The sequence below is a fragment of the Corapipo altera genome, unplaced genomic scaffold, assembly GCF_003945725.1.
Source record: "Corapipo altera isolate COAL_440 unplaced genomic scaffold, ASM394572v1 2b, whole genome shotgun sequence".
Lineage (NCBI taxonomy): Eukaryota > Metazoa > Chordata > Aves > Passeriformes > Pipridae > Corapipo > Corapipo altera.
Genome location: NW_020884874.1, coordinates 23,171,722 through 23,243,810, shown reverse-complemented (window position 1 = coordinate 23,243,810; position 72,089 = coordinate 23,171,722).

Below are 72,089 nucleotides of genomic sequence, written 5' to 3'. Positions count from 1 at the left end.
AGACTTGTAGCAAAATTTAAACTAGATTTTTACATTCTAAGCATATTGATGATGATAGCCTCAGTAGACTATTGCAAAGGAAACCATCTATGTGATGACAGGAGTGCAGGTTGTGTCCAAATATTCAGCAGTTAAAGCTTTACTTTAAATAAGTAACATAATGTGGGGGTTTTTTTGAGTCCAACTCCCTAGGATAGCACAACTTGACTGTTCTCTTTTCTCTGTGGCTTCCTATGAAGGTACCAATTAGCTGCATAATAAAAGAAGTAAATAATAAAAAGCTGAAATAGGTGAATAAATAAATCACTATATCTAAACAGAGCAGTCCACTACTTTTGCTGTCAATGTAATTTATAAATTAATTTTGATTTTGGGTACTTTACAATGATTTACATCTCTTACTAAAATATTCGATTTCAGATTTAAAAAAAAAAAGAAAAAAGAAATTTACTGAAGTTTGAAGACTAATAGAATACAAAACTTGTGAGCAGAAGCTAAAAAATCAAACTGGTTTGGATTACATTTTTCATAAGATGACATATTATTTGGCTAAGTTCCTAACAGGATTGTAATATTACCTTAATATTGAAGTCAAATACCTTCTAGTGCAGGTTCTTTTATTGCTCTCCCTGTGGAGAGTCCACTGGACACTGAATAGTCTATTTCTGGACAAAAAGTCTTTTTAGAATTGGATATTGTTGAAGCATCAGAGTTGTCATTCAAATTAGTTTGAAGAGGATTGGAACTATATCGAATGACATTTAAATATACATCCTAGACTTTGTTAGTCTCAGTGTGTTGGTTAGTTATTTCTTGTTAGTTTGGTGTTTTTTCCTCTGATCCTTATTTTAACAGTGACATGTCTTGCCACTAATTAGAAATATTTGGATAACAGGTCTTCCTTGGAGAAGCGAGCAAGTAATCTGATTTACTGAAGGCAATTATGCTAACAACTGTAGGTAGAACACAATCCTCCAGCCCTTACTTCACTTGCATGTGAAATGAGATCTGTACAGAAGCTTCCTGAGAAATGTCACTATGTATAAATCTACTTACAAACTTGTGAGATCCATTTTTTTTCTAGATATTTCTACCCACTCAGCATCAGAAATTTATTTTTGTATAAAAAGGAAGATTTGTGTACTGTGAAAAATTATCTGCAATTGAACTTACAAGAATCATTTATGTATGTAGATGTTTTAATCTAGGATTAAATTTTAAATTACAAAAGAGACTGTAACATATTAATAAAATTAAAAATTGTTATTAAACTATGGACAATGAATCAAATGGATAATTATGGATTGCTGAGGAAAATAAAAAAAAACCAAGGAAACTACAACCTACAGACCTACTCATTACTGAGACTGTAGCTACCACCAGAGAAAGCCAAACAACTTGAAAGCAGATTGATTTTGTGTGTACAGCTGAAATCTAGTCCAGCTTTGTTAAAAGGTCCATTGAGGTATGTTACCAATTTGTTAAACTACTTTTACCCCTTTGAAAGTTAAGACCTTTAAACAAACAAAATTTCCCCAAACTTTGCATGATATATTTCAACAGGCTGGGAAAAAAGCAGTGTTATTTTCTAATATGCAGCCATAATCAAGGAAGTTAAGGTAAATTCATTAAGTTTCACTGTAAATTTTGATTAATCACTCAGACAACTGTTATAACCAAGTTGAAAGCCAATAAGGGAAACTAAGTAACTATATCTTGCAAACAATTGCTTTTTCAAATACTGGGAAAGTGTAGCACAATCAAAATATTTTCAAGAAAGAGAAAGAAGTAACCTTGCTACTGCATAAGTATTACATTGTAGTTAAACATATAATCTTCTTATTCTGGTCATGTTGATTGACAGAAATATTCCTTAAAGGGCTATATTAAATCACATAAAACTAGTGATGACCAAAAGTAGATATATGATTCTTCAGTTTATGGAAAGAGCTTAGACTGTGTAGAATATTTTGATGTTGACACCTTCTAGTGGAAAATGTCATTGTGGCAAGGGTGCTGGCACTAGGTGATTCTCCAACCCAAATCACTCTGTGATTTATGTTGTTTACACGGTCTCCCAGACCTTGCAACAGTTTTATTATGCCAGAATTTTTCATCCCAGAACAATTTTATTAGGCTCCATTTCTTGATGTTATTGATCCAACTGCAGGCTTTAATTTGGAGGAAAACCCCAAATATCCTCTGCACAACCCTGCCCCCCAATCTAGATCAAACCATGTAAAGTGACACAGATGGAGTAATCAAGTTGTTTGTCTGTTTTCATTCATTAGGAAATTATTATTTGGGTTGTTGCGTGACAGTAAAAGTCTACAAAATGCTCCTATCTCTCTGATATAGAGCTAAGATGATTAAAAAACATAGTTGGAATTAAAGTTGAAGATAATATGCTATTTGTATCTGGAAAGAGGAAATGTAAGACCATGGATGTACCATTATACATGAATGATCTAAAGGATGGCAAAGAGAGTGACAAACAAAACTGTGCAGTAAATAGCATCTGTTGGGAGCAAAAACATTTTAGAGAAGGATGACAAAATCTACCCTTCCCTGAGCTTTAGGTTTAATTCTCTGAGTCTGCTATAAATGGATAGATGTGTAGTGGATAATTAAGTTCTATGAGATCAGGGTGATATATACCATCAGGGACAGCATTATTCTGTGACATATTCACTTCCTAGATACAGTTTGATAAATGAATGAGAATAGTAGTGCTGGTGGGCAGTAATTCTCAGACGTGTAAGTTTTCTGTATCAAATAGTCCCCAAATCATCTAGAAGAGGTGACATTATTTGTACTCTAGCTTTGGAAAGAAATGAGAAGATTATAGAGGAGTGGTATATAAAATAATCTTGGAAAAACACAATTACAAGCAGGTTTACTACAAGTAGAGCAGCAAGCAAAACTGGATTTGTAACTAAAGTTCAGATTTTGGAAGAGTAAACCTGAATAAATTTACATAGCAAACTAGCGAAACCATCTGGAGCAAGATACATCGATACTTGAGTATGTGAAACGTTTGGAAGTACTACAAAACAAAGGTGGGAAACCTGCCCAGAAAAAGGGGAAAAATACTCTGAAATTTATATTCTATGAAGGGATATTGCATGAAACAGTGCCAGCTGTAATATCTCAACAGTTTTAGAAAGAATGATTAAAAGAATTTTAAAGACTAGAGCAAGAGGCAAATCAATCACAGAGGAAGTAAAATAAAAATTTCAAAGGAGGTTAGAATAAAATTTCAGGCATTATTCAGCTAAACAAAGGAGAAATAAATAACAGAATAAAGTGTTTAAAAGTTAAAGAGTGGAGGAGAGAACCAACATTAGTATGGTCTTGAAACTTGATCATCCTGTAGAATGGGAAGATTTTAGCAGAGTAGCTCCCTATCTTTTCTGCAGATAATTCCAAGTACACTGATCATTGCTCAATCCTTAAAAGGTGCTTGGGCATCCTCACCTCCCTCTCAACACACACTCCTTAGACTAGTATCTTTATGTGTCTTCCCATGGAAATTTATGCCTTCTCTTTAGTCCTATATGTCTTCTGCTAGTTTGGAAACTGAGCTAATCTGCTAGAGGTGCTCTATGTAGTTGCATACCCCATTATCTAGACTTTACTCACCTATGCTTTTACTTTAGATTTACTGTCTACAAACTCGGCTTCTGTTGTAATATGTCAACACTTGATTTGATGGGAAACCACTGGTTTGTATAAAGTAGATGCACCACTACCACCTGCTTTTTGCTGCTTGGTGCCATAATACAGGAAATGGAAACTTGAAAGAGTACTGGAACATCTTTCTGACAAAAGCCCACCTAGTCTAATCTTTTCTTGTACTATTATCTAGGTGTGATGAGATGAGTTGTAGTTTGCACACCCCTTTGTTGTTTCTCTTGTACAAATATTTGCTTTCAGTGTTGCCTATTTTGCATGTTATGAATAAATATCTTCATCTGTATTTGCACTTCACTTGATACAAATTAGGCATAAATTCAGGCAAATAGATACAGCAAGACATTCCTTACCCAAAACTGTGGGAAGAGACACACGTCTCACTCACAGTGCACCTCCCTGGCATATTGTTAACTGTACTCACTTGGTAACAGGTTAGGTGGCTTTACTCAGAAATCCCAGATGTCACAGGGAAAGTCACAGCCCTATAAATTTGATATAATTTATTATCTGAGCTGTTATTTTTTCTATGGCTGGTTCTGCAGTTGGCGCAGACATGACTGCCTTAGGTCTGGTATACTTTTCACACAAAAGTGCTAAAACAGCTGGTAAGTCATCTAGGCAGCTAAGAAAAAGATACCCCATTGCTCTTAAATTGTTTTATTTTAAAATGCTGTTTCCTTTCACTGCAGTTTGTTGGCTAAAACAGGGATATAATACTCCTATAGGATCTAAGCTGCCTATAGCTACTTCTCCGAGGTCACTTGTTTAATTATTGCCCATCCCCCCGTTTTACTCTCAGATGCAGTGCTAATTGTTTTCAATTCTCTTCATCTCTATACTCAAAATGGTTGCTACTAGAATCACTGAATAGCTGATTTTTGTTTGTTTAATTATTTATTGATAATAGATGGGAAAAAATGATTTAATTTCAGGGTAATCACACATGCACACATATACACACACTACATTGTGGCCTAATGATTTCTCCCACTGCCATCCAAAAGATTTCTAAGTTTCTGCTCTCACTCACAGTTCCTTTCCTGTCATGGGGGCAATGTGTTGTAAGACCTCAAAATAGTTCAGGAGCACAGATGGCCAGAGGGTCATAGTAGCAGCATGCAGTCTGAAGTGGCAGGCAAGGCTGGTGGAAACAGAGGGGGGGCATTGTTCTTTCTTCCAGCAGTGTTGGAAGAGTGCTGTGTACTTCTCCAGGACATGCCACAGAGCACTGAGAAAGGTGAGTCCTTGCTAGTCAGCAGCATATATTGAGCAGCCTCTCTTGTAGCATGAATGGAGAAATTTAAGCAGATACAGAGCTTTAAGTATTTTTTTCAATCATCTAATCAGTTTCTTAGGAAAAAAAATGGAATTAAGTAATTTATGGTGTGCATGAAGTTTAATATTTACAACATAATCACTTGGCACTGAAAGTGGAGTGTGGAACTGGTTGAGAAAGTACATGGACACACCTGCTTCACTTTAGATAAAAAAGGTAATACCTCATCTGTGACTTAAATCCTAGAGTATGAAGTCACAACTCTTTTCACTGGAACCTGTTTCTGTCTTCTCTGTGACATTAAAATTCTTCCTTCATTGTACATCTGAGTTAGAGTCTCTGGAGTGGTGTACTAGAAGAAATCCACATGTCCCTTTTCTTCCTAAGTTTTTCAAAGGTCTTAGAAACAGAAGCCACTCAAATTAATCTCCACACATTTCCAGTAGTAGCACAAGTCTTAAAAACCCAAGATGTAAAAAATTTCTTCTTAATTTTTTCACTCTCATGCTAATAACCGCTATTATTCAAGTTAATTTTTACAGATAAAGGACCACAGTTACAATACGTCACTTACTGTCATACTAATCTGATTGTTTGTAAGAGGAACTTCTCCCATACTACTGCCAGTAAGAGTATGAGCTTCTATTTGTAAAGTATTTTGCAGTGGTATCATCATATTTCTACTGCTTGTTTAGGAATGCAAGTGATGACTAATTGAGAAAAAATTACTGTTTAGAGACAAAACCAAAGTAATCAAACAAACTTTTAAAGTTTGCTCAGAAAGCCAGTGAAGATTACTAAATGATGGTGTGACAATTAGTAGTGACATCTACAAATGCAGTCACTTAAAAAAAGGGCAATTAGTAACTGAATGCATCCTTATTCTTATACTGTGCTTGTAAACATGCATATTTATTTTGCCAAGCTCTTGAATTGTGAATTAGTGACAAAAATACTTATCAACAACTTTTTTTCCTTTCCATTTTGTTTGTCACCAAGAAGCATGTCTACCTTTAAAATATGGGTAATTTTTGAAATGACTTCTTTCATGCCCTATGGTTTCATTTTTAGAGTGTATTTGGTGATATGATACTGTGTTATTTTATTGCTAGAGAAATGTGGAGAGCATAGATTAACCAACTGTGTCTTCTCTATCCAATAAATATTTTTAAAAATTATTTCAATTGCCAATATTGTCAAACAGAGTGAAAGTGTTTATTCCTTTCTACCTCTTCTCCCTCTAAATTTCTCAGAAAACTGTATGGATAATGAAAATTCATTTTAGTGTGAGAGCTTTAAAAATCGAGATTTTGTAATAAATATACACTGGAGCACTGAGAATTTCTCAGGTGGCTCTTCAGCTTTTCAAAAAGAGACATTTTAACCTGTCAATGCTATTTTACCTAACATTTTTCACAGTCTTTCAAATATATTTTTTAGTTTGGGTTATATTTCTTTAGAATTAATCATAAACCTTTCTTTCCACCGGAGCCTCAATCAACCACCTTGTTAAAGGGAAAATTTCAGTTCAGAATGAATGTATATGTACATGCGGGTCAGGGAGACAAACATTTTATACAAGATGGAATTACAAATTAGCATAGTTTCTCATGGCTGAGGATTTGAATGTAGAATTTTATTTTGTCTAGTCTCTTTTCAAAAGAGAAAACACTGTCCCTGTGCTTTGGGTGATGGTGTCAAGAAAAAAAAATAAAAAATAACCCTCCATCCTCCCTCCCTGGCCAAAATGGCAGATGCTACTGAATTTACAATGCTAAGTGCTTATCTTCCACAGCAGAGCAGTTTTAAGTCTTCAGTAGTAAAGTTCCACCTAAGAATGGCTGTTTTGACAAGAGTGGAGAAGATAACTTTTTAATTAATATGAGTCTGAAGAGTTATGAACCCATTCCAGTATTTTTTCTTTGTAATTCAGAGGCAGTGTTTCAGAGTGTTAAAAACACTTGTTCTACTTCTTCTTGATTGAAAGAGAGAGCTTGACTTGAGGTATGTGACCAGGTATATAATTTGTGTTAAAAACAGATTCCACTAAATGTAACCCAGCCTTCACTTCAGAGAAACATCTCCATAAGCTACCTCACATCTTCCAACCTGAATTCCCCTCATATCAAGATAAATGCACTTTGTGAATGACCTTTCATAATAATCTTCCTGATAATGTAGTAGAAAAATGTTGTTCCACAAAAATATTTCTCTCTCGCAAATTGAGCTCACAGGATAAAATTCCAGCAGAGAAATTATTTCTTTGGCTGGAATAATCCCTTTTTGGAATGAAATTAAATGGAGTGGTTGTGTCTGGTTGAGTGGCTGAGTTTTGGGAATGTGTACAAGGCCTCCATGCGTTTATTATTTTAACCTTCTTTTGTCCAAAGCAGAGCATTTCATGGGGAGACTTTGAAAGGATAAAGCCTAGTTTCAGTGACAAAAATGTATGACATTTAATTAAACTTATAACTCATCCTGTTATTCTGCTAAGCATAATTCTAAATTCCTTCTAATAACTACTTTACTGCAATTTAATCTCATATGAATCTAAAGTGCTTTTTTAAAGTGTTCATTAAAGAAACAGAGATAAAGATCTGTGCTGCGACTGTTTTTTTTTGTAAAGTAGCCAAGAATTGTCTAATTTACAATAAATATCTGTCTTTAACTGTGTTTTAAAATATTCATTTATAATACTTTAATCTGCTTCTAAAGGTGAAAAAATTACTCTTAGTCTGATGATGTAATGTCTCAAAGACAACCCAGTCAGAGAAAATTAAGCATTATTTTAACCTTAATTTAGATAATTTAAAATAAATACATATCTTTTCATTGAGATAAAGTAGCAAATGAAATAGTCATGCTGGAACCATTCCTAAATTTAAATACAGATTATTGATTTTAATTGTCTTTCTTTGCAATCAATCTTTAGCTATCCTTTTCTCAATATTTTGAAGGAACTCCCAAAAGAAATTACTCCTTTTATGTCCTTGTAAAGATAGTAAACTATATATGTCATCTAAATTGTGAAGATATGTAAAAGTCTATAGATAATACACATTGAGATATTACTAGGCGTTTGATCCATGTTCTTCCTTCCAAATCTGCAGAGAGATAGTTAACAGAAATATGGAAGTTTTTGGGTGTTATGATTCCCAATGATTCAGTGGAGCTGGAACCTTCGGTGCTACAGAAATTAAGTGAAAATTAGAAATAGAGAATAGGGAAGTTGTTCAATAATTCCACTGAATCTGGTTAAATTCTACCAGAAAATAAGGGAGAGTGCAGGGGTGTTGTGGGTTTACTCTGGCTGGATTTTCACCCCTACAAAATTGCTAAAAGGTGAGAGAGATTCAGAACAGGCAAGACAGACTTGATGTGAGGAATAATATTAAAATTTATTGCTAACAGAATAGAAACTAAGAAGTAATAAAATACACAGTATTAAACACACTTTTAAGCACCCCTTGGCCCCCTGCATGAATGCAGGAGGAGAAACTTTCAGGGCGATAGCTAAAGTCTCTCTTCATTAGAGTTCTGGGGGTCTCTGTACCCCAATGATCCTTCACGGGCTGCAAGGAGATACCTGCTTCACCATGATCTTCACCACGGACCGCAGGGGAGTTTAAGCTCTGAGTCTTTCCCCTGCTTTTGTGGGGTCCTTCCCATGGGAACAAGATCTTGGGGGACCCCTCCAAGTAGGGTCCACCCCTCCCCTCGGTCGCAGGTTCTGGGGTTCAGCTCAGTCTTTTATACCCCGATAGTTTTCACCAAAGTCCTACTCAGAAATAACCTGCTCTCTCTCTGTTGCAAGTTTGAGAGGCACTGGTAGCTGTGCTGACTGTGTTTCTCCACTCCTCTCTGCTCCCGGGCATGCTTTGTGCCATGAGCTGCTGCTGCTCCGGGCCTGCTCCGGGCCCACTCTATGGCTGCTGCCGCCCCTCTGCAGGGGCCTCTCTGCTCTGGGCCAGCAGCTGCCATGGACCCAGGGTCATGGTTGCCACCCCTCGGCCCAGGCTGGCCCAGCTCCGGCACTGCGCCTGCCCCTTGGGGGCCCGGCTCTGTCCCCAGCTTGGGGCCATCGCCGCTGCCGCAATTCGCAGTGGGGTGGGAAGCGGCAGAAAACCGCCCCAGCCCTGGCCCCCAGGCTCAGCGGCTTTCTCTGTCTCACCCTTCTGGCTCCAATGTCTTCTGCGACACAAGCCTTCTCTTCCAGCTCCTTAAATATGTAATTCACAGAGGTGTTACCAAAACTTCTAATTGGCTCTGCACCAGGAAATCCACCTGGAACTAACCATCTCCAGCTCCGGGGGGGGGGGAGCGGGGCTAGTAAACCCACGACAAGGGATTTCTGTATTACAGAAACATACATTATTATATAATTAAGAAAAAGCCTCTGCAAAGGTAGTCCAATGTTATTTTAGAATATTAGATTAGATATAAAAACAAGCAGCTATAAAGCTTACTTTTATAATTTCATTGCTTCTGTTCTTTTGTTGTTTTGTTTGGTTTGCGTTTGTTGTTTTATTGTGGATAGGAATGACATTCTTCAAAGCTTTTGTTAAAAAAAGTTTAATTCCATATTTCATGAAAGCTTTATGGATGCTTTGTTCTTAAATTCTGCTGGTTCAGAATTGACAGTCAGAAAAGAAACTGGTGTACACTGCTTTGACACAGTAATGTACTTTTGTTCATTATCTGTTTTGAAACTCTGATTTGCAACATAAAGTCTCTAAGGAAATTGACTAGAGAGATAAAATAACCAGAAGCTAAAAATAAACAGAATGTTTATGGCCTCAAATAAATGAAATACAAACCCAAACATTTTATACTCTAAAAATGAAAGTTAAACTTAAAGTTTAAATTATAACTATGAATATTAATGCAAAACAAGCTTTCTAATTTTTACAGTTAAGATTTTGTAGTCTGCAGAACATCACAGTATGATGTTCATAGGCCTTTTTAATTCTGTCTCTACTGGGATTTCTTGACTCTTTTCCTTTCTAAATACCACTGTGCAGCTATTGCCAGCTCTCCCTGTTCATGGGGACATGGTAACCATGGAAAATGCAACCCCATGACAGAATGGGGAATAGTATGACTCAGAGCTCCAGAATATTCATACTGATTTTATGCTCAGGTATGAACATTTTTTTCTGTGGCTGTATTATCTTGAGGCTGGAAAAGAAAAACAGAGTCCTGGTGGACAAAGTAATGCTAAGTGAAAGGAAATTTGTGTTTCCAGCTTCTTACCAACTCAGGTTGGTGGAATTTTACTGTTTCCATCTTTTTTCTTTCCTAGAGAACCAAGTATAAATCCATCTTATTTCACATATAGGAAAACAAGTTGATTTAAATCTAGGTGGAGAATAAAACTTTTTTAACTTTTAACTATGTAAATGGTTGTCTTTGCTATAACTAACAACACAAAAAGCAGAAAAGTAGGACTATAATAAATAAAGAGCATCTCTCACAATCTTTGGTTTGAACATAACATATCCTGAGTATGCAGGTTTAAAGAAATTTTGACTTTTCTTAATAGTCTGTGGGATGTGAAATGATCAACTCTAGCATGTGGGCATCTTGGATATAGAAACAATGCAGGTGAAATCAGTAATAATGTGTGGGTTTTTTTTTTTTTGGTTTTTTTTTTTATGTTTGAACATAGAAGAGAAGACCAAAGATATATATCAAGGAAAAAAACTTAATCCAGCATAAAAAACTGCCTGCTGTAAATGTTCAGTGTGTCCTCCCAGCTATGCTGCCGAGTATTCCATCACAGTTGAGGCAGGAAGAGGTCTTCACTGTGTTTCTGTAGTCTCTAATGACTCAGCTAAAGACAAGAACAGCTTCTGAGTTTCAAAAGCTGATGACAAGCACAAAGACACTGGGAAATGAAGTGATTGAGTCTTGTGAAGATAATTAAATTACTGCTCCCTCTGGTGATCTCCACTACATGACAGCAAAACACACTCAATGGACAGAACTTTTGAATGAACTAATTCTTAAGGCACAGATTATTCCTAGTGGAAAATGGGACCTCTTATCATGCCACAGAGAGCTCTGGAGGAGAAATAGCTGCATGTCTTTTCCTTATATAATTAAAAATTTTCTTGTATTTACCTGTATTTGAATTTCAGAATTCATCCACAGGTCTGAATTCAACCTCAACGCCAATAAAAATCTACAGTAAAACATCTGTTGATGGATTATTACTAAGCAGTTAAATCTGAGTTCCTAAACTGTAATGGATTTCCAAATAAGGTGCTCCGCAAAAGCAGGTAAGTTTGTGAGGAAAAGTTGAAAAGTAGTTTGTGAAGTTACTGATATCTTGTCTGAGTTTCACGTGCAATTGGAAAAAATTGTTCTACACCAGGCAGTGTAGAACAATTTCTTTTATTTTTAGGCAAAGAACATGACATTCAAAATCAAAACTGAATTTGGATTAAGAACAAAGATCTTCAAATTCTGGGGTATGAAGAAGGAGTTATCATTTAATGGAGATGGAAAATAGTCCAGTTCCAAAGCTGCATTTTCTATGGTTGAGTTCTTCCAGGTTAACTTTACTTTTGATTATGAAACTAAATCCTATTTCAAATTGATTGTTACTTTGTAGTAGATTGGCTTATTGGCATTACTACTTAACAAGAGTGGAAAAAGAAAACATATTAACTTCTGTGAATCAGATGAGATGTCCTCCCTTCCCATGATGTTGTTTTTTCTGTTGTGAAGGTGTTGGGATTTATTTACTGAAGTTTCCACGTTCAAGCACTTAAGATTTGAGGAAGAAGTTATTCTTTCAATTACTTTAGAAGATATGTTTTGAAGTTCCTATTTTTCAGGGACTTCAGTGGACTTTGTTTTACCACATAGCAGGGAAATTAAGTTTGTCTTGAATGTCTCAGATGTTACTACATTTTAAGTTTTTTCAAACAGTCTTTTCTAATTAACTTTACTCTGTTTCTCATGTAAAGATTGGGACTGCATGTAGTCATGTCAACAGGATCCCTACTGGGTATGAAACAGTTGCTGTGATTTCTGCTTATCAAACTCGCAACTACTAGTCACATGGTTTCTGCCCAACTGTGAAGAAAAAGTAGAAGACAATCAGACGAAGAGTTATTTCTTCTTTTCCATGTCATCCAAGAAAATGTGTCAGCTCTTTGCAGATTGCTGGATGAGTGCAGGCTGTCCCAAGTGATGTTCTGTGGGAGAGAGTCACTTCAGTCTATGGCTTTAGATTAACCTCCTCTGTAATGTCTCTAGAGACTCAGTAAGGTCTTAAAATAGATGTGTAAACAATCCTTTTGTGAACCGTTTCAACAGTACCGTGATAATATAGCTTTAACAACAACAAACTCATATCTACAAAAGAAATCCCATCAATTTCGAAACATTTTTGTCCTGCTTGTTGAGGAATACATTTAGTGCACGTAACTCGAGGTGCAGCTGCAGTGGGAGCTGCAGTTTCAGCTCTGGGTGGCAAGTGCCCGAGGCAAAAGGCAGTGAATTGCCGATCCTTTGCATAGCAAAGGGCCTGGGGACCTGCGGCCCAGCTGCCTGACTGGACACAGAAGAAGCCGAAGACCCCCAGATTTTCACCCCCTTAAATTCTAAGGGTATATAAGACTAGGGGTTCCTTTGTCCGGGAAATCCTTGGAGGTACCCAGCTCAAGCTGTTTTTTAATTATTTAGTTATTGCATCAAGATTAAACTTTTTTTATCTGAACGATCTGGACTTCTGAGACCCCAGGGTGTGTATGATCGCATATTCCAGCATTTCAGTGCTGAGCTATCCCTGCACTTCAAGAGCTTTGTCTGTTTTTAGCTCTGCTGCACTGTAATCCCACTGCTTCCTGCTGTATCCAGAGTGGATATAGAGGAAGTATGTTCCTTTCTTTTTTCTAGTTACTTTTTATGTTCTTGTCCTTGCAGCTCACACTAGCCCACTTAATGTTTTTCATCTTTCCTCTGAGATCATCTGTTTTGATCATGCACACTGATTTCTAGACTTTTATTTTTCCTGCTGTCTCACATCTTTCCTTGAAGGATCTGAAACTGGCAGCTGAGGCTCTCCTAATAAGGTGGCATAGAAACATCACTTCAGAAATCCCTCATACAATACAACATTTTTTCAGCACTGTGATCCTTATTGTTCAAATTCAGACTATGATCCTCTGACAGCTATAAGGATGATGCAGGAGGAGAGAGGGGTAACCAAACAGGAAGCTAAGAGTATAGCAGTAAGAGTAATATGCTCTTTTGAGAGTGGGAACACAGACAGGGTGTGATAAATGGATGCAGGCTGTGATGACAGTCCAGCAGGTATTTAAAAGCATTTTGCTGCCATCTAGTACTTTTTATTAGTAGAAGCAGTACTCTTTGGAAAAACACTAGGAAAAAATAAGAATAACATAAAAAAAAGCAAGAATAACATACAAAAATAAGAATAACATACAAAAAGCCCTGAGTATGTAACGTCTAGTATGAACGTCTAGTTCAGATGTCAGAAATGGAAAAACAAACCATGTGAGACAATACCTCTGTGTGGGATACCACAGTCTATATGGGAATTAAATTCATAATGAGTCAGTATTTCTGTGAATGGTAATATGACTTTTCTAACTTGCTCTAAAGCTCTAAGCATAGGGGACAAAGTAATTTATTACTGCAGGATCTTTAAAATATGCAGTTGGTAATGCATATATCTTCCTAGTCCACGCACTTTCCTCAAGTCACTGGTTTTGAGTTCTCTCTGACAATCTGGACCCATCCAAGCTCAGTTTCACAATTTATCTGTGTCAGTCAAAATGTTGTCCCTAATACGCTCCTAGACCTTGTTGAATGATTTTTGCCTTGTACTCCCTCTCAACTGGAAATCTACGTAAAACGCCTCTCATTTACACACCATTCATCATGCTCTGGTTAGTTCTACTAGCTATAAAGAAAAACCCAACTTAATAGTCTCCCTTCCTCACTTTGGTAAGCAGGAGATACCTCTCTGAAAATGCTTTGTCCTACTGAATTTCTCCTACCCAGAAATATGTATTCCCTTGCAAAGTTCAAAGACCTATCTATTTCTTTCCATGATAGATACCCATGAACAATTCTTACCTTCATTCCAATATGGTAATAATTTTTTATTTTATCTCATCAAATTTCCTTCATGCTATTTAAGTACTATTCAGCAGACTCATGAATTATGTCCTACCATGATATAATTACTTGTGTTTCCTAAAATGGACTATTTGCGTCAAAATTAGTGTCTCTCAAGTAGCACTTTTGGGATGTGCTTGACACTTAAACACGGAACTGAGAATGCTAAAAATTACTTTTAGGATCCTAAAAAACAATTTATGCATTTCACTCTCTCAGTCTTCAGTAGAGAAAATTTTTATTCATTCCTACATCTGTTTCCAAATAAAATGGAGAAAAAACCTTCACACATAGTTGAGGGACATGATGAGTGTCCCTCAAAAAGTACTGTAAACTGTACAAATGTCTTCCTCGAAACTTAGCATTGATGAGACACGTATGTTACTTTAACACAGCAGTTACATATACATATGAAAAAGACCCTAGTTTATTGCTGTTTCAAGTAGAAGTAGTTGCTCTGTTGCAACTACATCACCAAAAATAAATTTCTGGCAGGTTGCCAGATAAAAGTCCTTCATCCTGACGTTTGTTTGTTGCTGTCCTATTAACATTCCCATCTACAGCCCCAAGATGGACTGAGATGTACACCATTGGATGCACAAATACAAATCCTAGTACGAAATGTTGTTTTTGTAACTTTCTCTCATGGGGACTAAACTGTGGTGTTTTGCAGACCTTCACTCAGCTATGAAGAGTGATGAAAATTCACACAATATATTTATCTTCAGAAGATACAAGTAGTTTTTATGTATTGAGAGATTTTGACCATTCAGATAACTTGCCTTCAGAACAGTAAGGGTATTCAATTGAGTTTCACATTGTGATTCTGTTTCTGAAAACTGTCATACTTCGAAAAGGTGCTATGAACTGCCTGCATCTACGGACAACAGAATGTAAAGGGACTGTTTAGTCTGCATGATCATGAGCTTTGGCTTTATATTTCATGTATAATTTAAATCCTGCAAATTGTTTTGTTTTGCCTGTATTTTTAGTTCTCATTTGGAAGTTTAAACTCTTGCTGCAGGGTTTTAAAACATCTGTTGTTTTTTAGCATAAGAAATGATGGATAATTAGTGCTTGGTATGAGAGAGTTATTGGATAAAGAAATATATTAAAATTAACTGGCCTACAAATAAAAACTAAGTTTGGAATTCAAATGCCTTCTTATATTTCACATAAACTTTTAAAGGAAAGGAGTACAACATCTGAGACACCAGAAAAGTGCTATTCAATATTGGCAAGGTTTTGACTGAAAACAAAATATTTATCAAATTCCTCATTTTTCAAAAATAGGTTTTGGAAATTATATATGGACATAGAATGTGATTTGGAAAGAAATGACTGGTTAGCAATTATATTCTTTCTAGTTTTCTTTTTTCATAGTATCTCATTGGTTGTGATTTCTGTGTTATGATATTCACTTTTATCTAAATACAATATTACAAACTTATATGAGCTAAACCTACGCGTGGTATATGATGACACATTACACTCTGCCATAAGAATATTTTTACTATCTTTATGTTGCTTATTTTCCAGCTTATTTTACAGAAGAACATTAAAGATAGATGGTGTTTAACACAGATTTACCTCTCTTGTCATCATTAAAATTTTTTCCTATTTGTATTGTAAGTGAAAGGATGTGGCCTTTAACAGAAGTATGGGACTGTTGAAGTATCTTCTAGTACACTAGACTCCATGTTGCCAGTTACCAAAAAACTGTGGGCTTTGCTATGCTCAAAAGAATGATGTCAGGTCTGACAGAGAGCAAAGTGACAACTCCTATGGACAACATTGATTCCATAACATAACTGCATTTGTTGGACCCATGAGAAAAAACATAAAGGTAAAACCAGTTCAAACCATATAGAACTAGGAAGCTTCACTACATAATTTCCCATGACTGAGTATGCATTTGGCCTGCCACTGCAGGGGAAAATGACAACTTTTTGAAAGGAACAAAAGAGTAGGTGACTTTTGTATTGATTGCCTATCACATTCTCTATTTCATGGCACAGGTAGGAGGAGAGTTGTATAATCAATGTGTTCCCTCTCTCACCTTAACAATTGTCGCACAACTGCTACTCTTCCATGGCTTTGTTTGACCGAGATCACAGAAATTTTGTTGTGCTCATCCAGTCCAAACTCTTCACAGTTTTGCTAGCTTGAACTTCTGGTGCAGTAGACATTTGGCATTCTGTGATAAGGGAATGGACAACAGTTGAAGGAATATATATAAACAGCAATATCTGCCCAAATTTTCAACATTTTCTCTGCATGTCTTTGTTAGCTTAGGACAATATTAAAATACATACTAATAATGGATGTAGAATTTGTTAGTGAATTTCAAAAAGAGATTCCCATTAAATCATCTCCAGGAAGCTGCTGTGGATGATGAATTGTGTCAGATCTAGCAAGAAAGAATTTAATTAGGTAAATGAAGATGTCCCAGAGAACCTCCAAGTGAATCCAGGGAAGAAGAAGAGAAAACAGCTAGTCTTAAAATGTCTTAATCCATGTAAATCCAAAGTAGTAAAGCCAGATGTTGTTGAAATATGTGCTAATTTATGCAAAAAAAGCAAATTCACATTTCACTCTGAAAAACATGGTGCATACCTGTCTGTCCTCAAAATAAAGCTGAGAAGAAAACAATTCTATCTCATATCTCATTAGAAAGTAGGCAACATTTACACTTGGATTAAACTCAATGTACTACTTTATAGGAGAAAACAACGTGGATTTCTTTTAGTGTAACGTAAGACTAGTGATGGTCAAAAATGTTAGGATGTGGCATTTACGTTAATTTATTATTTCTTGCCTTTCCTAGTCTTTTTTGGACAAATCTCTGTGGTCTCTGGAGTCTGTATGACTTTATTTTTCTAGTTAATCTCTTATATGGAAACCCTTTAAAATCCCTAGGTACTATAGGAGATGAGCTGATTCTGAACTGGCTATTTAATAATACAAGCCACTGACCTTACTCTGAAGGGGTGAGATCTACTTACCCAGCAACTCTGAAATAAGAGGTAGAAATCAAATAGAAGAACTAGTATTAATGGTGTTATAATGCTAAAAGCTACACGTATTTACTCTCAAAATTACAGAATCACAGAACTACCGAATATGCTGAGATGGAAGGCACCCACAAGGATCATCAAGTCCAACCCTTAGCCCTGCATGGGACCATCCCCAAGAGTCACACCATGTGCCTGAGAGTATTGTCCAAACACTTCTTGAACTCTATCAGGCTTGGTGCTTTGACCATTTCCCTGGGGAGCCTGTTCCAGCACCCAACCACTCTCTGAGTGAAGAACCTCTTTCTAATATCCAACCTAAACCTCCCCTGACATAACTTCAGGCCATCCCCTCAGGTCCTACCATGGGTCACCACAGAGAAGTGATCAGTGCCTGCCCCTCCTCTTCCCCTCACGAAGAAGTTGTAGACTGCAATGAGGTCTCCCCTCATCACATGGCTATAGATATGTTTGTCATATAAACTACTAAGTGTAATAGATACTAATCATTAATTCCACAGGAGGGTCTAGTTGAAGTAATAAATGGTTTGCATTACATTATTGGCAATACTGGGCTCCAGCCAGGTGTCTTGGTACAAATCAGGACCAAATTAACCCATAATTTGGATAATCCATTGATGAATAATGGAGAACTAATGGTATTACATGCTGTAAGCATGCATGACCTTAATATTTGAGGACTTGACCTTTAAACGAATGCTGGTGATTGCCTGCTTCTAGCTATCTGCTTCTAATACTTAGGCACTAGTAAATTTAAAGTTGCTGCTCAGTTGCTTCTTAAATATATAAATGACTAAATTTCAAACTGTGAACATTCTGAAAGATTTTAAACATAAAATATCTTCCAAGCCCAGTAAATCTTCAACAGCTGAGGTGAGACCCCTTCAAATCAGTCCTTTTCACTGTGCTCATTGGTGGGATTTGATCTTTTGTGTGTACGTGAGTGGACGAGCAGAAAGAGAATTTCCTATTTCACAATAGTTTCCCTGATACTACTCCTTTCATTGTAGATGGGAATGGAAAAAAACGAGTGATGGAGACCTGTAAAAAAAAATCTTGTGCCTTATTCGGACAAGTGGTCTGGAAAAAGCAAGGTCTTTTACTGATAACTCATTTTGTATGCTTACTTACCCCTCTCAATCATGGAAATGATCCTAACCATCTGCCTTCTATACACTCAAGCAACCTAATGTATGTTTTGCAAGGAACCTGACTGCCAAAACCCGAGGACACAGTAATGATGTCAAAGTGTACCAGTGACCTGATTTGAATTATACTGTCTCTCCTTTGGCATCTCTGGCCACATGTGAGAATTCCAGCCTGATGATGTGTTGAGACAGCAATTCCCATGCCTGGTGAACTCACACTCCCTGAAGGGACAGTGAAATTGTATCCTAGTGGTGCTTACAAAACAACCCCGAGGGAATATCAACGGAGAACACAGTGAAAGGATCGTCAAAACAGTGGCTTTCAAGGCATGAGTTTGTTCACAGGCTTACAGTTTTATCCCTCTCTGGATAAGAGGGTATACTAGCTCCCAAACACAAGTCCCAGAACCAAATGTTTACATATTCCTTGTGGTTTTTTTCACAATCACAGGTGCTTAGAATTGAACTATTTAAGAAAACAGTATAATTTTTTCATATTTACAAAGACCATCAACAAATCAAAGCTGTTACAAAGACAACATTCTCATGAGATTTGCATCTAATTTTGAGAGCAAAGTATTCTAGCACGTTGGATGCTTCAGTCTAGAAGGAAACAGTAAACCTTATATCACCCATCATTACCAGGAAAAATCCCCAACAATAAACTTCATTATTATGAAATCATCTCTGTCATCTTATTTTGTTTTTCAACATCTTGGTGTGAAAAGGCAGAGTTGTTTTTATCTTAAGGAAGAAAAGTTGAGCAACTGACTATTAGAAAGAAGAATTTATCTTTATATGTCAAGAAAACATTTTATCTAAGAATTGCAATAGTTTGTATGATTCCACTGGAAATCAAAATATCCAGCAAATGGCTAAATAAAGAACTAGGGAGAACATAAAATTGGAATCAGACACAGAAACACAACACATCAAAACATGATAGAGAATATACAGAGTTTTCAAATTGTAATACAAATTAATAGATACTGGGAATAAAAATGATTTTTGTGTATAAAAATGATTGCAAAAGTGTATAGACAATAAATCTCTTCACGCTGAAAGTTAAAACTCCTCTGGTGGACACAAATACTCCAGTCTTAAAATAACTTCAGAAAATTTTCTATGGCATTGTAAACCTGGGAAAATTGGAAGTGCTTTGGCAGGTTTTCCTATTACTTTGATGGATGACCTGAAGGGCATGTCATCCTGTTTAAAACTAACAAGGCATAGTTTATTCATATGCTACAAGGGTAATATTGTAATTAACATGCTGCATATAGAATTTCAAGTACCTAAGCAATATTGGATTTCTTCATTAATTTATGATTCTTTAAAGGTGAGATATTGATTTTTATATAGGCAAGGATAGAATTATTTATTATTTAGCACAGATGTGACACAGTGTTCATTTTAAGTTTATATTGATAGTTTTTTGTTAACTTGTCAAGACCTCACATGTCTGCAAATATAGGAATAGCAAAACATCTATTTCCAATATTAATACAAATTTGAAAATAGCTTTGGGAAACACTAGTCTCCAGGAATGTCTCTAGTTCCATGTTCAGAGAAAGCCAACTTAAACCTGCAATAGCACTAAAAGTAGCATTTGTCACTGCCTCTTGGCTGTATGGTCTTCTCTGCTCAGGTACTTCCAGACAAACAGTGGATTTTAGAAGTTTAGGGTTTTAACTGAGTTGATCTGATTCAATCACAAATTATGATTACCAGAAATTTCTTCATCCTTTTGCAACTCTGTTTTCTAAAAATATTAAAATTAAACTGAACAAGAATACAGTTTGTCTTCCTAAAACTTAGCTTTTAGTTGGACACTAGCAAGAAGGATATACATTAAGTATTGTAATCAGACAACCTTCTTTTCGCTTTTATTTTGTCATGTGTGACATCTGTCAGAGAGAGACACAGTTCTAGAAGAGCTAGAAATACATGAAGATTCAGATAGTGTTTGGAGAAGCTGCGTGCAGAATAGAGGAATAAATTTTTGGGATCATATGTCAGTTGGAAAATCCTTGGAAGAGTGTTTTTGTTTGCTTCTAGAGAATATGAAATTTCCACAGTGACTGTAAAAACCCAAACCAAATTAAAAAAAATTTGCATTTACTATTTTTTTTTAAATTGAAGTGACTTATAAAACCTGAAATGTGCATTTGCTTTGTAGAGAAGATAGAAGATATATTCACCCTTTGACACCCTCTTTGCATAGTCATGCTTGCCACTTTCATATTTCTAACTGTTAGGTTTTACCATTTGATTAAATCCTAAAAGATTTGATTTGATCTGATTGTTTCCACACTTGGACATACATTCCAGGTGACAAATTTTATATGATGGTATACCTTTGGGGTTACTAGATAAGTCTTTTTCTGTATAAAATATTTTATACAGATGATTATATATTTTAATTTTTCTCTTATAGTCTAAGAGTCTCAGTCCTCTTGTAATGTAAAAAACTATGCACATTAAAGTTCTTACATATTTTTCTCATTCTTTTTGTGGTATTGTTGTTACAGATACAATTTCTCTTTTATATTTTCAAAGTAGAACTTGGAAAAGCATATTGGAAATATTTTTCTGATTTTTCTTATTTGTGTATAAATAAATAAATTTTTATACTTTCAATATATGTTCTCATACCACTTGTCTACAGTTTTTTTTTCCTTCTTTCTTCTTACTGGATTGTATGTTCTTAGTTTCTATTTGCTTTTTCCAGGTTCATAGTAGAAATGGGTTTGGTGTACTTTTGATAGTCAGAATGAGTCCAGATGAGAAAACAGCAGTCTGTTATGAGATAGTTCTATTATTTCATATTTTTTTTCTAAGAACCATTTTTCCAAGTCACTGGTTTTTGTCTTCTGATTTTTTTAAAAAATTTTCTTTCTATAATTTTTTTCTCTCTACACTAGATTGTGTTAGAAACCAATTCCTTCAGTTATCTCTAACCTACAAATTTCAGCTTTAATTTATTTTCAACTTTTTTATTCCTTTTATACTGATTTTAGTATTTCTTTTTCAATAAAAACTTTCCCTTCATGCTAAAGGCAATTGCTAGAGCTTCAAATGACCCATTAAATACTTTGCACTGACAATGCATATGAAACCCTTAAAACTATTGTTCTGACCCCTGAGTGGAAAAGGGGAAAGAAGGCATAAAGCAAATATCCTTCCTCCTCCATTTTATTCAAGAAGAAAAACAAGGTAAGAGATTTTAAAAATGTCTGTCAAAAACAAGCCTCTAATGATGTTCATCAACATATAAATTCAGTCAGATCAAAAATTTGAAACCATCCATCTTCCTCTACAAAGAATAGCTTATGCACCATCTACATCAAAATATTGTCAGAAAAGAAGTGGAGTACTTTTGTTCCAGGGCCAATAACCAAAGGAGGATGACAAGAGGGCCATATCTTTCAACAATCTGCAGTTCCATCCCACTCTCTGGGGTAACATGTCAAACCTGCTTCTCCTTAGAATAAATAAAGTGAATTCCACAGAGATGGCAACTTTCTTGGTTTTGGACTTTTGCTGTGAAAGAGAGTGATGGACATTGTCTTGATAATGTGGCAATTCAGCTTTTTTTTTTCATTGATTTCTACCAGGTGAAATGCCTAATTTTTACTTCTTTGAGAGACATGAAGGTCTGGAACTTCATTTTTTTCAGAATTACAAAGCTTTGTCTCACACAAAAGCTACACCCTGTATGGGTTGTGATAACATAGAGAGGAGGAACAGCCTCTTCACCGGTACATATGCACATACAGATGAGGCATTCTTTCCCGTGTAACCTGAGATCCCCAAGCAAAGGCTTTTGCTGATTAAGATACATCCATAATTACTAGATGGAAATATGACAGAAAAAGAAACAGCAAGTAAAGAAACATCTATATAAGCCCATAACAAAGTCTTGTCTCTCTTTACATGCTTCAAAAAGTCCCTGCAGAAAATTAATCCTGGGCAATCTTCTTTGAGTAATTTGTTCTGCATGTAACTGTGATGGAAAATGTCTGGGTAAGATTGCCTTTCTGAGGGGCTTAGTAAGATCACAAAAACATGTCAAGCTCAGTTACCCAAGTGGGTATGTTCTGCACAGGACAGGGCCAGTATCAGCAGCACCTTCACAAACCCAGCACAAGCATGCTACAGACTGGCCTCAGCAACTGAGGAACTACATTTTTTTTTCTCTGTCCTTTCCTCCTTAATGTCCTAGTCGCACTTTTGATGGAGACCTGTTGCCCCATCAGCAACACACTTGCCAGTCCATCCCAGCCCTAAATCTTTATTACATTTTTTACACAATTAGTGATCATGTTTATTGCATGCTTTCAGTGGGAATAGTAGATATTTAACTGAAGTTCAAGTAGAAATGAAGCAACTAATTTAGTCAGAGACTTGTTTTTTATGTTGCATTAATATCGACTTCAGAAGATTTAACTTGATTTGCTAATAAAATTTTAAAAATAAGACTCTCTTTCTTCAGCTGACTTTGATTCAGCTAATCTGAACCTAATTCTGGTTTCACAGTAAGGATAGACACTTAGAAACAATCCTAGCAAGCACATTGCACAAATCTATGCAGACTAAAGGCTGCTATTCAGTTGTAAATAAGGGTAGTTTTCCCTCACAGAAGTAGTTTATTTAGTTACTATTTTAAACTAATTTTGCCAATTTTGTTTGTTAAATATATTTAGGAAAAGAGTAAATGTTTCACTGCGACATTTTTAACGTAGTATTTCACAAATTTAATAATAGCAAAAATGTTTCATTTTAAATTTGAAAACCTGACTAGGAAAAGAAAGGTAAAGTACGAACAACATTTCATTTCTTTATGAAACTAAGAACACCAGATGAACATAGCTTTCAGAAGCAGCAGTAGCTCTCATCTTATGCTATTACAGGCAACTAATCAATTTTATTTATGTATATACTGAGATTCATTCTATTCATGCTATTATTAATTTCTAAATTTTGTACCTCACTTCTCATATCTTGAGGAATCCCCTTAATTTCTGAGCCCATGGACCTCACATATGCTTATTAATAAATTAATATTAATGATACAAACAAAGATGTTGATCAGGCATACAGAAAATATTACCTGAGTTTTGTTATTTAAGTTTGCTGTTTCTATGAATTTTTAAATTATCAGGATTTTTAAGAATGAAAAATAATGTACTATAAACCACTAATAATGGAAAATCTGTGCTCTGCTTGTTAACAGATAGCCCAAAAGAAAAAAAAGTAAGGTGTGCTACTGTAGTAATCCTGCATTTTGCACTATGATGACTACACTCTCAATTGTACAATGTAGTAAAATGTAAGCTGATAGTTTTTTTTATTTTTCCATAACAAAAATAAGCATAATACATTACTAGGCTAAGTACATACCACTATAAAGCAGAAAAAAAGAGACTACTCATTTTATTTTTATACAATAGATATTTTTTTTACAACCCACTTATTTGTAAAATCATGATGGTACAGAAAGCAACATGGTTTATTCTTCATGTAAAAAAAGAAAGCATTTTCATTAACACTGAATATGAATTTCTAATGGAAAATACATTTTTCTGCTCTCACTATCACATATTTATATAAAGAATTAATTTAACCAGAAAGAGAATATTTTTTGAAAAAAAATTAAGCAAAGAAAATCTAATTAACTAAATTACTGCAACAACTAAATGAATAATTTCCTTGGCTTCCTGGCTCTTGAGAGTCTTGCTACAATGCTCTATTAATGTTCTCAGTTATTAATATTATTAGAAAAAGGACAGTGAATCTTTCAAGGAGGCTTATTACACTATGTTGTAGCCAGCTATAAACTATCCTGGATACATATTTAATAACAAAAAAAATCACAATTATCCCAGCTGTAGTGAGTTCTTTTCACCCTCCTCCACTTGGTGGAAGGGAGTATCACAATGATAATATATTTTAGCTGTAATGCAACATGGAAAATAACATAGTGAATAGGTGCACTAATATATTCTAGGGCACTAATATATTCTAGGGCAGCAAACTTACTATGAACTCAGGCAAAGCAAATTTGACAGTCTAGATGATGAAGTTTGGGTGGCAAAGTAAAAAAGCTCTGTTTTTATCACTCTGGGCTGTAAGTATGTTTATAAAATAATTCCAACTCGGAAACTTTGCTTCAGATCTACATGATGTTTGCTGTTGGAGTGAGTCCAGAGAAGGGCCACAAAATGACCAAAGGGCTGGAGCCCCTTGGTCCAGGCTGAAACAGCTGGATTTGTTCAGCCTGGAGAAGAGAAGGCTCTGAGGAGACCTTATAGCACCTTCTAGTAGCTAAAGGGGGTCTACAGGAAAGCTGAAGAGGGACTTTTTATGAGATCATGTAATGACAGAACAAAGGGGAATGACTTTACAATGAAAGAGAATAGGTTTAGATTAGATATTAGGAAGAAATTCTTTACTGTGTGGGTAGAGAGGCACTGAAATAGGTTGCCCAGAGAAGTTGTGGATGCCCCATTTCTAGAAGTGTTCAAGGTCAGGTTGGATGGGGCTTTGAACAACTTGCACATGGCAGGGGTTTGGAACTCTTTGGTTCTCTTTAAGGTTCCTTCCAACTTATGATTCTGTGCTCTGATTAGTAACTGTAATTCAACCATATATAAAATCTATATGCAATTTAAGCCTGGGACAGTAGGATGCTTGTATTTCAACAACAGGTATTTGGAACCGTGCAAATACAGTTTCACTCTGAGAGTTCCTTTGAATTTAAGTGTTTTATCTTCTAAAATGATTATTTACTTACAACAGATCAGAAGCAACTTCTACTGTCACACAAACAGACGTCTGTTCTTGTAGTACTAGGGTGACATAGAGGTGGTCTGCAAGCCATCACTGTACTTTATCCCCTTCTACTCTGTGTTTCTTTTGGCTGGCTTTTCTTTTGGATTTTGCTGTCAGGGTCTGTCTCTTGGATTGAGACCTTTTGGGACACAGAACAAAAGAAAACAGTCACAGCACCAATATGGCACTACTATCTCTTTAAGGGCCTTGTGCAAGGCAACATTTTCTGAGCTGGTTCCTGATCTGTCAGTAGGGAAGGACATTACTGTTTGAACAAAATAATCCCTTCTGGAGAAAATGAGGAAGAAGTAAACTCACAGTGTGTCATCAGCTCCTCCGCTAAAGCAACAAGGAGAATGTCAATTCTAGGACCAATTTTGAAATGCATGTTTGAATGGGCTCAGAAAAATTCTGCCTTTTTAATGGAACATGTGTTTTATATGGAATGAGACAGCTGGTCCACACAAATGTATCTTGGCAGATCCCATTTCTGTGGCAGTGAGACACAAAATCACAGTGAATGGGAGTTCATTTTTAAAACAACTCATTAACTTACAAGTTTCACTTCCATCTAAAGATATTTGATCTGTTCCTCTTGCAAGATAGATTCCTGTAATTTTTACTTGTGAATTATTGTAATTTTTATTTAATATCAATGACAATAGAGAAATGGACCCTAATAGCACTTTCATTCAAAAAAGACTATGTTATACCTAAGCAGTCCCATTGACTTCATACTTCACTCTCAAAAATAGCAGGTGTATTGAAACGTTTAGAAATGCCTAATAAGAAACAAATGTGTCAGGTAAATTTCATTCTCCTTCCTAGTTGGTCTAAATATATAGACTGTGGATCACAAACCCATCTACAGTATTGTACTTAATTCCTTTGGGGGAAGTAAAGTGAAGTAATATTCTTGGAAAAGGGGAATTACTAGGAAATCGGATGTTCTGAGATGTTATTCCACAAAACAGGAATCAGAGAAGACTAAAAATTTTGCAGACATATTTTTAGAGCTATATACCTGCTCATGGTCTTAAAGAGTATGTTTATTGACAAGCTGAAATGTGTGTAACTTTAAATGGAATTGATTCAAGCTCAAAGCAGTGGAGCTTGCCATGAAGTTTTAAGAGGTGTTATAGAAAGACAATGATAAATTATGAATTTCAATTAAAGAAACTAGGTTTGCTAGGTGAAGCAGCATCTTTGATGTTTTCAGGGAGCAGTAAGATCTTTACCTGACATAGTTTGCTTTTTCCAACTGTATACTCCAATAGATAATACTTCTGGATTTTATTTGTAAGTCCGACTGAATATGAGTTGTTTCTGGGTCACAGAGATCAGAAAGACAATGATTTACATGGTAAGGCTGCATTGCAGAATGTAGTGATAGTACATAGTATTTTCTTTCCTTAATACTTTACTGCAAGCCATTCATAAATTCTTCCTTTATGTGTTGCTTTTATGTTTTTTTTTTTTTTTTTTTAAAATTTGCTTTTCCTTCTTATTCTTCCTGAAGGAATTAAAAATTAGGTTAAAATCAGTTTCCCTGTTTTGAAGGAAAAGAACATTTACTAAAAATTATATTTTCCATCATTCTAGTGGGAGGTTGTCATGCTTCTCTCTCTCTCTGTCTCTCTCTTTGTCTCGAGTGGGCCATCTACCTAAGACTCATCTTACAAGATTACAACAGTAGAAAAGTGGAGGGAAAATTGAGACACTGCTTAGCTTTCCTAGGAGATGTATGCAGAAGAAAAGGCAGAGGCTGAATCAAGTGTATAACTTTTTTTCAGTCCTCAAAACTAATTGGAATGTATAGCTTAATGTCTGTATAGGCCTGAGCCATCTCAAAGGTCAGACATTTGTCACTGATTACTTATTCATGCACTGTTTTTAACTTGAAGTCATCTGTCAGTGTGAAAAGCAGAGGTTCATCAACCCATCAGTTCAGCCTTTGGTATTCTTCAGACCGTGATGAATGATTGTCCATGTAACTGCTCCACTGTGTTAGCTTTGAACTGCATTACCATCTCTGGACATCTTTCACTATGTCACTATGCAGGAAGCCATAGTGACTTTTCAGTGTTTAAAAAATAGTCTGGAAAGACAATCAGAGGAAATTTTCCAACTGTCATTTTCAACTCTGCTTTAATACAGTCTCAAATCAGAAAGGATTCAGAAAAGGCTAATACTCTTATTTGTGGAATGGTAAGGACAAAAGTATGACAAAAGAATGTAGAATAACTATTTTTGCTACATTTAATGGTTGCCCAGTATAATTTACTATAGGGAACTCTGAGCTTGCTAATACGCTAGTATCTAGTAAATTAGCCAGTGGCACAACACAGCAACATGCAGTTTTGCATGCTGAGTAGGAAAAACATTAAATTTAAAATAGCATTTTGGTCTGTTCAGTGTGTTAAAATACATTTCAAACATGACAGAGACAAAATGCTTCCCCTTTTGACGAACATTTCAAATATACAAGCTTTTGTCTGAGGGTGCAACTGCTGGGGCAAACTGGATAGAGAGTTACGGCCACATTGATTCAGTTTGTCCTTGCCTCCTGAGTCTCCTTCAGGAGGCATTGTTGCACAGGCACTGGCCTAAAATAACTATCAGGCGAAGTGTGAAAAAAATGTTTCTTCATAGTGTCAACAGGGCAGAAGACAAATACAGTACCAGTAGTTGGCAGCAGAAGATACTCCATGACACAGAAGTTACTCCATGAGTAACTTCTTTTTACTCCATGAGTAAAATCTTCCAGCATTTCTCTTTCAGCCCTACCTCCTTCTGAGTTCTGACATAGCTTTACAACACCCTAACACTCTAGTATCAGTGTAAATCATTCACTTGCTTATTCCATTAGACCTTGCTTTCCTGTATTCCCAGACTTCACTCCAGCCTTCCAATTTTTTGTAGAGTGATGATTGATGAGTTGCCCTTTACCTGAAGGCTGATTTTGATCTCCATGACTGTTTTCTACTGAAGTTCTCTTCTCTGATCTACCTTACTCACTACCATCTTGTCAAGGTGGATTTATTTCACACAGCTCTCAATCACTAACTCCAGTACATGAATATGAGTGGAAGATGGCCCAGATCTTTAGCTTTCTTCTAAAGAATCAGAATGAAATCACAATGTGCTTCCACCATTTCATCTGTTTATTAAAAAATGGAAACTTGGTTAACTATAGCAGTAAGTAAACATCAAACTCCTTCATGTGGGTGTATATTAGCAAGCTCATCAGTACTCGCATTATAGAATCTTTTTCTCCCTTTCTTTCCTGTTAGTCCACTGACATCATCAGTGACCTGACTGTGAAGTTTCCAGAGGAGAACAGAAACTTAATCTGACTGAAACCAGCGGAAAATCTGATGATCATTTACAGAGGAGTAAATTTTCAATTACTTTCAAGTTCTTACAGAAAGATATTGAAGAAAGAAAAAACCACAAACCAAACTACCTCAACACTGTCAGCTCAGGATGCTTCAGTTTTTCTATTTTATTTCATTTGGTTATTCATTTGGGTTAAGAGAGGAGGAAGCCAAATGCTTCACAAGAGCAGTTTTCAGGAACCTCAGGAAAATCAGAGGGTTTCAAGAAATCTGACCACCAGCAATTACAGAAAGCTTAGAGTGTAACTAGAAGTGTATTGAACCTTGACAACAAATAGAATTAGCAAGATTTCAAAAGGCTTTACTGGTTTTAATTTATACGGCAGTCTCAGTAAACAACTCTGAGTAAAGTGTGACAGTTCAATGAGTCCTGTGGGTATGATATGAACAGAGTGTGAACATTCTTCACTGGAAATGCAGTAAAAATGAGATTTCATGGTACTCAGGAAATTAAGATGCTTGTAGGAAAAGATTCTGGAAACAAAAAAATAAAGCTCAATAAACTCTGCTATCAGTTATACAACCTATAGGATAGAATGACGAAATAAATTAAAAAACCCCAAACCTAACTGTTTTAATTTGTAAAATGGAAAAGCCACTGAAATTTTCATGTGCATTAAAACTGCATACAGTTTTAATACTCACTGTTAAGGGTCAAGCTGTCGTTACTTAAGTACAATTAAACACATTTGAAAAAGTCTTTTTTAAAGGGTTAATGGATGAAATTGTTTCCTTTCCCAAGGATTACTTACGTGAAGACAATCAGACGTTAGAGTGATTAGTGACAGTGTAGAACTCTATTAGATTCATGATTTTAACAAAAATTGATACCAAAAGGATTTGTAGAAATGTTGAAAATCTATCAAACTCTTTTGTTAACTGAAAACAAAATTGTTGTAGAATAAAGACAGTCTATAACTACTTATATATTGATTACTAGGAATGATTTCCATAGGCATGGGACATCTCATAATCAGTCTGGACAGATTGTGTTAATTGAGATAAATTGATAGCTGCTACCAAATGAAAGGACCTTGGGAATACACTGAGTTAATTTCATCAAGATCAAATTGTATTGTTGCATTCTGACTCACGACTTGGCTGATTGAAATGTTCTCCCTGGCTTTCACTGGGGAAAATGAGAAAAAGTAAGGTAGTGTTTTAGTATTCCAAAAAATAACGTCAAGTGATCTTAAATCTCAGTGCAATGTAATGAAACCTGTATGCCTAAACAATATCTGAACCTCATATCAGAGCATTTGGTTTAGAATATTTTTGCATTAATGATCCTGAATTCTTGCCAGCCTGAATTGAAGTTTAGTCTTGCAGCGTTGAGGTTTCTTACATGAAGGGATATCTTTCTATAGCAATTATCACTGTTTTATTTAAATACCTCAAGAAAAAGAGAACTAAAGTTTTGATCGTAAAGATTTCTGCTTTCTTTAAGCAGCTGTTCTGGAGATTGACTTGCTTCAGAACCAGAACAGCTTTTGAGACAAAAAACCCCCCACATCCCACACTTCATTGTTGAGTCTGCTGGTATCCTCAGCTGAAAGTAGCCATGACATAGTTTCAGCAAACCTTACTGAAACAGTTAGAGAGATGCTATCAGTATTTATTGGCCAATAATTTTACCTTCTTAATGTGTTTGTGAAAGAAAAAGTTTTGGCTGCAATCTCATAGCGTTTGAAAGTAAATTAAATAAATGATGAATTATGGTTTTGGATGCTCATCTGAATGTACTAGAGCTTTAGCCTGAAAGGTATTCTATTATCTAGGTTGAACTTGTATTATGATTTATTTTCTGCTAATGTTTTTAGTTCAAATACTCTCAACTTAAAGATATCTCAGACCAAAAACCCGAAATCTGGTCTATTTAGAAGAAAAACTGTAAACCAGTAAAATGCATCCAGAAGATTTTATGCATCCATCTCATTTTACCTCAGACTGCAGTATTAGAGATCAATTTATTTATTCAGATAAATATTTACATTTTTTGAGAAAGCAAACTGTTGTTTATTGGCTTTGTGAAGGGAATTTCAACAGCACACTGTATACTCACAGTGTGAAACCAAAGGGATAATTGTAATGCCGGATTTGTAACATAAAGAAATTGTAGAGAAATATGTGCTTTTCTTATGTTCATTGGTTTCCTTTAATTTCAATGAGATATTGCTGGTTTAGATATAAAATCTAGAAAGCATGAAATTTTGTTTAATTACTCAAGACAATGCTTTCTGATTTGTGGAGGTAAGCTTCAGTGATGTCATGCCCTTTGTGTCACCTAGAGTACTGCAGGAGGGGAAAGTATTATTTTTAACTCACTATTTTGGATGCTTCTAATTGCAGCTGAGATGTACTGATGTTGTAGAGGCCACATGAACAAAACCCAAGACTGAATAACTTGGAAACTGTTGAGAGTCTTTCCATCTGGAAACTACTACAAATCTGAAGATTTGTTGATAGATTTGGAAATGTACTGAAGTGTTAGCTCCAAAGGGGCCAAAATTTACTTCATCTATTTCTCAAAGGATTAATGTGGGTTTTTTTTCATTAACCTCATGACATACAGAACAGCATAGTGATCTGTTGGCAGGTGCTTGTGGGCTGCTGTCAGGTCCCCACAAAGTTGTCTCTGCCCCACACTTAACCAGCCTCTGGCCCTCAGCCTTTTTCACAGTTTGCATCCCAAGGAATTGCTATTTTATTTTGTCTGGGGGACAGCTGCAGAATAAATCAAGTTCCTTTAGACTAAAGTTCCAGTTGAAGGTTTTAGTTAATACAACAGATTGAACTGTACCATAAGAAATACAGGTTGTACAGCTATATTAGTTTAACACAATTCAGTACTTCTATGCATTACATTATCAGGACAAGGGGAGAAAACAGGATGAGAAAGCTCATGGGTCTAGATGAAGATACAGAGCCTGCTTACAAGTATCTGTCATGAGAAGAAGAGGTTAGAGTTGAAGAAAACTAACTTATTACCAAATGAAATAATCTGAGTAGTGAGAAACAAAGAGAAACATTAAAGTAGGACATTTCTACCCCCTTTTCCCAGGTCAACTTCACTCCTCCACTCCCCACTCCTGCACCAAGCCCTGGAGGAGTGGATGGGGCATGTTACATTCAATACATAGAGGGTTTTCTCTGCTGCTCCTTCCCTCTCACGCTTTCCCCTTGCTCCAGCATAGGCTTTCCATGGGCTGCAGTTCCTCCAGGAATATCCAGCTGCTCCAGCACGAGGTTCACCTCTGACTTCTCCTCACAGTGGTCCCCTACTGTCAGCAACTGGGCATGGACACTCAACCCACTGATCTATAAGCGTCAAATGATCTAAGCATTCTCACTTGGCATGTGCTTGTACAACAGCTTTGGAGGAAAATCACGGAAGTTTTAAAAAATCAGAAAAAATTTCAACTCCAACTTATATGAGTAAGATTTTCTTAGGCCTATCAGTACTGGATAATCAGCCTATTAAAATAAAGTATCTTAAAACACAATAAATAACAAGTTAAAACCAGTATCATTTCATGTCTTGAAATTTGGTATCACTTTCATTCTGTTTTACACAGATAAAAGAAGACATTTGCTAAGGAAGGTGTACAGAAAATTCTAGCAACAGATCTCATTAAGTAAAAAAGGGGCAAATAGAAACCCTACTCTAAATGAAAATGTATCCTCTGACAGCTAAGTTCCAATGGAATATAGCGATAGCACATACAGATAGAGTAATGAATAATTATGTTTTATCTGAGTGTTTCTCTTCATATCTCCACTTGTTTGTTAAATATCACAAGTCTGTTGTTACAGCAAGGCCACAACAACATGCCCCCCTCACAGAAGAAAGTGAATATTGTTTTTCTAACTCTCTTTGGAACTAAATTGATTTTTCTGTGTATGCACTTAAAGGCAAAGTGGAATATAATAGTGTTTATTCTGTCATTAAGCTGAAAAAAAAAATGCTCATTTAATGTTCCAAGATAATTCAAAAAAGAGTATGTTGATATCTGGGGAGAGTTTGTGCATATTGCTTTTACAGGGACAGAGAAGGGTAAAGATTGGATGTTTTCCTTCCGTAAGAGCATGAACAGTTTTTTGTTGGACTGTTGCAAGTCCAAAGAGACACCACTGACTTAGACAGATTTACTCTGAATTAAAAGTGGTAGAAGATGATTCTTTGGATTTAGATTAGAAGAAAATAAGGTTATTGCATCCTTCCTCATTCCAGGAGTTCACAGATATTTATTTAATATTGTTGCCTATAGAATAACATGCAGCATAATTAGCAAGAAACTTGAAAATGAGAGAACTTGAGTATAAATTTGTTAATCAGTAGTGCCATTGTTTCATCAGCAAAACCTCGTCTGCTCTTTTTTACACCATTTAACATTGCAATTCCACTAAAAGCAGCACTTCTGCCACAGGGAGTGTCAGCATGAAGTGAATGAATCAGTGATTCTACAGGAGGAGAAACCATATTTGACATAGACAAAACTACAACTGGCTGCAGTCAGGGCTCTCTACATGTTTTGGGGAACTGTGGGTGCTGTGCAGCTGTGCGCATGACCACAGTCACTGCCATACGCGACCTGGAGTCAGTCACTGTGCCTTGATGTTAAGATTCCCCGAACTGAAGAGGTAGATCCAACTCACTCAGCAGCTAACCTATTAACTGCAGGACTTTAGAAGGCAATGGGTTCTACGTATTTGATGTTCTGTGTCATTCTGGGAAACAACTTTTTGATAAGTATAGTGTAGTTAATATGCATATTAAATTTTTTCTCAAATAACAGAATATTTTCTACAATACAGTGCAGTTAGAGTTGTCTTTTTCTAAACATTACCTTTTTTTAATACACGGTGGGTGTATTTGTAATATAATATGTTATCATGATTCCTAACATGTACAATAATTTTTTCTCTATAGTTAAGCAACCTGGTCTAGTGAAAGGTGTCCCTGCCCATGGTATGGGGTTGGAACTAGATGATCTTTAAGGTCCCTTCCAACTCAAATAATTCTATGATTCTATTTGTCTGGAAAAATATCACCAAAAATAATTCTGTTGTCATCAGTGAGTACAGAACAGGTCCATACTTCTGCTGATGACTCCATTATTTATGTAACTAAGATCTATAAATAGGTATAGGTCACAGGATTTTGAGTTTTTGTATCTTTGCACACACTTTTATTTACAATATTATTAGAGTTATTTGGCAGCAGGTTGAGAATACAGTACATTAATCTCCTTCCTTGGCTCTAAGGTAACAACATAGAATTATTATACAAACACAAAAAAAGGAAGTCTTTTAGAAGCCTTGATTTTCTTCTGGCAATGCAGAAGTTCAGGTGATTGTTCAAAGTAATTGTTACTTTAAGTAAAAGTTTTTTTTACCTATTAAATCTTGGCACATGGCATTGAAATAACCCATGGAAAAAGAACGAACCAACTGACTCAAGCGGAAAGGAAATAAAATAAAGATGATCTAAAGACAGTCTTTAGGGGCAGGAAAAGTTAGTTCTTGGTTTTATGAAGTATCTAAATCACACCAAAGGAAAGGAAGTTCATCTGAGGTGTAGAAATAATTATCTGATGCTAAGGACTTAAGGACTGAAGCACAGCTACAGTTCATCTGAGGTGACTAGCATCTCTTGCATTGAGGGTCTTTAAGAAGAAGCTTAAAAAGTGCTTCTCAGTAACTCTATGCTTAGGTAAACCTGCCTTGGGCAGAATGACAGATTTGGTTGGTCTTGCAGCAATTTGATGCTAAAAAAGTTGTAGGTTTTTCTTGTTCAGATTTTTTTTATATTTGGATCTCTTTCTTCATGATCTTTGAGCTCTGAAACAATGTCTTAGACACAAGTCCTTACAGGCCTCTTCACATAAATCCTGAATCAAAATTGTGAAAGTCAATATTGTCTTTCCAGTTGGGAGTTCAGTTCAGAAATTGCAAAAGGGAGTACGTGGGAATGAAAGGGAGTAATCAGTACTGTGATTCTGTAGACCAGTTGTCTTGCCACACAGATTATTGCATGCAAAAGACATCTGTTTTATATCCACTTTGATTTGATTTGATATCCTGGAGTAAAGAAGCTTGAGTACACAAATGGATTAACAAATACATTCTTTTGCTTTAATCCTTCAATGTAATGACCAAAATGTGCGATAAGAACAATTGATTGACTACCAGCTGTGATAAAATATTGCAAATACAGTTGCGTAGGGTGGTAATGTTAAAACTACTTTGTGACAGTTCTGATTTATTGAATCCAACAACGAAACCTCTTGAGGAGCATACAAAGTCCAAATCCCGGTTGGGATGACTGAATTTCAAGTCAAAGATAACATGAAATACAAAAATAAAACCAGATCTCATTCCTAACTGTAAGGCTATAGAATTGTTCTGTTTTTTCTTCTTTGACAATGTCTTCTTCTAAATGTTGTAGTATAATTTCTCATCAGCATTTTTCATTCTGTGTGACAAAACCATAGCAATGAGGAGAATGCGTGGAAGCATGCTTGCTTGCAGTACATGCTTCCTCTAGGTTCTTTATCTTGCTTCTCAGGTCTATTGGACAGAAGAGAACTCTCCAACGTCTCATCATCTTCATAGCTAGGCTTTGCGAACGAAGATTTGGGAAGGGCTCTACCCACATTTGTTGCAAGCGTGCTTGTGGCTAAAAAGGCCAATATGAGATGGGCACGTCTTGCAAAAGGCACAGCGTTGTCTTTTCTCCTCAAGGGTGATCTTGTGTGCTTTCTTGAAAGCATCAGCGGTGTTATAGATGGTGTGTCTCCAACATCTATATCTCCCCTAAACAACAGAGATTTACTATGGAAAAATAAAACAAAAATTAGATGCTAGAATTTGTTTTTTTTCTGAAACATAATAGTCATAAAAGGAGACAATTATATTAAAATTGTGTTCAGAGTAGTAGCAGACTTCAGGGATTTTGATATCATTGTCCTGGAACAGAGTGATAATTGTGGAGAAATAATGCAAACCATAGCATTGTGTGCTGGCAGCTATCATGCTACAGAAATACACAAAGGCTTCCATAAGCACTATGAGTTTATTTAATTGACTATCTCTGTATTTTCCAAATTGTTGTTTGTTTGTTTTTTGCTTTTTGGTTCCAAAAATATGATGTGAAAAATAGTTTTCTCTATCAAAGACAGAGTTTTAGTTAATAAGAGTGAGAAAGAAACAAACCAAAAGCGTAATACTAGAAACAAAACCTCTGATACAGGATGGAAAATGTGAGACTATTTGAGACTATTTCAGTAGGTTAGATATTTTTTAAATTATTCTGACTAAGTCTCATGGAGGAGAATTGGTTGAACAAGTCTTCAGACTCGTGTCTGCTGGTTATTGTTAAGAACTTAGAGAGCACAGGAAGACTGGGAAGAGATGTAAATAAAAGGGAAAAAACCCCTTAGAATAATTAAAATTAGTCTGATGTTTATGCTTCAGAATATCTTGTCATAAGTTATAGAGCCACTAATGGGAAATACATTTCCATGTGTTGAAATAAGAGATTTAATTCACGTGATGTATTGCTAGTCTTATAATCCCACAACAGTTATTACAATAGTAGGTTGAATGATGCCATATGCAACTAGCTGATATAGCTAGGCTGCTTTTTGCTTTGTACTTGGAGAAGACATTTTCAGCTTGCAGCGTGTACATGGAAAAGCAGCATTGTCCTGCATCACTAGAAGATGTTAGCAGTAAAGAATCATCTTGTTACTTACAAATAGTGAGGACTGTTATGGACAATTTGCCCATTCTCAACAGAGGTAACTGAAAGAGACAGAGAATATTTAAATGAACATGAGCCATCTGACAGTCCTAACGTTGATATCTGACCAGTTTCTGTACCTGTCAGTGGTCAAAACATAGGTGATACTTTACAAGGATCTTGAGTGCATTTCTGATTCCTGTGTAGTAATAGATAGAGGTGCTGGTGATTCTTAATGTCTCACCTACTTGGCATTTGTGGCATCCTTTGTAGCTGATGTTAGGAGCACAATAAAGTTTAGTGAGAAGGGCTGGAAGCATCTGCTTTGGCATAAATAGCCAAACAGAAAAGAACCTCTCATTACCCCTGGCCCTATCTCTTTTAGCTCTGCCATGCAAACATATTTTGATATGTGTGTATGTAGCAGGTAGGAAGACTTTCAGAACTTTCTGTTACACCTCATACACATAAAAAGCCTTATGGTCTACTTTGCAGAAAAGCACGGGGTCCTGCTATTCCATACAATTTTGCAGGTTTTCAGTTGCTTAATGAGGCAAGAGTAAGGAAGCAATTATATGAGCATGAGGTTGAAATTCTACACACAAGATGCAGTAAAGGCAATATTTTATTTTCTGTGTCATTTCACTTGAAAGATTGAGGTAAATGCTAGCTGTCTTCTTTTCAATAATTGAAATATTACACAGAACATAAAGAGAAAACGAATGAGCATTTCTGGTCTAAATTTACATGCTTCACTTCTTTTTCTTGTTCTGTGTGAATCTTCTTTCTATTACCTAATAATTCTATATAAGTAATTATAAAGTAGTAAGTACATGGTCCCAGTGTGTGATGAATTAGTACATTGGTTTATAGTCTGATTGGTAAAGCTGTGCAAGAAACAAAAATGAAGATAATTAATATTTTTTATGGTAAATGCATATTTTCTATCAGCAGATTATTTTTATTTTCTCCTCTTCTACCACTTAATGGTATTTCCTGTCAGCTCAAATCAATGTTTTGTAACATATATCACTACAATGTGAGCATCAAATAGTAATTGGTAAATTGCAAATATTTTTAGAACATGAGAATAGAATATCAGAAATTGCAAATAAAGTGTAAATAAAACCCTCATCTCTCACAAACTGCAACTATTGTGGAGCATTTGAATAGCATGGGAGAGCTATCTCAGAGTAGCCTGGGGCTATCATATCAGAGATTTTTTCTGAAGTTAGTAAAAGCTTACTTTTAGTCTAGAATCTTCTAGTTTTTACCGTTTCCTCCCTTCCTTCCTTTCTTCCTTCCCTCCACTTTCCTTCCTTTGCTGCTTTTTAAAAAAAGAAAATAAAATCTTTATAAATTCTTGTTTTTATCCCTGTACATATGGTGAGTCTTTGCAATTTGAGTTACTTCTCAAATAATTTTTCACTCAACTCTAGCCTCAGTGGATTTTGTTTATTTATATCAAATCTAAGTCCAGCTTACCCTTGGAAGGTTATTCAGTGTCATTACAAAAAAGCTATTGATCACACATGACTCATATGCATAGTTCTCTTCTACTACTCTTCCAAGAAAACTTTGATAACACCATTTAAAAGAACTTTTTATTAACAGCTGTAAATAATTTGGCCTGGAATTTTCTTCAGATTCTCTATCTGCTGCTTTCTTCAATGACTAGTCCCAAAATATATATTTTTTACACCAGTAAGACATCATTATATTTAATGTGGTGCTTTGATGAGGCTATGACTCCTTCTTAAGCTGTGAAGTAATGAGGGCTCAACAACACAGTTTGGTAATTTTTTGGAAATCTCTTTTTCTGTGAGATATATGCCAGAAAAACTCTGTCAATGGGGACACTAGCACACAAGTTCAGTCCTTTAGTTTTGTTTATATCATGCCTTCTCAAATAATTATGTAAGTTCTTGTTTTCACTTAGGTATCTGAACCTGACTGAATAAACTGACAAGGAATCTCTGACTATTCTGCAGGTCTGCCATTTTGTATAAAAATTTACATTTTCTTAGTTGTTGTAATTATATATCACATACTTCTTGCCTTACTAAAAACTTACTTCACCTTATCTCCCCTCAAAAAAAAAGTCATACCACTTGTAAATGCATTTCTTCCATTTTTATTGCTAGAGAAAGGACACTTGTTAAAATTATGAGATGTAGGATGGAAGTACATAATGTGGTATCTCTGCATCAGCTACTCTGTCTTTTCTGTGTTTGTAAGGCACTAAACACAATATAGTATGCACTTCTGTTCATTGTTTCTTGTGGAAAGAAAAACAAATTCTTTTAGCTGGTACAGAGAGGAAAGAACAAAAAAAGAATCATTTCTTGTGAAGCCTCAGCAAGTGCCTTTCACCCTCACTGAGCCAAACTTCACCTAGAGAGGTTAAATTAAAATGCTACATGGAAAACTGCTGTCAAACTGAAGAAATGAATCAGCTCTTTCCAGTAGTGGTGTTTCTCTTCTGGCAGCTTGCTCTCTCCAGCACACTGGTTCTTAGTCTTTCCTGGCTCTTACCTAGTGGCACAAGAAATCTCTCTACCTTTACTATCCCTTTACCCGCAGTAATACTCTTGTGACTGTTGAACAATGACACACCAGAATTCTGCAATAGGGACATACGTGAAGAAGACTGAACTGCACCAGGCATCATCTAAAGTGTTAAAGATTACTTTTAATTATGAAACTTCGTAACAAACTATGAAACTATTTTGTCAGCAGTGTAGAAACAGGTCCTTCAAAATTGTCACAGAAGCTAAAATAACATGATTTTACTGCATTTTGTGCAAATGCAACCAAACACCGCTCTAGGAAATCAGACTGAGAGTCTTTTATCCTTGTTGTACAACTGAACAAATGCCAAATTCTACTCAGAGTATGACTGCAAGAGAATGACATTGAAAGCATGTCCCAGTCTGCTTCCATTATCTTCGCATAGACACAAAGACATTTCAGTGGATCCAAAATAGACCTCAGTGTAAGAACTTGGGATAATTATCTGAGTAGTACATAAGGACAAAGAGATTTCTAAATAATTTAAAATAACTTTAGAGCAAAACAAAATCTTCTCCTCAGAGATGCTGTAAACTAAAGTCTTTTCCCATAGAAACTGGGTTTTTTTGGTGGTTAAGAATTCTGTTCATATAAAATTGGTTATTGTTGTCACTTACTTGCACTATAAAGATTTATCTAGAACTAACTCAAATGTAGGCTTTTCTTTAGAGAGTTCAGAGTACTTATTTTTTCTGCCTGTAGCTGTGTCTGCCCTATATGGCATCTTAGTAGGTGTGGACATCAGGAAGCTCTAGCAGCTTCTAACAAGGATGTCAGTGCCCCATGACCCAGGGTACCTGAGATCTTTGCTGCAGTGTCCCTCTGGTTAGGGAGGGTCAATCATCTATTCAGTTGGTGTCAGGGAGTGATAGTCATGGGCACAGGGGCTTAGGTGATGTTTTCCTCAGTCCTTCTGGTAAGGGAAAAAGGTTTACACCTTACCAGAAGGCAGTCGTACTGAAGATCAACAATTGATTGCACTGCAAGTGTTGGCAACAGAGTTTTGGTTTCTATGGCCACGGGAGCCTGTTTGAGCGCATACAGATAAATACCTGAAGAAAGGGTGTAAGAAGAGGGAACCAGAATTTTTACAGTGATACCCAGTGGCAGGACAAGAGGAAATGGGAGGAACAAGAAACACAGGAGGTTCCCTCTGAACATCAGGAAACATTTTTTCACTGTAAGGGTGACTGAGAACTGTCACAGGTTGCCCAGAGAGGTTGTGGAGTCTCCATCCTTGGAGAGTTTCAGAAGCCATCTGAACATGGTCCTGAGGAACTAGCTTTAGGGTGGCTCTGCTTGAGCAGGGTGGTTGGACCAGATGACCTCTGAAGCTCCTTTCCAACATCAACAATTCTGTCAACATAAATACCTAAAACAAGTAAATTTTGGGTTTTCTGCTATGTGTTGTAGATGTCCCTCAACCTGGTGAGTGTAAAATTTGAAGAAAAAATGAAAACATTAAGTTAGGCAATATCACTAGATTTTGAAAAGAATCTGGGGAATGGTAGAAAACAGTTTAGAAACAATTCTTAAAAAACAGCATTCTGTACACTGGAAATTAACGTTTTCACTGATGGAATGTCTGGAAAACATTTAAGACTGGATTAACAAAATCAAACAAGACTTTTCTTAAAAGAATTCACTGGGGTTCTGTACAGAAGTTTTCTTGCCCAGAAAGTTTAAACAGTGCAATTAAACTAGTATAATGATTTTTGGAGTAGTACTTCCACATCACAGGTGTTTTTCAGTTGCTGTGTGTTATATATAGCCAGCTACTGTCAATGTATTTTTTCCTACATGTGTTTCTTCCTTGCTATGTTAAACATTCTTGTGAAACAGATGCTCATTCATGTCTCTCTTTCAGAAAGATTTATTTCTAAATAGTTAAGCAGTGGGAGTTTAAGATTATGCCAAAACATTCCAGTGACTTTGGAGAATAGAATTCTAGTGCAAGGCAAATTCAAAAGGATTTATAATGAACCATCTGTGATTTTTTTTTTGTCACATTAAGAAAACTAAAGATAACAGTTTTCTCCCATAAAAACCACTTTTCTCTTAATTTTTAATATACTACTAGGAAATAATCTTAACCTCAGAAACTAAAACAAAAATTAGAGTTTCTATAGGTAATTTGGCAAAATAGATATGTGTGTTTTTAGTCATAAGTTAGACAGTTATTTCACATAGATGGTGTATTTCAGTGATCATTTCCATTACATTTCTATCAAAGTTGATAATGTAACAGGAATATACTTCAAAGTAACTTTGTTCCAATATTTTAAACTTTCCAAACTCCTACAGCAACCAGAACAGATAATAGTTGACCTTGTGGAGTAACATACAAAGCAGGTTGCTTTCTGTAGCCTGGCTCACCTCCTAGGTAGCCAGTTTATTTACCTTTGTTTTGCCACTAAGAGTGCCTGGTTATCCTTTAATTAATACACTGACCTGAAATCTGAATCTTTACACAGCTGCAGCAAAGCTTAAATTCCCACTTTTGCTCTGGAATTTACAGAGAGACAAATAAAAATGAGCCGCCTCAGTCTTGCAGCAACCAGTAAGTTATTGTTTGAAACACTCCTAGTGGTAAGGGCCGGTAGAAATTGTACACCTGATGAAAGGTGCTCTGAACAGCTTTTGGAGAAGAGAGTCATAATTTGAGCTCCTGTAGACAAGAAAAAAAAAAACAATTGGGAATCAACTGGACTTTACTACCAACACAACCCAAACACAAAAGTAAATAGTTATTAAAAGAGTGTTACAGCATCAAGGAGAGCTGAATAATCATGGCACAGTATGGTGGGAATGGTGCTAGAAGGCCATATAAAATATATTCAGTATACCAATAATCCATCATTTATCTCCAAAAATATCTGCAAATACATCTGAAAAATATCATGTCTCCAAATGAAAACAGAGAGGTATCACTGGGGTATGAGGAATGACTATACATCTTCACATGTGGAATCAACAGATGTGTGATTGTCATGGTTTGAGAGCCCCAAAATCCAATTCTCCAGTCCTAGCCCCCCTCCCACATCTCAACCCAGCATGAGATGGGTTTTCCAGACACCATACAAGATTCAAAATGGAGGGAAGGCATTATATATTACAATGACTGTACAAAATAAATATTACAATACATCATATACATAATCTTAACTATCTCTACCATGACGAAACAGTATTTACAATGGATCAAATCTCTTCTCCCTTCCAAATAAAAGTCCAGGAGGGAAGAAGGAAGAGATCCTTTCCACTCTCAGAGCAGCATTCTCTCTAGGGCAGCAGGCTTTCCTCTTTCATGCAGCAGCTGTAGCTGGATCTCTGCCAGTACACATGAGGGGGATATCCAAGCCCTCTTGGTCCTTTGTCTCCAAGTGAGGGTCTTTCTCTTCTGTGGGCTGTGTTCACCCGTACAAAGGTCACTTCATCACGGTCATACCATGAAGTACAGGAGCCTTCGTGACGGTCAGTATCTTCAGGGAATTCAAGCCCCCTTTGCAGAACTCCCGTGCTCTGACTCAAAACTGCCAGCTTGGCAGTAGCAGCGGCGGGGGGAAAAAGATCACCCCCTCTGCAATCCTTCTGGCCGTCCCGGTCCAGCTTTCCAGGGCGCCTGAGCTTCTCAGCTCCTCTCTGCAGTGCTGTAGCACTTTAAGACTCTTCTCAAGTAAGAGTCCATCTCCCTCCTCCTAGGAGGTCTCAGAGGGCTTTGGGGACTTTGGTTCAGTTCTTACCCAAACTTTCTCTCTCTCTCTGTAGAGCTTAGTTCTCTCTCTGCTGCTGGCTCTCATCTCTCAGACAACTCTGTGTCTTCCTGCTCGGCTGCATGCTTGTTTGCTGCTTCTCTCTTATCTCTTCTGGCTTTCTGCCACTTTTACTCAGTCAGTGCTGTTCTGCCACTGCTGCTGCTGCTGCTCATGATGGAGAAACTTCTACCTTCTCAGCTACAGATAGTTAGCCCAGTCTTACACTGTTCCAAGTCCCTGTAGCCCCCCAGCCAGGGCTGGGGGTAGCTCAGCCCCCAGTGGGGCTGGGGGCCCCTCAGCTCGTGGCTTTCACAACATGGCCACCTCTCCAACAACAACTACCACTACAACTTTCTTTTCCGGTCTAAGTGTGATATGCTTATATTTTGCAAAAACGCTCATTGGCTCAAACCTCAAGGGTCACCACCTCCTGGGGGTTTACCATTTTATAGCTTCAGAGGGAAAACTGTTTTCCCCCACCACAGTGATGCCCTGTGGTAGGAAGGACATATCAAGTTATGACACAGGCAAGAACATAAAAGATGTACAAAATAACTAACTTTTAAAGAATACATATCTAAAGAGACCCCAAAAAATGACTATGAGTTTTTGTAACAGTAGGGTATTAGGTGCTTCTCTCTTAGTTGCTGAAAAATCTTAATGAGACCAACACTCTATCAGGGAGATTGTAGATCCTAGGCAATCTATTCACAGTTTTTCTTCTACAGCTTCCCATCACCATCTGTCCCATAAAATTTGCCCACATAAGGAAAGTAAATCCAAATCTCTTGTATGTTATTATAAAATATTACCTCTAAGTAGCTGGCTGATATGAGGCAGTTACCAAGAATGCTTTGTAAAATTCCTTGTTGTTGGTTCATTTCTCACAGCAATGTGAGAAATTGCAAAGCAGTAAGAAAACATTTGCTGATTGAAGTCTATATAAACACAGCATTTTACAGTATCCCTCATAATAAAGCAGGCTATCAGGGTTGCTGGCTGCTTCTTGGAGAAGATGCTGTAAATGGGGAATATTGATTATGTTGGTGTTTTTTCTTTTTAAAAGCACAATTTGTTATTTTGTTTCCATTTTCTAGAAGTAGATTTGAAGTAGTAAGACACAAGTAAGAAGTGTCACGATATTTGTAAACAACAAATGCAAAATTAATGTTAGTTTAATGTAGTGGTATCATTATCTTTAATAATGATCCAAAACTTCAATGTCTTTTATTCAGGAATCCAAGCTCCACCCACTAGAGTCCACTCTTTTGCAGACATCTATTACTTTTATGTCTCTGATTCCTAAACAAAATCGTTACCATTTTCGGTTTGAAATCAAAACATTTATAAGTTTTAAAAAATAGCTAACTTATTAAAAACAACCAAAGACCCAACAAATGAAAAACCAAACACACCTCCCCCCTCTCTTCAATATCACCCAAATTATTTCTTTCTCTCCAGATCTGATATTGTCAAGAGGAGGCAAGCTTTTCCTTCACTTTGTTTCATAATATGCCCTAACAGGAAATTCCAATTCATTTAGAAATCACATCATCCAGAACACTGTGTGCTTAAGTTTCTAAAGGAAATAACTTTTTTCCAGTTCACCAGAGTTTTATTAGTGTTTTGCTTTTAGCTTGAGTGCAGCAGCATTCTTAATGAGAACAGCCATTAGTCAAAGTGAAGTTATGTTGGATCTGACCTTTATTTTCCTGAGGAAAGACAAGTAACTTTGACAAAGGTAGACAATTGGTCAGAATAGTCATGATGAGGATGGAGCTAGTTTTATTATTACTAATTCCTTGTGATTCTTTCTGAATCCTTGGGCTTTCCATATGAACATGGGTAGACAAAATGTGTTAAATCTGGCAAGCAGAGGAGGTCTACCAACCCTTGCCATATGAGCCAGAAAAAACTTGGAACTGAAGTAATGATAGGTGGAACACCAGACATTTATTTTTTTTTTACACCTAGAAAAGATTCTTCTACTAATTTATTAATAAAGCATTCTGTAGCCTCACACCCTTGCTAAGTCTATTTGATTTATACAGGTTCTTCAACCATGCTGCACAAGGGAGTCAGGCACACTGCCTGTGATAGAGCTGTATTTCCTATGATCCTGAACTGCATTTTTACACATACGAATGGGCATGTAACATGTCCTCTCTGAGTTACCATGTTCAGGCACTTTGCCATTTGCAAAGAGAATTTGTAAGCTGGATATACAGAGTTTAAATGTAAGAAGCAATTACTGATACACGACTGATGCGACAACAGTGATATTTTGTCTGCCATGCAATTGCTACCAGGTGGACGGGGATCACCTTCTTGTGCTCTTTGGAAGAGAGTAATCCTCAGTGTTGATGAGCCACCATCTGAATTCATGATTTTCCTCCTCAGTGCTTTAATTGCTAATTCACACCACATCAAACTATCTCACCTCTGCTGTTTTTGTGAATGGCTCTTGTCTGCATACTTTCCCAACTTTTTGTCAGCTCAAGAGTATTCACAGAAATTGAGGTCAGGTTTATGCAGCTATGCTGTGTCAAAACCAGGCTGAAAGTCACATCATGATGAAAGTCACATCATACTGAAAGTCTGGCAGATGGATTTCATGTAAGCCTTATGATGACCAGTGAGATTTTTTCACAGAATCACTGAATATATTGAGTTGGAAGGGACCCACAACTATAAGTGAGTTTGAAGGACTGTATTTCTCATGTGTTTTCTCATTTTTTGCTTTTTCTCAAAAAAAAAAAAAAAAAAAAGAAGAAATATGAGATTCTGTAATATGATATTGAGGCCGGTTACGACATACTCTTACCATAAGATCCATGAAATGTTTTCTAGGTTGATAGAAGAATGTAAACTGCCTTTCTGTTGTAACTTTTGATGACCTTTTACCTATCCTCAGGAAGAATGAATGTATCATGTAGGAACAAAAGCTTTCAAATGACAGAAGACAACCTCATTAGTCTATCTGGGCAACTTAGACAAATGAGTCTGGCAGCTTGGTTATGGGTTTCAGTAACAGAAGCACTGATGTAAGAAGGCAGTTCAGCCCCTTTTTATATATTTCCAAGTCTGATGTTACAGATAGCTACAGGGTAAGAACATCAAACAACCTCAGAATAACAGCCTAAATACTTTTTAGGCGCAAATTCTTTACGTACTCATCATGAAAACAGAATTACTGCATCAATAGAGAAAAAATATTTCATCCTATAAAAGTTTGTATTACTTCTCTGAATGGCATGATAAGATTGGATTATTTTGTTTCTTTACTGCAGCTAGGTAAGAAGCAGAGAACAGAAATGTGGCTACTGTGGTACCTGTTACAACCAGTTTAGAAACTCCATGCTTTACTGGGTGTTACACTTTCATTTCAGGCTTCAAGAGATTTTGCCTATGGAAAACCTTTTGATTCTTTGGTACCTTGAGTTCATGTCCAGAGAAAAACTGCACATTTTCCTCTAAGAGATTTCTTTTAATTTGGTGAGAAAGGCATTTTGTCAAAAAAGATTGAACAGAAATAACATACAACCCAAGGAAAAGCCTTACAGCAGATTACTGAGACTAGTAAACATTTCTTTAGTAAGGGAACCTCTGTTGCAAACACAAACTTAAGTGAAAAACCCATAACTTAAGTGAAATACGGACAAGTTGCTCACAGGAGTAAAGAAAGAGAGATTAAGAGAAGAAAGAATAGAGAAAGAGAGGAGAGAGACGTATTTATCACTCTGGAGGTCACATATTGATAGGTCAGGAGGGCAGAGGCCAAGGAGGGGAGACACCTCATGCATGTCTATTTATAGACTCTGGCTATTGTGGCCACCTCCTCTAGGCAGGACCTTTGGCTCTCTGCCACTCACTGTCCCCTAAGCTGAAGTGAGGGGTCCACAGCCCATGAGAGGCTCCAAGGGGTGCGGTGTGGGCAGGCCACCAGGTGGCCCTTATTGACAGCCCAGCCAGGTGGCTTTCCCTGCCATGTGCTCTGTGTGGGCGCAGCCAAGTTGGCTACAGGCCTTACCTGTGCCTTCCTGCCATGGGCCTGCAGATCATGTATCTGCAGGCCTAGCCTAGCCCTTCCTGTCCCACTCCACCCCAAACAGACAACATGTATTATTTGACCCATCAATGGAACAATCCGGTGAGATACAAATCTGGCCTCTGGCAGTACCAATAGCCAAAAAAGTCAAATCCAGAGCACATTAGGCATGTCCACACTGGAAATATGGTGCAGAGTCACTGCAAAAACAAGAATGAGAACTATCTGTTTTCAGAGGGGGAAAAAATAGATTGGTAGGTTTAAGCACAGTGATACATCTGTAATAGCCAAAAGGTAAGAGGTGATGAATATACAGTGGTGGTAGAAAGAAAAATAAGTGAGCAGCTCACTGAAAAATAAGATAAAAAGTGGTGCTTTTTACTTAGGAAAAAAATCTGTGAGAGTAGAAATATATTTTAGTAGAAATTCTTTTCAACATTTAAATTCTTTTAGAAATTTAATGACATGACTTCATGCAACTGTAATAAAGCATGCTAAGTTAAATCCCAGCATGGTTATAGTCAGAGACCATCTCAGAGATCCCTTTTATTGTTGATCCAATTTATATGCAGTTCAGAGGAAACGGCATTCTTCATAAGCTCATGAATCCCATGGATCTAGAGGTGAAATCGTGTATCTATTTCTGGCACTACTGTCAGAAGACCAATAAGTAACTAAATAATCCTAGCTAATGAAGATGTCTGCATTATACAAAAAATTAGAATTGTGTAATTTTAAGCCTAAAAGAATGTATTTTAAAAATTGCACATAATTTACCAATCGTTAACAGTTTAACAACTATTACCAGTTATTTAACAGTTGTTTAACAGCTGTCAGATTACATTCATGATACCTAGAAAATAAATGATATAAGGATGACTCTTCAGGTGGATCTATTTCATGTATTGTTTCCTATTATTTTTAATTAAATAAATAGTGCTTCCGCCTCAGAGGTTTTAGGAAATCAATCATGGCTTCCATTTTGTAAGAAATTTCTGAAGATGGAGTACTTTTACTCACTTTAAAATGTGACAGAGTGATTATGAATATCTGCTTTGGAAAATTTAGACATTTCAATTGCGAGTGAGCTATCTCTAAGTGACAATGTTTTTTTCCTACTCAGTATTGTTGTTACATTTTTTTGCCTAAAAGGAATTTTAAAAAATAGGTTGATCAAGTCAGAAAGCTTTTGATGCATTACAGAAATGAATCAAGGGATAATGTCAAATTTTAAGGCAATCATTCTTGAATTCATAGCAAAACAAGAGAAATAGGTACATACCAGCAGGTGAGTTATATCAACCCGCTACTTCTGCAAGACTAGACAGAACCAAAGTTTAGTTACTTCAACTTTGGGCACATAAATTTTGTTCTAAATATATCTTTAAAAACATTTAATGATTTTCCTCTTCCTTTCCTTGAAACATCAATAAGTGAAGCACTATGGTTTGCATAGGAATTTTGCTTACACAACTCTCTGCATTTTAAACCATTGGTAATAGCTATACTGTGAGAACTTCAGAAGGGAGAAACATAACTGCATTTCATACGCCTTTTTTTTTTTCCTTTTTATTATTCTGTATTGTAGTTTTGGAAATCACTGCCTGGAATATCAGTACAGTAGGTCTGATATTATGTGCTGGCCTGTGTGATGCAGGCTGTTTTTTGCTGAGTCCTCACATTTTCTTAAATTGTTGTTTTGGACTTTGCGGTGATGAATGGGCTGTCAGCTTCATTTTTTTGAGACTATTAATTCTTCACTTCCCTGTCTCTATGACTTTTCTAAATATAAGACCAATTTGTCAGTTCAGACAAATGCACATAGGAATATTTGTGCATATATTTTTCAGAAGAAGGTGAAAGATTATTGATCTCAGTTCACTGATTTTGAATCCTGATACTAACTTCTCATGACAAAGTGTTGTACTCTTTTCTTTAGCTACATGTAATGATTGGATTTCTTCTGTATTTGAGTAATCTTCGCATTTCCATTTTAACAACTTCACATCCAATGACAGCATAATCTCTTTATGAGGATAATTTCTTGCACTCTTGACTGTATAAACTAAACATCAAATCAAATTTCTCACTCTACCCTGTCTATTAAGAATATTTTCCATCTCTGTGTTTTTAAAGAGGCATGTGATTGAAGGAATTGTAGACAGTCCCAAGCACACATTTATCTTGCATGTCTCTCAACCTTTATGCTTCTTTACTCATAATTGCTTGGACACCTGCTCTTTCAGATTTCATAACTTTCTTTTTTGTCTGTAGTGTTAGCTTATCAAAGCCAATCTTACTAGTATGTAAGATGCCTGAATACACAGTATGCTTCCTTTTATCATCGGGTTTGTGTCTATTTAGCCAGTAGGTACTTTTAAGAGGAGAAATTAATGAACTAAAGAACTGAATGAAGGCTACAGGGGTACTTTGATCTATGCTTTATATTGATTATCTTTGCTGCTGTAGAAAGGTGTCCATGAAGTCTTTCATCTATCTTCACTGTTTAGCTAAATAGATGTAACAATTCAAACCTACAGTAAAAGTGTGTGTATTAGGTGCAGATTAATTCAGCAGTAATGTGAATATCAGCAGCACAAGATGAACACACAAAACTCATCATCCAGTTTTCATTTCAAGAACTACCTGGGAAAATCACTACTAAACTCTGAAAAAAACCCTGATTCAGAATCATCTGTATTCTTAAAAGCGTCAGTTACTTCTGGCTCATAGTTAGGAATAAGCAGTCAGATGAGGGATTGGTCACACAATGACATTTCTATTTTTTATATCCTAGATAATTCTCAAACCAATAGTTATTAAAATTAGTTTTCTTCTGCAGGATATTTCAAAATTCTGCAAAACATTTACACAGATAGTTGAGATTGTAGGCATGCGAAGTCAATCTGGAATAATTAATGAGGAAAAAAAGACTAGGGGGAAATATCTTTTTAATGAATAGAAATCGCTCTGGAATACTCTGGTTTGGATCCCAGCTTCTGAAAATTTTTGCTTAGTTCTGTATGCTTACTGTTCAGTGAATTCATGAGTACAGAATCTGGAGGAATTCAGAACTTTCAGACCTTTCAACCAGAGATAGGTTTTGTATTTCCCAAGACCAGAGATAACTCCAGTTAAAGTTATAGGTCCCAATTCCTCACTAAGGAAACTGCAAAAATTGGGACTGGAGCTTAGGTTATCAATATTTCCCTGATTCTCTGTTTCAAAACTGTCTCCCAGCGTATTTTCAAAAACTGCTAGGCTTCATGATATGTAGTCATCCCAAAATCCCCATTTTGGGCACAAAAAAATTATCATATGCTGGAACATAAATAAAAATTACTTGTTACAGAAATGTTTTCATGTGAGGAATGTCCATCAAAACTGCTTGGTTTACATGAAGCATTCTAGCAAGTTCTGCTAGCTCCAAGGGACCATCCTCTAAGGACTCTCACCAGTCATATGAAGGCTCCAAGAACCCAAGAGCTGACAGAGTTAAATACATGAAAGTCAATGATATGATGATGGGAGTTTAAAAAAAATCACCGAGTCAATTGGTTTACCTAGTCTCACATTCTACCTGTTGTATGCTGAATGTCTATATCCATAAATGGGAATGACCTCTTTGGAAGAATCTAGTCTTATTTCATGATAGCAACAGATTCATATGCATCATTGTTTTTACATGATAACCTTCAGCAAACAGCATTTGTCAAATATACAAATAAGACAAAATCCTATAGTGAAAAAAAAGATAAAGTAGATGTCATCTGGGGTTGTTTTAAGGTTTCTAAATATTACAGTTGTGAACCATCATATAGCAGTAATGAGCATTGAAATCATCTGGAGTTCATTATCAGAAAACCAAGAAAAAAGAACAGATGAAAAGCCATCCTGTTTCAGTGAAAACCAGATATAAGTAGACAAAAAAAAAATCTTCAGTAAAGTACTGGATATGAAATATACCAGTCTTTCTGTAATCAGCAGAGACTTTGCTTTTAGATGTCTAAAAACTAGAGACTGTTCTAGTATTTTATGGACTAAAAGGTCAAAAAGTAGAACTTCTGCTTTAGATAGAGTATGCAATACCCCTGATTCAAGCCCAGTTGGCAAAAATTCCTCCACTTTAACCTATGGCATAAGAACTGCAAAGATGAAGGGAAAATCAGCCTTAGTTCTAGCTCTTATATAGCAAATGAGTTACTAATAAAATTGTGAGCATCAGATTACCATAGCTCTTTTACACTTAATGCAATAGAAAATACAAAAGAAAAATTTCTGTAAAATGTTGTTCTGAAGACGTATAAAGTTTAAGATATCTGAAAGATGTCTGAAAGATCTGAAAGATCAAAACTTTAGTTTTAGTACTGATTATCATGTGAATTCATTTTACATACAATTCCATAAAGCATATTTGAATTGTAATTTTTCATTCTGCCTTGTACTAAACTAATCAGGACTAGTTTGAAGGCAGCAATCCTGGGTCACAACAGTAAATAGCACCACATTTTTTATCCATCTCACAGAGTAATTGGTTCCACAATGCTGTCATTATCTGAAGAGACACAAAACATCTAAATGAGGAATATGTTTATCTCATGTGTGTGTGAAATAAGTACAGTATCTAGAAGAACTTGATGATTATATCACTTGTGGGAATGATGAAACTCACCTTTTGAGAAAGTGACTCCATTATTTGTCCAGTTTGTGATAAAAACATCTTCTTTCTTTGTCTTTTCTGGTGATATTTTAGTGCAGGAATGAATGATTGTAAATCAAGAGATTTATCTTTTAAATGTATTATGCATTTTTCAGTTGGATTTCAATTAAAGTATAAACATTTGGTGTGCTGCATGTAATACACAAAGGACTTGAGCTTTGAAGTTATTTGTTTTTGTTTGTACGTTTTCTTTAATCTCAGTGAATTTACCATTCAGATGCTGTGCATTATAAAGAGTTGTAACCCTGCTGAGTTGAGCAGAGTTAGGTGTCAAATATGGGATTCTGTTCAGTTGAGCTATGCTGGCTTAGTGGTCTCAGTCAGCCTGCAGCAGGTATGAAGACATAAATATTGGTTAAAGCTTAAAGGAAAATGCTAGAGCTGTATCCACAGTGGCTGAATGTAGGGTATGCAGCTGATTACCTTCCTCTGGGGCTCATGTGTCAACTCTGCTGAGTCCTGAAAACTGGACTAGGCATATGAATCTATAGGGGATCCTCAAGTATTTCAGCTGCTCTGATTCTACTGCAGTATTCACACGAGTTATTGCTATTGGGAAATCTACAGCACTGGGGTCATAGAAAATTGAAAGAAGACACTTACTGCTATCAAAAAGCATCTGAAACATCACTTATGCTAGTGTTTTACAACAAAATGCATCAGCGATACTCTGTGCTGACTGCAAACAAAACTGTGGGAGAGACAGGAATGGCAGCTTGAGATGACTAACTGTGCTTTAGTGTTCCAAAGTTGTATGACGCTTTCCATACATTTAAGTAACTCTACTGTAAAATGATCTCCCACATCATAAAAGTGTGTATGCAAATAGACAGCAATCATACAGTCAAAATGGAAAACACACTCTAGGTTTTTTGAAGGATGGTAATGGAGGCAGCCATGTAAATGAGAAGAGTTTGAAACTTCCTGCAAAATTTAGTGACCAGGAGAGTCCTAATGCCTGAAGGATTTTGCAAATTTAAGTGAGTGTTAATTCCCTATGGAAGTCAAATACTTCCATATTTATTTACTTTCACATTTTGAAATGTAGACAGTGAATAGCTTTCTGACAGAGGAGCCTATAGACCTTTTACTTCTTTTAATTCTGTGCTGCCTAATATTACATCTAATTTTGCACCTGGAATACTAATATAATAATTCCAGGTTAATTTTTGTCTTTATTAGGTTATGTTATAGCTTTATAGTGTATAAATTATTATTTATCTTGGCAGACCATGTGTCAGGTAGTGTGCAAAGGAGAACAATTGAGAAATGAATATAGTTATTATCAGTGAAAAACGAGACTGATTTACTGTGGGTAAAAACTGACTACTCCATCTTCCCATGTGAAGACTACTTCCTAGTCATATCACACCCCACATTTTCAAGAGTACCTAACAATGAAGTGTCTTATTCATTTCCTTTGAAACTGCTGCAGGGGATCTTCAAAATTTCATTGTAACTGTAGTTGTTCATCAACTCAAACCAAAGCTTGGATTCACAGTGGTTTACATTGACAATACAAAACTTCTAAATTACATATTTGGAAAACTGGCTGCTTATTTTCTTGGTAGGGCCAAAAGAATAATCCATTTGTTCTAGGTCAGTGTCCTATCTTTTATGGAAGGAATTATTTGGTGCAAGAGATGAATAATGCTCTAATGCTAACTAGCAGCTCATAATAATGTTTCTTATTTTGAGTTTGTTTGTATTAGTGTATTTCATGTTAGTGAATTTTTGTTAAGCTCAGATGTTGTTGGAAATTTCATAATCATCACCACCTCCATGTAGGCGCAAACATGAGATAAAGCAATGACATTTAATCCAGAGGAAGACATGGGAACTAGAATAATTTGAAGAAATAAAAAGACATTGCAAAAAATAAGATTGAAAGTGTGAAATGAAAATTATAGTGAGAAAAAATACAAAAAACCTTGTGTGTGAACAGTATCTATTCTTCTGTCACAGTCATAATTAAGATAATATATATACATGCAATAATATCTACATCCAGATTACACTATTCTTCCTACTGTCTTTACTTAGGACAGCAATCCACCTGTGTTACAACAATAACAGAAGAATTGTAAATCCTTTTCTTCATTTCCTTGAAGCAGCAGAGGTGTATTCCTTAATCCTCAGGTCCAACTGAAAAATACTTAAACATTTTGAGGGCAAAAAGTTGTAGAGATCTTAGCATTTCACAGCATTACCTTGGCTAATGAAATGCAGAGAACATTTTTAGAATATCACATTAGCCTCTTGACAATAAGCACTCACTCCAAAGCATTTTTCACTATTATTGTTATGATCATGTCTAGTTGTAAATGACATTCACCATCACTATTCAAATTAGTTATCTTAAGGGAGCATATGAGCGAAGCCGCAATGTAAATTAATAGAATTAAATGAAGTTTGTTCTTGTGGGCATTTTATTAAACTGGTATTTTGTTTACTACTGTTATGCTGATGATTGCTAGAGCATGGTAACATAGCTTGAGAGCCTATAGTTTGGGATTTTTATTTGTATAATACTTTTCGGTGTTAATGTAAGTGCTTTACACATCTCAAAGCAAATTACTGCAATGGCAATTTGATAACATCAGACAGTCACATGCACAAACAAGTACAGTGAATTAGCTGGAGTATTTAATTGTACAAATATAATACAGTTTATTTTAGGAAACTTGAGGATTGCTATTGTTTTACTCAGAAAACTAAATAAATTTGCAAGTAATTTTTTTTCAGTTATTTTGAACGGATGTGCATTCTGTCCTGGTCTTTTTCACAGAAGCTGTTAAAGGATTCCCTAAGAGTAGAAACAGAGGTCTGAAGATGTCAGCTGCATGCTTAGGAAAAGATATTTTAGTAGATCTTGATGGGCATTTTTAACTATACCTCAGATTCTCTAAAGGTCTGAACTCCCACTGGAATTGCCATTTTTGAAGGATTACAAGCTGTTTAAATGCCTGGACCTCATTCTTTCAGGGATATGTAAGACTTAAGAACCTGCTAGGAATTTAAAAAGGTTAAAAATATTAACATAAAAATGGGATTTTTTTATCAGCCTTTTCTAGTAAGGGATTTTTCAGAAGTTTCTGCTTATCTGAAATTTTAAGTTCTTTTTTGAAAAAAAAAAAATTGAAATAAGTATTTCAGTTGAAGAGTAACAGAAACTCTCCTACCAAATAGCAGTGATGGTCAAAAGAAGAGTAATCATCAATATTATTGTTGCCTTGCAATATTTATTTTAGAGGGAAAGAGCCACTGATCTATGGTTGTGATGTAAAAAGCAGTCTGCTTCATCTTCAGAGCAATACTCAGCTGAAATCCTTACGCATTCATAAAGTCAGTAGTGTCATACAATCATTAGAATATAATAGGGAGGAAATCTTAGAGAAAGAAGCAGGATGGGGAAAACTGAAAGGCTGACTTCCAAGGGAAGATTTGCAAAGCTTAGTATACATATATGAGGTATTAGAGAAAGAGTTATATCTGTAAAGAATCATAGAGATTAAAAACCTGAGGAAAAAATAGAGATCAGGAGAAGGAAAATTAACCAAGTATTGTTTCTTTCTCCTAGTGAGAGGTCTACCTAATTTCAAAAACACCTCCCTGTTTTATGCTGTAAGTTTATGCAGAGTAGATTAATTTCTAGCTCATTTCCTGAAGGTTTTATCTTCTTAAGTTTGTTAGCAGCTATTTGCTAGTCTAAAGGAAATTAGCTCTACGTTGATAGTGCTCTGCAAATAAGAAATCAATGATAATTACTCTGCACATCAAAAGAATTAGATTGGCAACTGTTGAAACTTTTCATTTAAGGATAATATTGCAAAATGAATAAAGTTATAGTAAAAGATATGATTGCACCATTAAATACAGTAGATTAATTCTCAGTGGTTGAAACTGAGAGGCCATACCTTAAACTTATTATCATTTACCTGTTACTATGTTAAATCATGTCAAAAGGATCATGAGAAACTCTGTATGCCAGTAGTTTGTTGCAAAAACTGGAGGAGAACCTCTGGCGTGGCTTCAACAGTCTCATAATCTCAGTCATCTTTGTAATTGGCTTCAGACAGAAGAACTGATTTATGATATTTGATACCATCTCATAGCATAATGAAACTGCCTTCATCCATCCTTCCATCAGACAAAATTGTTTTCCTGATAGAAAGAAGGGCATGAAGAATATGAGAGGAAGTGTCATGGCAGTGATTTTAAGGAAAGAGGAATGTACCAACTCCCAGCATGTAGGAGGAATGAATGCAGATGGGTAGAGGTGAAGTGTAATCACACTGGAAAGAAAGAAAGAAAAGAAACATATATTCCATCATGAATATGGACTTTTATTATGGGAGCAAGGGAGATATTCAACTCAATTTCATCAAAGTCATAAATAATAATCATGAGGAAAGACAGAACGGAACACACACAAAAATGCTGTTGTGTGGAATAACAAGAGAGTAAGAGTGGGAGGTGAAGAGAAAGGGATAGGTTCTGGAAAAGCACAACACCTATAGCAAGGAAAGGAAAGTGCAGTGAGGGAAAAGAGAGCAGGATAACACTTGGCCAGAGTGAATGACAATGAGAAGCTATGGAAAGGCATCAGAGTTGTGGAATTGCTGGCTGTCCCTAGGGAATGAGGATGTACATTGAGGAGATGTGTGAGCAATTAATTAAAGTTTCTGACATGAATGGTATGCTCAGCCTATCACAGCAGTAATATGTGCCTAGCTTCTATGCAGTGCTCTCCAACATGGAGAAAGTATCAGTTTTTGTACTCTTCCTGACACGCTGGCTCAACTTACCATTGGGGGTGATGGACTGTATAATTTTGCAAATTGAATCATTTGCTATGTTGACTGAAGAAATTAATATATTTAGCTACATGTTCCTCAAAGCAAGAAATTTTCTTTCAGAAGCAGTGATGGCAATAAATCACATATCTTTTTTATTTCACTGGTTTTAAAGGGGATTACAATTTTATAGAATGAAGACACGACCATCATCTCTTTGGAAGGAATACAGTGAAGTCAGCTGGGCAAAAAGCACCCTAAATAAAAATAGAGGTCATCTAGCAAAGGAAGCTGAAAGCAAAGGAAGCCTGGAGGTATAACTTAATCAGGTGTGAGATAATTTATTTTCAAAATTAAAATGATACCTGTACATTGTAGATAATTGTAATAAAAAGAAAGTGATATTTATTGTTATCATATTTCTTGGCTATTTTTTTACTCCAACACTGAAGTTTCTAAGCAGAATGAAATTATTTGCCTGTGTAGTGATCTCCAATAGCCTATTTCATTGTGTATTCTTCAAATACATCTATAAGAAAGGAAAACAAAGGATAATGTGGTCCCGTTACTAAGTGGAGGAGTGACCCTGGTAACAGAGGACACAGAAAAGACAGCGATACTGAAAGCCTTCTTTGCATCAGTCCTCACTGACAAGACCAGACCTCAGGAATCTCTCACCCAGGAGACTAGGGTAAAGGAATGTTGAAGGCAGACTTTTCCTTGGTCAAGGAGGACTGGGTTAGAGATCACCTAGGCAAAACTGACGTCCACAAGACCCTGATGGGATGTATGCCTGAGTGCTGAGAGAGCTGACAGACACCATAGCTAGGCTGTTTATGATCATCTTTGAAAGGCTGTGGCAGTCAGGAGAGGTGCTTGAGGACAGGAATAAAGCAAATATCATCCCTTGGTCTACAAGGGCAAGAAGGAGGACACAGGGAACTACTGACCAGTCAGCCTCACCTCAATCCCTTGAAAGATGATGGAGTGCCTCATTCTGGGTGCTATCTCTATCCACATGAATGACAAGAAGGTGATCAGGAGTAGTCAGCATGGATTCACCAAAGGGAAATCATGCTTGACCAACCTGGATTTGACCCAATACCTGGATGGATGAGGGAAGAGCAATGGATATTTTCTACCTTGACTTCAGCAATACTTTAAACACTGTCTCTCACAATAACCTCATAGAAAAACGCAGGAAGTGTGGACTGGATGAATGCTCGGTGAGGTGGATAATGGCTGAATGGCTGTTCCAGAGGGTCATAATCAGCAGTACAGTGTGTAGTTGGAGGCCTGTCAGTAGAGGTGTCCCCTAAGGTTCAATACTGGGTCCAGCATTATTTAACTCACTTATCAATAGCTCGGATCAAGGGACAGAGTTACTCCTCAGCAAGTTTACTGGTGACACAAAGCTGGGAGGAGTGGCTGATATCCCAGAGGGCTGTGCAGCCCTTCGGATAGGCTGGAGAGATGAATAGAGAGGAACTGTCTGAAATTCAACAAAGGCAAATGCAGGGTCCTGGGCCTGTGAAGGATAACCTCATGTACCAGTACAGGCTGGGGGCTGATCTGCTGGAAAGCAGCTTTGTGGAGGAGGATCTGGGCGTCCCGGTGGACAATAAGCTGTCCATGAGCCAGCAGTGTGCCCTTGTGGTCAAGAGGGCCAATGGTATCCTGGGGTGCATTTGGAAGAACATTGCTAGCAAGTTGAAGGAAGTGATCCTGCCCCTTTACTCAGCCCTGGTGAGGCCACATCTGGAGTGCTGTGTCCAGTTGTGGGCTCCTCAGTATGAGAGAGACATGGAGTTCCTGGAGTCAGTCCAGAGGAGGGCTACAAAGATGATTAAGGGACTAGAGCATCTCTCTTATGAAGAAAGGTTGAGGGAGCTTGGCCTGTTTAGTCTTGAGAAGAGATGACTGAGAGGGGACCTCATTAATGTCTGCAAGTAACTGAAGGGCAGCTGTCTAGACGATGGAGCCAGGCTCTTCTCAGTGGTGTAAAGCAATAGCACAAGATGCAATGGGCACAAACCGATGCACAGGAAGTTCCAGCTGAGCATGAGGAAGAACTTTACTGTGCAGGTGACCGAGCACTGCAATAGATTGCCCAGAGAGGTTGTGGAGCCTCCCTCACTGCAGATATTTAAGAACTGTCTTGCAACCTTGAGCTAATGTGCATCTGTATTAATACTGATCTTTTACTAACAATGGTCTCAAAGCTTAAAAATAAGGAAAAATTGCATTTTTATGGCTTGAAATGAACTGAAGTGCCAGTGGTTAAAATAAAAAACAACCTCTTTAAGTGACTAATCTTTCCTCAGAAGTCATTCCAGTCCCCAGACATAATTGTGAATGGTTAATCTTCAGCCTCAGTTATCTCTAGTCTGCTCTGAATTCATGTTTATATTGATAAAGCATTTTATAAATTAAAAAAAAAAGGCAACACAACACAAACCACAATGCATAAATCTTAAATATAATTAATATTGTGTAGTCAACTTGAAGAATGTTCTTAGTCTTTCAGAGAAGGCACATGACTATGTGAATAACTTAATTTACCGGCAAAAGGAGGCAGTGATGGAGGAGAAACAGCACTTTAACGCAATGCTGAGATAAAAATTACCACTAAGTTCTATATTTAGTGTGTAAAACAGTTGGAGAGCTCTACAAGATGGATGATTATTGATTGGATAATTTTGATTTTAATCAAATTCTCTGTGGAATTTTCTCATATTTGCTTGCATTCCCATTGTTATCTTTATTTCAGTTTTGTCTGATGTGTCTATATAGTGTTCCTGGTACATCAACAAACAATTTATGCAAAAGTACATGGGCTGCATCAATTAATACCTTGGAGTATCTCCCTTATTTAGTTCTCCAGTAGGAATTTCCTGTCCCTTCTCCTACTTTCTCAGATTTCTTGAAGAAACAGAAACAAAATCCAACCAACCAAATAAACAAAAAAAGTCAAACAGGAAAAAGACTAATCCTCTAGGAGATTCAATAAGCTGAGCAAAATACATTTTACTTATATTTATTTCAACCCAGCAAGGACATGACCTCATCAGGTAATGACATGCAAGAGGCAGTGCTAGATCAAAAAGCCTTTGTTTCCTATCTCCTGGGTATTTTGTCAAAACAGGGAAAGTCTACTGCTGAAGAATAAGTTTTAAAAAAGACTAAATATATTTTGAGAGGAAACATCCTATTGGAAGTGAATGGAAATTGTCCTAGGAGATGAAAGCCAAGGTTTTCAGTCTACCATTAAAACAAATTGAAACTACTACAAACCACATAGTGGAGATGTAATAAAATACGGTTGAGTGAGCGAGCTATTACATTTTACATCTCACATTGATGAAATGTTCTTATAGCGTTATGCCAGAATGACTTCATAGTAAAGTATGATAATCTGTGGCAGTAGCAGTTGCCTGGATAAATATTCATAAAGGCTATTTGGTCAACATGGACTATTTATTCATTGTGTGAATTTCTGGAGTTACCGAAGATACTAAAGTGTAGGAGAAAAAGCAAAACTATTCCATATCATAAATCGGATTAGAGAGCACAGACAAAACAATTAAGTTTCGAATAGTGGATTCAGACTTCATTACTGGGACACTTACTTCAGTGAAGGTTTCTAGACAGTTTGCCAGATCTTTCATTGAATCAAAGAATCACAGAAAGGCTGAGGTTGGAAGGGACTTCTGAGGTTACCTGCTCAAATCTCCCTACTCAAACAGGACTCCTGTTCAAGCACAGCCCGGGACCATGTCCAGGTGAATTTTTACTCTCTCTAAGGATGGAGACTCCACAATCTCTCTGGGCAACCTGTGTCAGTGCTTCACTTTTGTTTCATTTTGAACCAATTATGCCTGGTCTTTTCCTTAGGGATCACTGAAAAGAGCCTGGCTTCCCCTTCTTCATTCCCTCCCATCAGGAATTTATACACATTAACAAGATCCCCCTGAGCTTTCTCTTCTACAGGCTGAACGGTCTCAGCTCACTTAGCCTTTTCTCATGTGTCAGATGCTCCAGTCCCTTAACCATCTTTGTGGCCGTTCTCTGGACTTTATTCAGTATGCCCATGTCTGTCTTATACTGAGGGGCTCAGAACTGGCCACAGTTCTCCAGGTATAACTCGCCAGCACTAAAAAAAAAAAAAAAAAGGATCACCTCCCTCTATCTGCTGGCAATACGTTGCCTAAAGCAGACCAGGGTAGCCCTTAACTTCTTTGCATCAAATTCCTTATCATTTACCTCAATATTCACAGCACTACTTGCCTGACTTCTTTTCTACAGACAATTCAAAATAGGTTCTGCATCTCTGATAATAAATTCATCATTGATTTTCTGTTTGTCAAATGTAGACTGCCCCTCCATGAATGTTGGATATTATGGTGCACTAATCAGGAGTTTTCCCATTGTTGTTGTATGAAATTTTGTCCAAGATCGTGTTGAGAGGAGAATGAAAGCTTGTTTTCATGGTACTGGAAGCATCTTCAAGGATCAGAAAATCATTCCATCAGAAAAACATTCCATTTAGTGCTCCTACAAACAAAAGTTGATTACCTGCTGAAAAGAGCATACAAAGATTTACACCTTTTATATACAGCAGTCTCAAAGAACAGATTATGCTCATTATTGAAATAGGTTTGTTTATGGTGAAAAAGATCTTATTAGCAGAAGATTAAGGAAAGTTCTGAGCGATTTGTTTGATAATGTCACACCAACATTTTTTAAATGAGAATTATTATCAGATTTTTTCAAAGACAACATGACTTTTATGAATGGTGGTTGTTACAATAAAATCTAGGAGTAAAATAATTCTAAAATGCTTTGGCATGCCCTCATGTTTCTGTAGCATAAATCAAGATGCATTTGTGGTTCAGATTACTAGAATAACATTTTAGGACTCTCCTCCATCACTAATAATGGCCGTCTGGACTCAAGATATGCACACACAAGGATAAAGCACGCTCCCAGACTTGCTTCTTGAACAGAGGCACTGCACAAACCATGGGTATAGAGTGAAATCCAGATAATTTTTCAGCATTGTGTAGCTCCTGTATCTTTCAGGACAGGGTGAAATATTGGATAGAGACTGTGAACTACTGCATTATAAGGGAACAGAACTAACTATTGTCAGAAGAGAACTTTTTGGCACAAATAGATGTAAATCTAGTTTTCCTTAATGTTGTATTGGTTTTGCTAAACTAAGTCAATTCAACATTTTTATGCTCTTCCACTCAAGACAAAAAAGCATAACAAAGTTTTCTAATGAAGGAAAATGTGATTATTTTTTTATGTCACACTGATATTGTATGTCAACCCAACAGAATCCCTTCTTTTCAGTAAAGAAGAGACCACTGGTTTCTCTCAGAAATATGAATTTTCAGCTCTTCTTAAAACACATTACTCTTCTAGATGCTCCCTCTTTCTCATTTTCTTTTCAAGGAATCAAAACCAAATATGCTCTTATTCTTTGCTCTGAGACTTCTCTATCAAAACATAGATAAGAATGAGCACATCATGATACTACTTTAGACAGAGTTGATTTATTTCAGGAGATAGAAAACAGAAGTGTGAGATTTAAGTTACAGTTATTTGGAAATTTTGGGGATTTTTTTGATTCATTAGCTGAAAATAGCTAAAATTTTTTTCTTTTAATATGCACTTCAACAAGACTTAAATATTTGATAATGACTTTATTTAAAAGGAAATATTTGGGGGTTTAGTTTTAGTAAAATTTCAATTATTATTTCTTCTTGTTGTATACAAAACTACAAATGCAAAAGTTACTACACCAAGTGTTCAGGACTTCTTTCATTTTCTTTGTTTCATATTGTAATTTTGAACCTTTTTCCTTTTTTTCCTGCTCAAAATCAAACAAAATCATGTTCACTTAATTTCCCATAAGAGGGAAATTCACTGATATTCAGTGAGTCCTTTGGAAACTAAATCTTGAACAGATAGAGAATACAGATCTGAAGTGAGATCACAAGTAGTGCCAAGCCAGAAACACAAGAGGTTATAGGAGAAGATAGATATAAAGTCATACAACTGAAGGGGTTTTTTTGTGGCTAGTGGCTGTGACAAAATCTTGCCTAGCATATAGCAATCATTTTATTTTTTTAGAAAATATTTTTAATTATAGTAAGATAAACAGTCAGTTCTGAAGTTAGACAACTTACCCTTCTTTATTCCCTTGAATTGGTTGAGGCCAGGTTGGATAGGGCTTTGAGCAACTTGGTCTAGTGAAGGTCTCTGCTCATGGTAGGGGGATTGGAACTAGGTGGTCTTTAAGGTCCCTTCTAACCCAAACCATTCTATGACTCTATGATTGCTGATCTTCTCTGGCAGGCAGAACGTTTTGTGCCCAGGCTACAAACCTTTCCTGTGACAGTGGTCACAGTGACCTAGCTTTCCCCTTTCAGATCCCTCAGCTGCCATATGCTCACACAGCATCTGAGCTCAGGCTTTTCCTTCTTTCCGGCTAGTGCTATCAGCATGATCATTCAGAGGGAGCATCTGAACAGCAGATTTTATTGTTTTGCCCTTGTCAAGCCTGCCTCATTGCCTCTTCTAAGGTCCTGGAATCAAGACCCCTTCTCCTCTGTCTTGCTGCTTAATGGCTTGTATATAATTTAGAAACAACTCTGCCAATTAAAATACTTCTTGATGTTACAGTTCACAGTTGCTAGTAATATAGTTGTCCTGGTAACAAAGGAATTGGAAGCATTGATTTTTTTACTTCTATGTTTGTCAAAATCATACTTTCCAATCCCAAACACCCAAAGCTAAATGCCTGAACTCATAAACATCCTAGCCGTCAAAAATCTGACCCATCATAACCTACACTGTCCTCTGAAAAGACACCTTTACTCTGATTTCTAAAAGTCAGATGAGAAATCCACAAAATTATCTCAGCTGAAGAGAGTTTCATTTCAACTTGTACAAATGTAGGATTCTTTGAAAAACAAAAAATATATAGAAGACAAAGAATATATAGAAAAATATCTGATAGAATTTTGCATATTTTGAATTCCCTGGTATTTTTGTAAGTGATTTTATCAATCCTATTTCTGCACCTACTTGTGCACCAACTGCAAAGTGTACTTTGGAAAAGAAGGAATGAAAAAAGACAGATTTTATAGTCATATTCAGTTATGGACCTGTCTTAAGATATGTCTTTAGAGATTATATTTTGTTTTACGGTACCTTCACAGCCAAAAATGGTAGAAGGAATAAAGCTGCTTAAATTGATGGATTTGGGACTTGATTATAACGTATTTGCATAATTGTATATTGTACTATGAAAGCTTGAGGACGAGCAGATTTGAAAAAAAGAAAAAATGAACTTATGTTCAAGTGAATATAAACTTGACCTCATTACAAATCGAAACTCCATCTTTCATAGTTATGACTATATTTTCAGTTACAAAGCAGCCAAGTTCTGGAAAGGCTTGCAATTTAAACTATAAATTGAAACTACTAAGAATACTGATGGAATATGAAATAGTGATAGAATTTTCCCACTTAGACAAGATTTCATTGCCACTTACAAATATGAAAATTTGAAACTGCCCTACTGAAAACCCCACGATCTTTAAGAAACAGCAGAAGATGCCCTGCTGTTTGACAGTGTCATCAGCACTCAATGTCTTTAGAAATTGGACCACAAATTTATTTTTCTGTGAATACAAAACAAGTGCATAAGGATATCACCCCTGCTTTAATCTTCTCTTCATTAAATCAGTTTCTGAAATTATACCCAGAATACCATCAAAATATGTACTTTAAGTTTGTTTTAAAATTGGAGATAAAATGCATTTAGCTGCTTGGTAAAAATCAAAATTTCTAAAGGAGTTGAGGAACAGATTTCAGTATAGAGGTATTATGTGATGTACAATATCTTTCTTATCACACTGACAACATAAATTGTTAATGACAGTATCTAAAGTTACTCTAATTCATAGGTTAATCTGAAGTAATTCAGTCCTTAAGTCATTTTCATGTGTCAGCTAATCTAAGCAAGGGTTATAGTTATATCGTGAGGAAACTTTGTTTCTTCTCATATTATGAATGGTTCTTCAGCCTACAGATTTTCCCTGGGCAGCTTGGTAGAAAGAGAAATAATAGCTGAATATTAAATTAAATACTTTAATGTCACTCACCTTGCAATAAAAATGGACTAAGGAGTACCCAAAGTTTCTATGCTGTTTATAAACAAACAAAAAACCAAATCTAATTAATGTCAGAGGAACTTACCACTATTTATTTAATCTTTGAAGTAACAGACACCAGAATCATTAGTGTATATCTAAGAATTTATTGTTGATATTTTTGAGGGCAATATGGAATGCATACATTAGCAATTCTTACTAAAAGGCACACACAATTTTTCTGAAGGCTGTAAACAATTGAAGAAATCCTTATTCAGTGTGTCTGAGGTTTTTTATCCTGTTTTCTGGTAACAAATGAGTAATATTTTTGCTAAATAATTATTATTATAAAAGCAAAACGCAATTTAGGAGAAATTCTTTCCACTGTTTATACTGTAGATCAAGTTTCAGAAAGGTCCTAGAAAATTTTATCGAGTATTACTGTGCAATTATTTTCCAGACGCAGTGGAGGTTTTTAAACAATTCTTTAAGGATCCACTGAAAGAAATATTCTTTCCATTACATAGAACAGAAATTTGTATATTGCTGTTTATTCCTTCAGAAAATCTTTTCATAAAAAATGCTTTCTAATTTGTATCTATATAGGAGATTAGGTTTTATAAAAAAAAGAGGACTTTCCAGTAAAATGTGGGCACAGATTTCTACCTTGAAATTAATACCCTCTATGTATAAAGCCACATACAAGAAAATTACAGAGCTCTTGTACAGTGACCTAATTTAAGACCTTAATCTCTGCTTGCAGAAGATGAATTTCTTAATTTTGCTTTCCACTCTGAGGTAGAAAAATGTTGGAATAAGTACCCAGAGAAGTTGTAGAATCCACATCCTGGTACATTTTCAAAACTCCAGGCCCTGATGCTGCAGTTGAATCATCACATCTGGCCTTAGGGCAAAATGGGATCTTAGAAAATGGACCTTGGATGTTGGACCCAATAACTTTTAGAAATCCCAAGAAATCTAAATTATTATATTATTTGATCACAAATTTTAGGTAGAATTGCAACCTTGCTCTGAGTGTGTTTCACTTTTAAAGAAAAGGTCATTCTGCAAAACTGTTAATTGTGTCTCTTCTTTGGTGCTGCTTCTAGGGTCTGCGCTTGGTGGTTAACAGGCTTCTATGTGTGCTTCAAACCAATTTTGTCTCTGTCCAGACGCATAACTGACAGCAGGTCTGATTCAGTCTTGACAAAGCATTTGAGACACTGTCTTATAACTTTCTGACTTATAACTGTCTTATAACTTTCTGACAAATATCAGAGAATCATTGAATTGTAGAATGGATTGGGTTGTAAGGGACCTTTAAAAGTCATCTGACATTAAACACATACTCATCAAGAGCTATCTAGTACTAGCACCCACATACTCAACAGAAATGTCCCTCTTAAGGGATATTTTATACATAACTTCTTTTTAAGACAGAACTTGCCATATTAAGCTTCATGTGAGCAAGTAAACTCACAAAACTGTAATAGAGCATATGTGCCCTATGAGAATCCAAGAAAGTAATTGACTTTGCACTGTGGGTATAGGCATGCAAGAATTTAGCATCAGCTCAGGATTATATTACCAGCTGAAAGATGTAAACAGGGACACAATGGGTAGTTGCAAATGCCTAGTGAATGCAGCATTAGAGAAATGGAATCCTTCTGGGTTCAATAGCTATAAAATCGAAAGACAACAAGCACACACACTCATTAAGGCTCTTTTCTCTAGCTAGGGAGTTTCCATGATATAAAATGGATAGCAAAAATCTTTATGAGACAGTTGAAACAGTTCCAAGTCTTGATTATTCTTCGAATGTTTGAGAAGTCTAAATCAACTTGAGAAAGTATATAGGAATTTTTCTTAAAACAAAAGGACTTTTTTTTTCCTCAGACCAGAAATGCCACCAGGAATCACCTTTCCTAAACTAAAACAGAGTGTTTTGCTTATTTGTTCTGACCTTTCACAGATTTAATGTCACTTCCATACATTGTACTTCAAAGACTTTTCCATACTTGGGCTGATACAGTGGGGACCTGACCCCCTGTATGCAACTAAGATTAACAAGTGCACAGTATCATGGAAAGTTTGGTTTCATTAGTGGGAAGAAAATCAGGGCATCATGTACATCCTTGCTATAAATCCTGAGTCAGATTTGCTGGAATATCTACTGCAAGATACGGAGAAACATTCAATTTTAAGATTTTTGAAAACCTGAGTTATCTTTGGAATAATTTTTAAAAGTCCCATGTTTAGAGCAGAGAAGAGGCAATCAGTGTCATCGTGTGAGAGACAATTGTGACATTAGTAGAGTCACCAAACTATTAAATAGGTATGTTTGAAGGGAAAAACAAACACTTAAGGAATCATTTGCTATAAAAAATAAATAACATTAAGACACATCTGGATCAGGGAAAGCTTCATTTCTTTAAGATATGTGTCCAGTGTGCCCCATTTTTCCAAGTTTCTTTTTTGCACAGATCTTCTGAGGTGCCCTAACTCTATAACATGGAGCTCAGTTTTACTGCCCTAGAGCTCTGTCACCAGCATGTCCATGGTGGTTTTCTGGCCAGCTGTTATCAGGTGGAACATGTCATGACTGAGCTCTGCCAGCCTTGCCTCACATAATTTAACAACTTTGCTCTACCTAAGTGTTAATCTTTGAAAGAATAATTCGGTTGAATAAGACCAAAATTACTTGAACTGTTATGACTATTTTGCTGACAAACCAGTATGATAGTACAAACATATTTCCCTTATGAAACCAGGCCGAAACCAGATTAAAATTCTATTTCCTATGACAGGGATTTTTATCTTATTCTGCTGTTATTGGTATCAACACTGTGTCATTTGAATCATCATGATTCAATAACTTTGAATTATGGACCATCAACACGGGATATATCTCATAAGAGTGCATGTCTTTGTAAATTTATCTGCAGTTGACTTCTGGGAAAAAGAATGACCCACTCAACTAATAATTTTTCAGCCAGAAAAACCTTAGGCATATAAATACTGTTTAAGAAAATATTGATCTTGGAATGTATTCTTCTAAGTATGTACACAACTCTAAATGTAAACTTCATCATGGTGATGGAAAGTGGCAAGAACTGGCTTTTTACACATGCACATTGATTATTTCTGAATTTGGCTCTTTGTTGTCTGCAAGTAATTAGTTGGTTGTATGAGCAAGAAACATCTGGCAAATGATTCAATGAGACTAAGCAAAATAGTTTGGATTAAAATAACATTTAAATGAGGTTGAGCTGTTCAGAATTAAAAAATGCTGGAGACAGTTTGTTACTGAAAGTGCACTGAGTAACTTTCTGTTGTCTGCCAGCTTCTGGGACAAGATTTATCCAGACTCATTAAAATATGTCTGGACATCCTTTATTTTTGCCCATGTATAGGAGAGAAGCAAAGATATAAGGTAGTAGAGAGTGTCTGTGCAGGTAGCATTGTCCAACAAAAGGATATTTTTCTTTCCAAGCAATGCAAGGAAGTAAAAGTGTTCTAGGTTAAAGGACCATCTATGCTCAGGTTGAACCATTCCAAATGGGAGTGGATTCTGCCACAACCTCACACAGAAAGTTAATTTCACCAGTTTTTACTAGACTATATTATTTTGGCACTAATCTCAGGGGTTTTTTAAAGTTAGAGATTTTATGTGCAGACACAGACCCTTCCATGGAATTCAAGAGAATATTAAACTGCCTGAATAGGCTTATAGTAAAAGCCAGCAGCTGAAGGGATTTACATATTTTTATCTATATTTTTAGTTGCAGAGGCATATTTAAACTGGTATGAAATATGACAGTAGCATGCCTATCTACCTTAGGTAGATTGTGATTATCAAACTACTAAACTGAAACCCAAATTCAGTGTTCATGAATGAGACAGAAGGGGATTTTTTTTCACCCAGGTGAAATAAAGTTCTTGAGATTCAAAAGGAGGACAATAACATAGAAAATTATGCTACAGTTCTGTCTGGTGCTACAGTTAGGTCTAGTGGTAATTTTATTTTGAAATCAAAATTAATTTACATTACTTTTTAATTTATTCTACTGCAGGAGATAAAGCATAAATCTATGATAAAGTCAGTGATTCTGGCAACAGCAGTCTGAATTTGGTTATGTAGTAGTTTTCATTTCAGTTACAACTGAATTACAGAGAATGTAAACTGAACAACTTTGTAAAGTTAATTTTTTTTTGGCATATTGTTTACAATATGGAGTGATAAAGTTGTTAGGGAAGATTGTGAGGCTATTGCACTTCAATCAGAGTATTTCTTTTAAATAACAGCATTAAAGGAGGGAAAGACGCTAAAAAAATAAAATGGTTTCTCTTAGCCTTATGTATCATACCAGCAGGCTGAGTGGGAAAGGGAGGTATAGAAGGATTTTTTAGTACATCTGGAGGAAAATGCAATGTATTTGTCAGGAGGCAAATTCAGAATATATATCCACTTTGCCTGCCTATGGGACCAGACACCTTATTTTCCTTGTAGGATGGCAGGTGAGAAAAAAACCCCCCGACATTTTTTCACTGGCTATTGTAGGTCTTATAAGCTTACTTTGGGTAATGAGAAAGTATGTTTTGGTTTGACTCCTAGATTAAGAAAACTAACTGTAATCTGTTACTGAAGATAAAATGATGGTGTACTTCTCACTGGTTTTTTTCTTCTAAATTTCTCAAAGAACTGACATAGAATAAATCTGTATCAAAGTTGTTGAAGCTTGCTCTTTTTTTTTATTCAATCCTGCTATAACAATACACTTTGACTGAAGAATTATGGGAGTATATTTTTCTTTAAGTTTTAAAATTGATTATAGTCTCTTCAGACATACCTGATTTATGGCTGTGAAGCCTAAAATTCTCATTTTATTCACTTTACAGTCCCAGTATCAGAAACATCAAAAGGTGTCTCCACATTATTTTTCCTAGAAGGGACCTGGAGGAACATGTTTAATGAAAGAAAATAGAATAGATCAGTCTCTGTGTTCATACAATCTCTTGTGTTTGTGCTGAAGCTTTAAATGTGTCTTTACTGCTCTGTTTTTGACACACTGTTCCTATAGAAAATCAGTTGACATTCCCTTCATACATTCACACAAGCTTTAGAAGGATGTATATATTTGAAGTAACATGTTTCTAGCTAGGAAAAAAAATTAAATATTTAGTATAAGTAATTCTGAGTTGTTTTCAATCTCCAGAAGAAAATATAAGAAGCACTACAAATAAATACCAACTAGATCATCTAACAAAGTTTCCATTCAGGACATGCAATATCATGTAATATAGTATTATTAATATAATAAGTAAATAAATCATACATGGACCTGGCTAGCTTGAGGTTTCACAGCCAAATCCCTTTATTCAAATGAGACAACAGCTTATATATGGGTTAACACGTCACACCGTGTGACCTTAACAACCAATCACCATGGGTACCTTACTACCCATGTGTGGGAGTACTTCGGGGCTTCATTTCCCAGGATGCCTCAACCAGCATCCTTCCTAAAACCCAACTGCTACAATGTAAAATGTCCTAGAGATGGCTATTTAGGATTCAGTACTTCAAAGTTTAAAATATCTTATTGCTAACTCAAAAATATAATCTATTTGACGCTATGAGGGTGTTTTTTTGTTTTTGTTTTGGTTTGGTTCTATAGAGGGAAGACAGAGGCATTACTTTAAGGGAAATGATGGGTAAGGAGAGTACTTCACTTAAACTGCTTAGATCACCTCTTAAAATTCTAAGCAATCATTCTTCATCTGTGTGTGCTTGGCTGATATTCAAGATAGTCCAGGTAATACCAATGGTATCCAATAGTATCCAGCTGATACTGTGGATCAGGAAACATAAGTGCTTCACCAATCTGGTCTGCATATCAAAGGTTGATCATATTTTCTTCTTGTCGAATTGTGGTGTCTCATAGTAAAATGGCTGCAACTGTTTAGCTGGATTTCTTTTCTTTGTGATATGCTGTTTTTAGAGTGTTCAAAGAAAATAATATGTGCAATGTTGAGGTAGAATGGAAATAAAGAGAACATACTTGAAAAAATAGCTCCGTTTACTACTGAAATGTGGCACCAGCTCTAGTAGTAAAAATTGTATCCCTTGTGACAGTATAAAGAGTAATAAAATTGCCAGTGTATCTCAAAGTCAGTTTACAAGCATCTAATTTTAAATGTCTTCCATATTAATCTTGAAGGATAAATGAATTAGGGTTGTTAGTGAATTCAGACATGTCAGGAAGCTTACTCAGAAGTCCTCACCTTTTCTGCCTCAGTGGCAGGCAGAGTAAACCAGTGCAACCTTTGTATAATCATGCTTTGTGCTTCTCAAAATACCAAAGATTTTTCTAGTTGCTTCTGTATTTGTTTTCCCTCCCACACTGAAAGTGAATTTTGGGCAGGCATGTGGCAGCAACCATCATTCTATGTGCCAGCATAATCTTCCGGATTCCTGCATTCACACCAATTATCTGCTCCACCTGGACTTTCCACTTTCAAACCCAGAATGAAACAAGTGCCATCCTCAGTGGGCCATCATTATGTTTGAGTGTCCTCTCTAACAAAGCAATCATTCGTGCCATTCTGAAGTTAGCTGCTCTTTCCCTCATAAGGCTGTACATTTATGTATATTTTCTTACCATGTATGACCCTAGCAGGTGTCAGACTAGGAGGTATTTTGCATGGATTTCTACACTGATTGAAACTCCTGAGCTGGATTAATTATGTTCCACATGCAGATAGGAAATGTGTTCAAGAAGCAGCTCTGTTTAATACATCAGTATTATATGGTTTAAGAATTGTGAACCATCAATTGACAGTACAAATTGTTTAATTTCCCTGTTATTTTGCTTTGTATTACTACCAGTTTGTGAATATTTCTTATGTTCAGAGATTTAAAAAATGGGTCAGATATCTTCAGAGTTGTTTTCTAAAAACAAAGAGGTGTCAAAAACTAAGTTTCTGTGGCATAAACTGTAGACAGAAAAGACCAAAATGCACACAACAGGTCAGAGAGAGACTGATACTTTTTTTGTTATCCTTCAAAAGAGTTAGCCAGCTCCAAAGTGAGAACACCACATATTCCTCATCATCAAGCTCCGTTGGTGCTTATCCCAAATACAAATTTTCAAGTCTTGTTCTTTAAAGAAATGGAATCTAAATACTGATCTGACTCTACTTAGCCGAGCAGATACATCTCCTCACAGCTGGAGCTGGCAGAACTTTGGGCAATTTTCCGCTCCTGCTGTGCAAATACTTACTCCATTTCCCTGTCACTTGTACTGCCTCTTCATGATAGAAATAATTCAAGTACTAAAAGACCCTATCAAACTATCATAGCAATTGGACAATAAGTGTGTAAAAACACAGAGGAAATTCAAGAACTCACACATATTTGAAAAGAAAAAGATAAAAGAAACGTTGCTGATCTCCCAGTCAATACCACAGACCTTCTATAGTCTTAACATCTCTCTTATATCTATTGTCTTCTAATGAGTTTGCTAGTAATTTCCATCACTCGATACTTATCCAATTTTAGATAGTCTATAAGTATTTTATCACAATAAATTTTTTGAAACATGAGGTATTCAACATATTTAGTGATAGTAATAAATTCATAACAAAATTATTTAGATGAAGTATACTTTTGTTCAGTAAGAAGGTACAGCAAATCTTATAATTAAAAAAATCTTACCAAGTTCAGGAGCATCAGAATTTTTTCCTT